The 72089-nt window shown below is 37.0% G+C and overlaps 3 protein-coding genes and 1 long non-coding RNA gene across 4 annotated transcripts in view; all 4 read left to right on the top strand.

Annotated features, from left to right (window-relative positions):
• LOC117431066 (uncharacterized) overlaps positions 1–3185 on the top strand; it is an 18659-nt gene extending 15474 nt beyond the window's left edge. Inside the window, exon 5 of the long non-coding RNA XR_004548643.3 lies at positions 1–3185. This exon is cut by the window's left edge and continues 797 nt beyond it. This is a non-coding gene — a long non-coding RNA (uncharacterized LOC117431066).
• Positions 3186–13045: 9860 nt separating this feature from the next.
• Positions 13046–24313, top strand: LOC117431771 (sodium-dependent phosphate transport protein 2A-like). The gene is made up of 13 exons (XM_058996090.1): positions 13046–13108; positions 14433–14549; positions 15007–15168; positions 15365–15499; positions 15871–16014; positions 16462–16573; positions 16986–17181; positions 17706–17801; positions 18388–18508; positions 20800–20967; positions 21449–21565; positions 22734–22858; positions 23486–24313. The coding sequence occupies exons 2-13, from the start codon at positions 14453–14455 to the stop codon at positions 24056–24058; spliced, it is 2046 nt and encodes a 681-aa protein (XP_058852073.1). The 5' UTR covers positions 13046–13108; positions 14433–14452; the 3' UTR covers positions 24059–24313.
• A 5294-nt stretch (positions 24314–29607) lies between these two features.
• Positions 29608–31271, top strand: LOC131699532 (amiloride-sensitive sodium channel subunit gamma-like). The gene is made up of 3 exons (XM_058996616.1): positions 29608–30270; positions 30578–30708; positions 31240–31271. Exons 1-3 carry the CDS (start codon positions 29765–29767, stop codon positions 31269–31271), a joined length of 669 nt encoding a protein of 222 aa, XP_058852599.1. The 5' UTR covers positions 29608–29764.
• Positions 31272–31551: 280 nt separating this feature from the next.
• Positions 31552–41803, top strand: LOC117431111 (amiloride-sensitive sodium channel subunit alpha-like). Its single transcript, XM_034051749.3, has 8 exons — positions 31552–31707; positions 32904–33008; positions 33280–33400; positions 33681–33753; positions 34324–34381; positions 35703–35770; positions 36830–36905; positions 40682–41803. The coding sequence occupies exons 1-8, from the start codon at positions 31639–31641 to the stop codon at positions 40877–40879; spliced, it is 768 nt and encodes a 255-aa protein (XP_033907640.3). The 5' UTR covers positions 31552–31638; the 3' UTR covers positions 40880–41803.
• Positions 41804–72089: the final 30286 nt, after the last annotated feature.

Below are 72089 nucleotides of genomic sequence, written 5' to 3'. Positions count from 1 at the left end.
AGAAGCATCATTTAGCTTCCTGAGGAATTCGAAGAGAAGCTTTTACAATTTCAGAGTTTTGTTATTAGGCTCCATTCTAACAAACAGTACCAGCTTGGACTGATCAGACCCCCATATTAATCGACATGCCAAGCAATACCAGTTCACAAAAAGGGAGAAACAGGTGTGAGTATTCACGACTGGAAATGAGAAGCAGCACTTAACTGCAATGCTCTGTGTGACAGCAGACGGCCGCAAACTGCCTCCATATGCGTAATTGAGGTTGTACCTTTGTAAATGCATATTTATTAGGACTGATCCGATTAACAGATTATTCAGACCAATTAATCAACTAAATAGTTGATCGCAGATTAATTTATTTTACAATTTAATCGGGCAGTTTTTGTTTTTTTTTTGGCTGGGCATTTTGAACTCCATTTCCCAACACCCCCAGCTGAGAAAGAATGCGCATGAGAAGGCTTCCCGCGTCAGTTCGTGTCTGGTTTGTTGTTGCTACACACACACACACAAACACACATACACACACTTCTTACATTTTCTACAATGTCCAGAACGATCCTCAGTATCTGCTGCCAGCTTGGAAAAATACATCTGCATTCCTACAATAAAAGCAGACTTTATTCATTTCAAAACTGTGTTGGTGAAAAGGTTTTTATGTTTAAGTTGGATGTACAGAGTTGGCTGTGCAGTGCAGCATTTATTTTCCATGATTCCTTCATTTGGCCTGACATGGTTTCAGGCAAGTAAATGTCGTTTACTAGTGTCACAAGCTGCAACGTTTTGTTTTATTGATGTTAGTACTGTTAATATTACATTACTGTTCAAGTTGTTCATGTATATCGATTTTTACTAGTTTATATTGTGGAACATGGGTAGTAGAGTTGTTTTAACTGATGTTTACCTGTTTCATGGTCCTGAATTATTTTATTTCTTTTGTCCGGAAGCCCTATGTAAAAAATTAATAAAATAAAGATTGTTCATAAGGAGGTTCATAAGTGTTATATATGGTATGGTTGCATCAAAGACAAAAAAATAAGCCCATTCTCAGTTCTTGTGCATTATATTTTGCTATTAAACTCTTTCATGGATTGACGTTGTTCTGTGGAAATGTGTTTATTTTACTGAAATAAAAACGCTTTTAAAATGACCAAATTCCCATTGGGCTTATGTTATTTTAGATTCTATTGATTTTTTTATGTATTAATATACAGGACAGCCACTATAAGATCATTACCTTTATTAAAAATGAGTAGGGATGAATCTACCGATTTAATCTACCGACAACCCTAATATTTATTTGATATTTTGTTTTCTCCTCAGATTGAGGGTGGGAAATTTGGTCTGCGTCTTAAATTCGAGGATGTCTTAAATTCGAAGGAATACGGTAAATAAATGACACCTGGTGACAACACCTGTAGGATTATGTTGAAGTTGAAGAGTAGTGTTATTTAGATCTGTAATTGATTAGATCATGAAAATAGACCACCTATCTAACCGAAAGAACGAGAGAGAGGCCTGCTCTGTAGAGTTGTAGCTACAGAAATGTTTCAAAGCGAAGGTAAACTAAACGAGAATGGGTCAGTACAAGCTGTACTGGTAGAGGCAGTTTGGAAGATGGGTTTTTAAATCCTTGCTTACTTTTATTTGGTGTACCATTTGTGCTCTAGTGTAGAACAAAGTCCAACTGTATGAACTAGTTTGAAGTTGCCATTATTTACAGTACCTTTTAAAACCAGTTTACTGTGCCAATTCAAAACACAGCCTTGCATCTGAGCAACTGTACATGCCTTGTATGTGGAATATGTGTTTAAAATGTGGATATTTTCTTATGACTAAAACATGCTTGTTCAAATGGATATATATATATATATATATATATATATATATATATATATATATATACACACACGGATATGGTCAAAAGTTTTGTATTACCTAGAATTTTAGGATAGAGAGATTTTTTTTTAAAAAAAAGAAAAACTATATGAACATAATTTACATATTTTATCATGTAATCAAAGAAACTACTAAATGAAATTGCAAAAGTCTACCAGAAGCCATAATAGTAGTACAGTATTTCATGTTAGATTTTGAAATGTCGTATTTTCCGTTAAGCATATGGAAAACTACAAAGCGGTGTGTAATTCAATATGTTAACGTAACATTATTCAGCAGGTTTCATTCGACTTTAAGCTAAATTTGTGAATTCTATAGGGTGATGCTAAACGTTTGGCCACAGGTGTACATATTTTGCTTCTGCTTTGTTAAATGAAAACATGTATTACATTACTTTTCCTTTTTCACTTTACAGTATTGGTTTAATTGCGGCATGTTGCAGTATTGGTGTTTTATTAATTGTATTTCCAGGCAGTGTTGTTTTAATATCTGAAGTTCAGCCAATCCATCCAAACCGTAGCTCTCTTAATTCTGTGATGTCAGTGTATATGGTTTGTTGCTGTGTGCTGTGCGGATTCTTTTTGTAAAACTATCAATTAAACGTATTATGAAGCAACATGCTCTGCTTTTTATTGGGAATGGAAAAGTGTTTCTTTTTAAGTGGTTGTTAATACTTACACCATTTTCACAGAATACCGACAATACACAATTACTCAGTGTGACTGAAATGATTGTCTTGCCTTCAACTGCCCTGCTAACAATTGCTTTGTAATCTGCAGGGGTTAAAAGGATTGCTGCGATTCCAACATATTTTGTACTAAATTTACTGACTAATACATGAAAAAAGATACAAGCTGATACTGTTTAGTGCCATTTCCCACATCAAATCTTCCTAATTGAACAATGGGACATATAGTGAGATATGGTAAGGTTCTTCCGAAACACAAAATGTATTAGGCTACTGTATTATGTTATACAAAAAGGATGATTCCCTGTCTTGTTTGTATAACGTGTGTTCTGGTTTATCTGTCATTGTCTGTTAAGAAATGTATATGCAACTTCAGTCTCAGTTTATTTTTGTGCCAGATATGGATTAAAAGAAAAGTGCTGGCCTCATTTTGTTGAAATTACCAGAGAGTTTCTGCACCCCCTGTGACTTTATTTGTTACTGAGATGAGATAATCAGTCTTTTAACCAATTATGATCAATTAAGCAATTAAAGTCAGCTGGTGGGGGTTCTTTGGCAAGAGAATGTTTGGTAAAGGCCTTCTGGAAGGATCTCTAAAGGGAACAAAAATAAATATTGTTCAAACTTGTTCTGTTTGTTACCTCTTGTGAAGGGAGGGATTTGCAATTGAAGGGCATACCTGTGGAGCCTATCCGTGAGGAGGAACAAGCCCTGGATTTCTGAAGATAAGTGCCATTCTTTTGAGGATGTTTGGTTGGAAGGGGGGTGGGGGGTATTTTTCTAATTCATTGAAATGGACATCAGCACCTTTTTTATTTTTGTTTGCTATGAGGAAAGACTATCTTCATTTTTTTGTGTGTTTGTGTGTGGGTGGGTGTTTTAAAAACTATTAACATTCTTTGACAAACATTATGACTCGAAGTATTTAGAAAACAAATTATAATTTTTACCAAGCAGAAAATAATCCCATCCCACCTCCTATTTTTTTCCTTACAAACATAGTGCAGTAACACACTTCATACAATACATTACTGCCATCTCCTGGATTTTTCTTATTGCTGTATAATGAAACAAGTAGCTGTTTGCTTGTGATGTTAGATTGATCAGGTGCAGAATCAAACACTTTAGCATTTGGAATTTTCATGACAATATTCACATTTCCAGCAAAATTATGTCCTCTGTATGTACAGTATATAGGCATGGCTTTCAGCTGTCTGCTGTCCAGAAAAATTATAATTCGCACAGATGATGACCTTTTTTATTTTCAAGAATTATCCTCATGACTTTGTATTACCAGTAAAATAATATTAGCCATCTGCTTGGCTGCATCTTATAAAGCCAATGTCTTATTCTGAATATCTCTAAGGGTATAATCATTCATGTTGACCCTGCTACGTGAGAAAAAATGTATTGCTTATGATGATGTTGGCTTTTGAGCCCTGCATTTTAAACACAATATTCTACCGAGGGTGGAAAAGTATTCGCTACAACAATGGGTATGAAAGTAGTTGGCTTCAAATGTCATTTTATTGCTTTTTTAAAAAAAAACATGTATCTACTTTCAACTCTGCCAGCCTCCCCTGTCTATATATTTATACATTATGAGGGTCTAGCAAAGGTAAGGTCACATTGTCACAGTCGTGGCAATAACGATTTGCCAGACATGTGCAAAGCCAGTTAAAGGCAAACACGATGATAAACTACATATTGGAACAAGATAACCCAGAGCTACTCGGATTGATTGCAAACGGCATACAATAGTAAAGCAAATGTAAATAAATGCATAAATTCATAATACAAGTTAGCAAGCACTAAATGTGGTTATTACATCCGTGTTATTACATATGTACAACCATGTTATTGCTGCTGACAAATATATCAAGATACTAATATCTTTTTAATATCTTTTTAATAAGTCAGCCACAAATAAAAAGGTACAGTTGAAACTAAAACACATGATAACTTTTATAAACGGTGACCTACTGTTTTAATGGTTAACTGGACTTGTTCCTCAGCCAAGGTCCTTGGGTCAGTTCTAAGTTTAAAATTATTACTTTGAATTGTTTTTATTTTTTTTATGTACTAAGCAAAAAGCTGCCCCCTTCCAGTACACATGTTCTAATAAGGGAGGCAGCAGAGCGTGGACCGGGCTGTCTGACTTCTGAATGTTGCACAACTGGTCTGGACAGCAATAGGTATTCAATACGTTTACATGCACTTACTATTCTGCATACAGCACAGATTCCGTTTTATATGGATTCTATTTTTTACATTTCAGTATTCTAAACAGAATCAAAAATGCTTCTAAAGGTTCTGATTGGTGGCAACACAAACCTGCATGTGATCCCCACTGTATGATATAGGGGTCACATGCTTCATCCCATGGCAAGACCTTTTTCTACTATTGACCCTGACTATAGGCAATTAAATGTGTGTTCTAACCCTGTAGCTGTTGCCATCATGCACACCAATCTTACTTGGAAATTTGGAAGGACCTGTTTCTAGCTGCGTTGCACACATTTTTTGTTGTTCTTAACATGACTGAAATGTTTGTTTCCTTGCCTTTGCTATGTCATCTAAAATGACATTCACAATATGAACACTTGCTTATGTTAAATTCAATTTTGAAATGCATAATTGTGCAGGGTCACGTACATTATTTTACATTCTGTCCACGGCATGTGAGATGACTTGCTAAGTGGTCCTTGATGCTTGTTGCATAATATTTCCAAACCAATGCTCTTTACATGAATTATGATATTTCACTTTGGTAACATCTTAATAAATAGTCAGCTTTACTTGACCGCCTGACCTGAAAAATAACATAATGGGTCATCTCCTCACATTGGATAAAAAGGAGGTCAAAGGTGTCCAAAATAGCCATTTTTACCAAATAAATAAGCAAGCTGGAGAGTTCACAAGGCAACTAGCCACTGTCCTGGAATTTCTGAACTGTCCAGAAACCAAGTTACATTCTGTGTTTTAAACAAAAACAATGGGCAAGTCAGGAATAATTGTTGTTTGAATACTTCTTTGCTGCTGTTGTAACTCATTGCTTGGCACCTTAATATGTGCTTTGGACTTCTCCATTGAAATGATGTAATGTGAGATAATCTGCTTAAACAAATTGGCTGTAACCTTGGTTTAGTTGCAACCATACTATATGGTTTTCCTGCCAATTCTCAATTGGCATTCCAAAGCAGTCCAGCCATTGCTACAGTGGAATGCTGGATAGATTCCAGAACCCGGTGCCCAATGTTGTTTTAGTGTTCATTCTCCAGGGGAATCCTTTCAGTCCAACTTGATCAGTGTGCCAGGCATTGTCTTTTCTGTGCTGCAATAATCTGAGGATTCAATAATAGGTTTCCACCAAATGATAATAGACGTCACTTTCTCAGTGTTTTACGCCACTTCCCTTGGGGTATACATTCCTAGTATTCCATTCATCCAACAGCGTCCGTGCCAGCATCAACATCTCTTCACCTCTCGCCTCTCCACCTCTACAACAGCCCCTAGTCTTATATATGTGGGGGTCTCCAGTCACCCTAAAATATCTATTGGAAGACTGTCTCAAGAAGCCCAGCAGGCAAGAGGCCAAATACTGTATCAATACACTGTTGTCACTTCTTTGTCTTCCATTGTATTCACAAATCTGTTCAATACAATCATGTTCTACTAAATATAGTGGTGTTTTGTCTTGATCCTGAAACTAAACTTCATGATCAAGACAAATGCCTGGCTAAGACAAACCAGCACGAAGAAAGCAGACAGAATTGATGGGTAACTTGATGTGGGGGCATATTTTCAAAGCTTTTACTCCAGTCTATGGAAGGAGAAAAACATATTAAACTAAATATAGCCAAACAACTAATATAACAGAATTGGTCTCTTACACCTGCAATTTATTTTTGTCTTGTTCGTTATAGCGCAGGGGTGTCAAACTCAGGTCCTGGAGGGCCACAGTGTCTTCTGGCTTTTGTTCCACCCAAGCTCTCAACTGGACACATTTAACACTTCTCTTCAGGCCTGAAAAGAGATCATCGACTTTCTTTTTTCTTTAATCAGTTTTGCTTTGCCGAATGGTTGCTGAACAAGCCAAAAAATAATGCTTTTTGACAACCTATATTCATGGCGTTACTGCGTTTTTTCAAAAGATCAATATAGTTTCGAGCTTTGTTGCAACATAAAATGATTTTCGTATCGGAGGCAGTTACACAGCACTCGCTTCTTATTATGACAAAAGAGTTGACTTCACTGGTGCGTACAGACCGGGATGTTGACAGTGTGTGTATATAGTATTAAAACATCATGAACCCTGTTCATCTTTAAGACCCTCAGTCCTGCCAGACAAGGCTGTTTTTAGCTGTTAAGAAACCATGAGCAAATTTAAATAAATTATTGCAATCAATTATCATGACACCATGTCAACAGTATGATCCTAATCACAATGGCAATGCTCTGTTTCCTCATATAGGCAAGGGAAGCTGGATGTGGGTTGTATTGGTAATTGTGTACTGTATGTACCATTTTGAATGAAAGAGTCAGACTGGGGACAGACTTGTAATAAGTAATTTTATTTTTATTAGAAACTTGCTGGTCTTGTATTACTTTGAATATATTGTATAATTGCAGTAAACCATTAATCCCAAGGTAAACTGGCAAACAGCGCAGCTATGCTGCAGGCACAAATACCAAGCACAGCGTTTGAAAGTAACTTTAGAAAATGCTGACATTGCTATCAGGTGTTTAATAATTTACTAATTTAGGTTCTGGGAAAACCTTTTGTGACTGCAACTTGAAATATCCTTAAATATGCTTTTTACACCTTTTTTGTGTTATTAATTGGTTAGTGTTGGCAATATAGATACTGAATCCCTACAATCCTTTTTTTTCTTTCTCGTACCCTGGGAATGCTACCGAACACATTCTATGTGTTTTATCATCAGGATCTTGTTATTATATAGACTGGAGAAACACACAACAAATATCCCCATTGTACTATATTATGCTGCCAAAGCTATCTTGAGTAATTGCTCCAGTGTGGGTCCGGTATCCTTTGTACTGTGTTGCTGCTGTGTACCAATATAGTCATTATTTTTTACTGTGGTCTAGTTGGGAAAGCTGCCTATTTCTTTGTTTCAAAATTTCTGCCCCCTCAAAGTACATGTGATATTCCTGTAAATATAAGCAAACCTGTATTCTCTTTTGTAATTTTAAGGCTCAAGAATGCATCATTTCATTAACCTGAACTTGCCAAATTCCATTTTGATATTTGAAAATAAACCCTAATGAGCCTGCAAGTTTATAGCAAAACTAAAAAGGATCACACACAGGTTAATTAATACTTGAGTTGGTGCTAGGGAGTTCAGTCTTTTGGGTCCCAGTCTAATATGAACTGTAGATCATTTATACTACAAATCAACATGTTTGTTTCAGTTTTTAGCACATAAACAAACCACTGCATACGCATTTTATTATCTATGCTTTGTCAAGTTGTGTTTATCATTTCCAGTACTTATGTTGGGGGGGGGGTTCTGGGGTCTAGCCAGCGTAAATGTCAATAAAAAGTTTGATTGTAGGGTCTCTAGTGATAAACTTTCAAAACAGTTTAGCACCAATTTTCTAAATGATTTGCAACCCTGTAATAATAGTTTGCTTCACTTACTATTTAAAAAAATAAACTAAAATAAATGTTGTGTGATGACATGTCAAGCCTACAACTAGTCAAAGTACTTTCACCAAAATGGCCATAGCCGCCTTTGCAAAGTGCTAGAGATTTGCAACTTAGCATGCAGCTCCAGTGGATTTATTTTGAACCTTACTTAATTTGTGGTTGCTTTTTTAGCATTTTGATTTATACATTTTAAAAGTTTCTTTTATTCTCTCTAAACAAGCACAACAATGAGCTGAATGATTGCACACTTTTCCTTTATTGAAGCGAAACATACCAGGCACCCATCCAATTTTGTAAGTCCAGTTGGCATGGAGTTCAGATTCTGTGCTTCAAGGAGCATGAAATATGTTTCAAGACATTGGCTGCTTGCTTTAAATGAAGCTGAAGGGATAGGAATTTTCTACACAACCCCCGTGAAACGATTCACCTTGGAGGCATCCTGCTGAACTCGCTTTGGTCTCCAGAGGACAGCACGTACAAGTTCCCTCTGTAGTATCATACTTGCCTATATCATCCCTGCTGTCCTAAAATCTGTGGTGAGTATACTCCTCTGCGGCCACAAGGGTTAATTGTTTCTCTTTGTAAAGCGATTTTTCTTTTTTTTAGAACACTGTTTCAATCTTGTGTTAAATCATTCATATACAGTAGTGTCTCCTCCTAAGAGAACACCCCTCGGGAAGCAAGCAGAGTGATCTCTTAGCTGAAGTGTTCTCCAAGACAGAGTTGACCACCAGACACAATATGTGAAGGCCAATCACAATATGAATCAATAAATATAACTGTATTTATTACTTGTCATGAGGCACATGCATCAACATATGAAAGAAACAGAATAAGTAAGAGAAAAGCAATTGGTTAAGCAGATGTTGTTAAACTGTAATACATATTTTAAAAAATTCTAAATGTTTCGACACATGTTGCTCTGTTTGTTTGTTTTCTTTTAAAATGTTTTAACAAATAAAATGAATGAATGTTTTATATAAAATGGCAGTGGTCATGTGTTAATGTAAAAAAGATGTGCTGAGAGTGCGGCCAAGTGTGTCTTTACGGACTTCGACTGGTAAACTACAAGGTCAGTCTGCCTAATTCAGAAGTGTTCGTAATTCCGTCCAGACTTTTTTCAATATACAGTTGCCTTATATTGGTCAGCACCTCACCGAGATTAAGCACTGGAGTGCACGAATGCCTGCTGGAGATATATATATATATATATATATATATATATATATATATATATATATATATATATATATATATATATATATATATATATATATATATATATTGGTGTTTATTGCCATAACAAAGCTACACCAAAAATGTATTTCATTTGGGGAAGATGGATTACTCTTAATTTAATCTTCACAAGAAAAAGCAATCTGTCAATTTCAAAGCTTTATTAGTCATGTACAATGTACGTTACCCAACAAGCGGTTCAAATAAAACCTTGCTGGGGATACGGTAAGAATGATTTTTTAGATGTTTTCCTCCAGAGCAGATGGAGAAATGGAGCTTGTTGTGCTGTGAAGTGTGTTTTAACCTCCACAAAATGCCTTGGGGAGGTATGCGCGATGAACTCTCCAGTGATGACGGGCACAAAGAAGAGCGCTAACTCCATTCCTTACCTGACATGTCAAGGTAGAACAAATTGGGGCAGTGTACTGGGAACTCAAAAACTAACCTCCAGAAATGACTGGGACAGTATGTGTGTGACAGCCTAGCTGTAGGGGTGACGTCAGGCCAGAAAGAATCACACAGACATACAGTAGTGGCAGGTGAAACTGAGACGCGCGCCGCTCAGTGCGTTTATTGTAAAATAAAAAGGTTTAAACAGAAAACATCACACGGCACTTGAAGCCAAAATAAACAGACAACCAAAACGAATAGACACTAACAAACAGGGTGGATGAACGCTAAACACAAAACAAGTACCGTGCTGCTTCTCCAGCACGTAGTAGCAGTTGTTTTGCTTACTTTTGTGTTTTCTCCTTCTCTTTCTCTCCCGTTCTCCACTCTCGAACACACAACCCCGAGTGAGTGAAACGTGCATCTATATATACAGTTGTGCCAGGATTCAATTACTAACCAATTATTAACTGGAATCCCAGCATGTGAACTAATTTGTGCAATCCCATGCTCACTGATTAGTACATACTTTAAATGCATGTGAAGTGATAGTGCAATCCCTGTGCCTAAATACAACTACATATTTTAAATCACTCGTGCTACACAGACCCATTTATATCCTGTGCACCAATATCTATACACCAACATTAACACACCACACGCAACATATAACATACAAATACACACAGGGGCGGGTCACATTGCCACAATGTGTCAATGAAAAGAATGGGTCCCAAGATGGAACCCGAAGGAGATGCTTGTTTGTTCAACTGCTACAAACTAAAGTAACTTACGGAGCAGGAGGACTGAAGATCAGTTGTTTTGATCGTAGTCTTTTGTGTTTCAGGTTGCATTATGGCACAATAAAATAATCTGACACAAAAACTATTTCCTGATTTCTGTTTTAGTACATTCTTCCAAAATAATCTATTGAAGAAATAATATTGCAACTTATTTCCATTCCTAAAGGGAGAGATCAAATAGCTGAGCTGGGGCTATCAGTTATTTGTTATAAAATAAATACATTTATGGCGCAATGTCAAAGGACACCTCCATAAATAAGCAAACTGCTTTTTTTTTTTTTTTTTTTTTTAAATTACAGTTGACCTAATGTTGAGAAATGGTGTCACTGACAATAGTCAATAGCAGGCCATGGTACCATAGTCAAAACCAGGCAGGAAATTGTTCACAGTGGTTGTTTCAGTACCTGACAATGGTTGCTGGTGTTGTGAGTAATCATGATCAATCAGGCTTGACTACATATTCCCAGAATGGATCAGTTAAGGTTTAACACTTGTTGATGACCTGCAAAATAAGCTGCAGCCTCAGGAACCGAAATGTGTTTTATTGAAAAGTAGTGCTGTACTAAGTATAGACATGTAATATACTCTTACAGTCATATTTTGAAATTGACAGGCTTGTGTTTTTTTTTATTTAAATGGTCAATATGTAAAGAGAATAAAGAAACAACATTTAGATAATAAAAAAAAAACAAAAAAACTTTTCAATTAAAAGAATGCCCAAATCATTGTTATTTATATTTTGGGGAATGTGCAAATACAAAGAAATTACCATGGCGGACCATGGTCCAATCATGATACCTTTGACCATGGCTTACCAACAAGGTCAACAACCATGATGTACATTCTGTAGTATGCTGGGTTAAGTACCCTTTCTAAATAAAATGTACACAAACATTAAAAGACAAGGGTCTGTAAGATGTGGAATTCTGCCTACATTATATTGCGCAACTACTGTACCACAGGGCAGGGGTGACCAAACTTTTTTGTCTCCAAGCCTCCCCATAACATAAGGCATTGTCATTGATAACCCCCACCTGAAATTTAGATTTTGATACCTTTAGTGAGAGAGGTTTGTTGGTACAGGTAGAAGTTCTACTGCTTTCAGTGTTGTTTCTCAGATGTTTGCATAGTGCTACAAACAATGTTACATACAAAAAAAATAAAATAAATACAAAGCACATAACAGCAGCATTTGTGTACATTAATTGATGCCCCCCGGTCTGGGTCATTTGGGAGAGAACATTTTTGTATGTGCTATGGTCCCCTTGAAATCCTCTCGCGGCCCCCAGTTTGGGATCCCCTTCCATAAGGTTTATTTTACAGTAAATGTGGTGTTTTTGGCAGTCACTTGTTGATACCTTGTCCTTTATGCAGTTCCACATCAATTCAAAGGGTGAAGTTATAAATACACTTTTTAATATTTTGTTAATGTACCACGCACCTTAAAGCAAGTGAACCATACATAAAAAAACTCTAGGGTCAATAAACGTAGTCTTTAGACTTTGATTGCATTGTGTTAACCATTAGAGAATGATTAAAGGCAGATTCTAGGAACATGCATATTATGAGTCTAAATATAGGGATTTACTTTAAGTAGACACTAACAAGGTACTGTACACAGGTAGCCATGTCTCATTGTAAAAGACGCAGAATACTAAATTGTAGCTGTCTATTTGTTTGTCCATCTGTCTTATCGTGCAATCAAGATATTCACAGAGGTCATAGTCCCACAGGTACAAGGATTTTTGGAAGCCTTTGAATGACAGGCTGATCCTTTTTAGAATTAATCCAATATGGATACACTTCCAGTTGTAGAACTAGCTACAATATTGGTACCTTTCTATTGCGTGGAATGTTTAGGAATTGCATGAATTGGACTTTGATTAATAAGTACAAAATGGTAACGGATGTATCTTAAGAAATCTATTTTATAGAATATCCCTTGTATGGTGTTGCTGTTGATTGAGTACTGCAGTTATTTCACTGAAGGGCTGTCCTCATAACCAAGGCACTCTATGAATGCTTTGGAGCATTCGGTTTATAAAGTACATTTATATAAACATATTTATATAGAACACATTTTGGTATTGGAAAAAGCAAAAGCTGTTCATGGAAAAAAACCATGCAAGCACATTTTTGCATACACACAGCACTAACCTACATTATGTACCAAACTGAATTTTCAGCTATAAATGTTTAGTCATTTTCTTGTAAACTCTAGCTCACTTAATCAAATTCCAGTTTGTTAATTTGTAATCAATGATTAGTTAATTAGTGTGGAACAGCACAGAATGCTTCTCAGACTTTGGTACTGGACTCTGGTATATATAAAAAAACATATTTGCAAAGTTATTCTCTGTCTATGGTTTGGTTCAGGCGAGCATGTGTGAATGTAACAACAGAAGCATTCATTTGAACTTGGTAAGGAACATTTATTTACTTTGATTTATTTATATCACTTATTTCTGTTGAATTATAGTGCCTCTTCACTATCCTTATTTAACCAGTACGGCTATACAAATTATTGTTGACTGCAATCTCAAATACAGAATGTATTGCTTTATGGAAGACAACAGTAAAGAAGGAAGGGCGACAAGCTTTAGTAATGCTGGGTTTAATTGGAGCTTAAGAGAAGCGACTCCAGTTTATTCAGCATCCCGACCAGTACAGTATTTTTATACTCTTCACAATTTCAAACTCCACCTGCTAATTCTAATGCTTATTATCTATTGGGCTAATGAAGACTATATCTTAAGAAACCAGTTGCTTGGGGGGGGGGGGGGGTCCTTGAGTCAAGAAAGTCTGGGAACCCCTGCCCTGTGGTACTGTAGTTCCATTATAACAATGCTTTGTAGCCAAAATGTATTTGATCAAACATTTCTGTACATGGACAATTTGTAAGAGGAAGTAATTGAACATGCTGTCTAATATTCATGTAGATCACCACAGTGTAACACTGAGAGACTTCTCGTTCAAACATTTGTCATGTATTGTGTTTATTTAGTATTTCTAAATGTAAGTGTTTAATAGTTATGGATGTTACCAACATTAATGACACTTTACAGTATTTGCAATGAATGACTGTATACTTGCTTTCAAAGTAACACATTATAGGGTTTTCAATTTAAGAACAGAGTTTAATGATGTGTTTTTTTTTATCCAATACCAGTATACAATAATAATACATTTGACAATGGGAACAATTGGATATTTTGGGATTGGGATTTGACCTATTGTAAAATTAAATTAATTTAGTCAATTATCAGTATAATGTTTTGTTTTTTTTAATTTAAAGATCATCTTTTAAAATGGTCATATTATATAATTTAATAATGTACCTCATTTTGCCCCATGTAAAGGGACTTATAGTTTAATTTCTTGCCAGTTTAGTATATTGTTAACTGTGTTCTGTGTGGTTTGTGATTCTAGTAAAATTATTATTTGCCATGCTATTCCTGCATAAATTGCCTCAGAAAAAAACTCTTAAAGGCTGATTGTGAGGGAAGAATATTATTGTTGCATGTTCCAAATGAAGTCCAGTGAAGCTTTGTCCACTGAAGCCTGTGCATGACTGATCTGCTTCCCCACCTCACTTCCCAACAAAGTGGTTTAGTAAGCATGGCAAATAATGATTCAAGCGGAATCCATACTGAACACACATCATAGGAGAACAAACAGGAAAATGTGGATTCTATAAAGTATCACTGTAATGTTTAATAGGATGTCATTGTGAATTTCTGTTTAGTCTCCCAGACTCAAGGGATTATGGCTTCTCGTTCTCTTGAAACCTCCAGTCCACATGTGTCCAGAATTCAGACGGCCCTCCACAAAGGAGCACCCTGCCCACTGGCTAACTGCAATGGTAACCATCAGTAAATGTATTCACTTTAAAGTTTTCGTGAAAACAGTTGCATTGCTACTGTCGTGCCCACACATCGCCCCACAAGTCGAATCTGCCCTGGAGGGACCCAGGAGTAGTTCAGTCTCAAGGTTTATTTAATCCCTGGCCTCTTTGAGACAATGGGCCAAATTTATCAAGGTCTTTAAGAAATGTGGTTATAGAAAGCTTCTTAGTATTGCTACATATTTGACCACTGAGTGTTTTATAAATATGGATGAATCATGAGGTCTTAAATGTTCATTGCACTGGCCCCCTACACTCTGCTGGGGAGTTGGTGTAACTCTGGCTTGGATTAAAGAGCATCACCAGCACCACTTCCTGAAGCACTTAATTCAAAGGTGCTCTATGCAGTACTGACCAGGCCCAACCTTTTTTACCTTCACAAATCTAACAAGATTATACTCTGCTGCTATTTCAGGCGTGAGGCTTCCAGGAACCCATCCCAACCCCTTCCCAGTTGCTGACCATGGATACCTCTGCCCAGGGTCAGCAGGAGATCTTGTTGGCAGTGTGGACCGATTCGAACCAGAGCCTCACTTGCCCAAAGCATGGGAATGCCAGAGACTGCCCAAGGTGCAAGGTGAGTGGTCACATTGATAGGGCCATATGCTGCTCAAGATATGGTAGGCTAAGGCCATGAAGAAACATTGAAGCATTTGCGTATGAAGCTTGCACAAGCAATTTGTAAACTAAATTTCAATCTGCCTGCTTCGGGGCTTTTAGAATATCACTTGTGTGTTGGTAACAGGTTGGTAACGTGTTGGGTTTCCTTTCAGAGCCAAGACAAGAAGAGACATGGAAAATAAAATCCCGGTTCATCTCCTTCATGAAGGTCCCGATGCTGCTTTTATTTCTCTACATGTTTGTGTGCTCCCTGGATGTCCTTAGCTCAGCATTCCAGCTGGCAGGAGGTAATTTGTATGTTCATTTATGACAAAGTACCATAGACTTAGCAAAGGGCTATGCTCCCATGTTGCAGTATGATAGGGTACTAAAATGAAATGGACAGCCAGTCTAACAAACTGAAGGAGCTTCGCATCACCTGACCCAGTAGAGTAGAAGCTCACAAGTCAGAAGGGTTTGAATTCAAATCAGTTTGTTCATAAAACCTTGCAACTTGGTTTCAGTTGTTATCACTTTACATATGGTGGTAGCAGTGTGATGCCTAACTGACCCTTTGCAACAAACTGAGAAAATTAATAAAGAAACTGTCAGGATTTGTGCAGGTGTGTTGTGAATGAGCATCTTTTATTTATGAAGTATTACCACTTTCTTCCTGCAGGCAAAGTTGCTGGAGATATTTTCAAGGACAATGCTATTCTGTCAAACCCAGTTGCTGGGCTGGTGGTGGGGATCCTGGTGACTGTTCTGGTTCAGAGCTCCAGCACATCAACGTCTATCATTGTCAGCATGGTATCCTCGGGATGTAAGCCTTTTTATCATTCATAGAAAGGGTTTAAGGTGGAAAAGATATTGACTAATTCTTAAAGCGCTTTATTTATGGTACAGCATGTTTTGTTTTTTGACAGGTACCAAATGATGAATCATAAAGAAGATCATAGTAAATATTCTGTGATAAGTACGATCAATTCAGATTTAACACATGGTTAGCTTTAGTAGCGGTCTGGTTGCTCATATTCCTAGCACCTGGTCATTTAAAACAAAATACAATATAGTACAGGTTACAGTGTGAGTTTATAGCCTTATGTTAACTATTTAATACTGCCGCCAAATGACTAACACCAGAATGCAGTTTTTAGGCTTTTTTTCCAAAACGATATTTCACTTTACAGTATAACAACCCTGTATCGGCATATTTAAATGTCTTGCCAATGACCTCTTACGCCTGTATTGTTTTATTTTTGTCCTGCAGTATTTTCAGTAGAAGCTGCCATTCCTATTATCATGGGCTCAAACATTGGGACCTCAGTCACAAATACAATAGTAGCGCTAATGCAGGCTGGAGATAGGAATGAATTTAAGCGGTAAGCTGCTTTTCAGGGTTCTTTGTGGGTTGCTCAGCCCTGACAATTAAACAGCATTTATTGCATAGAGAAATACTATTTGAAAGTCTGGATGTTCCTGGAGCATTTAGCAGTAAACAAATCAACAACCTGAGGCAAAGGCTAATAGTACATTTTCTAAGAGAAAAAAAACCCAATCCTAATGGAATAAATCTAGCAAGGAACAACTATGCAAGTGTGATAATGTGTTAATTTTAATTTCTCTCTGAAAATGTGCCTTTTGCTTTTCATCCAAAATAGTGCTTCTTGTGTCTTATAAATCTTCCAATAACTGTTGGTATCATGACTCATTAAGGACATAGAGGGTTTTAAAAAAATGAAATATATATTTTAAGTTCAGTTATTCCTTGCTGAGTTTTCTCTTTCCTTGCAGTGCGTTTGCTGGTGCCACAGTCCACGACTGCTTCAACTGGCTCTCTGTGCTGGTGCTGCTGCCCCTCGAGGTTGCCAGCGGACTCCTGTATCACCTCACTGTGATTGTAGTGGAAACTTTCCAGATCCGGAGTGGAGAGGACGCTCCTGAGCTGCTGAAGATCATCACTGAGCCTTTCACAAAACTCATCATACAAGTAATGCCTCCTACTCGGGGACATGCCAAGTGTGCAGAAACTAAAGATTTACTAGGCTCTTACTCTAGTGCAAATTGTGTCGCTGTTGTTAAACTGGTAATGTTCTAGAACATGTTAAAAATAACTGGCAGGGTGCTTGAAGTTTCCTTTAAATTGAAACAGAGTTAACTTCTGTCAAAGCCTAGTAAATATGTTGCTTTCATTTATAGTATGGGCACTGTAGGTTTAGTGTATATTTAAGTAGATGTTTGTTGCATTAGAAAATGTCAGTTATGGAATTTCCTGTTTAAATGTAAACAAAACAAAAAAAAGGCCCACAACATCCTACTGCTGTCAGTGCGTACTGTCAGCACTGTTCAAATTCTGATGAACACTGCAGCTTAAAACAAGAACAAGTTTTCCTATTAGTATACAACAGAGGGCACTGCTACAGTGTACTGTACTTAAAAGGTTGATTATGAAGGACAAGAAATACATTTTCATATACAGTTGTGACTCTATTCTTTTATATTTATTTTATACAGCTGGACAAATCTGTGATCACAGGCATTGCGACTGGAGACGAAAGTCTGAGGAATAAGAGCCTGGTGAAGGTGTGGTGCAGGACCAGCGTCTCTGTGGTAAGAGTCTCTACAGCCACACACAGAGCCAGCACCTTACATAGAACACTGAAGCCCATTGCTTAACCCCATATAGAACAGACATGTGTAGCATTGCTACCTGTCCTTCAATTTGAATCTGTGTCTGGGTGGCAGGAAATACCCAACCCAGGCACTATGGGTGATATTTTCAAAACATATTTACTGTCTTTAATGGACTCCTATTTAAAACTTAGGAACTAAGAACTTGAGATGGGCTTAAGTGACATTCAATTGTATTACTTGCAGCAGTTCACAGTTGTGTTTCTCCTTTTGAAGACTAGAATATTTGAAAACATGGCCCTACATGTTCAGATTTATGTTTATGTGAAATATTCTTTTTTTTATTGCATCTATTCTCTTTGAGTTTATATGAAGTTAATAAATGTAAAACCTTTTCACATAGATAGTCTCTGCTTTAGTTTAGTGATATATGCAATGAGCCCCCCCCCCCCCCCCCTTTTTTTGCTTCCTAGTAAATCGAGGCTATGTCCTCAACATACTGTACATGTAATGGTTATCTATTGGAAGTGTAACCCCAATTCCCTTTTTTTCTATCCATCCTTAGTCCTCTCTGAATGTCACAGTGAGCACTCCCTTGAACTGCACCTCACCTGAACTCTGCTGGACAGAGGGAGACACAACCTGGACCACGGTTAACCAGACACTGGATACCCATACTGATAAATGTAGGTCTATAACCTCCCTCTTTTTTATATTAGAATGAAACTGTGTACAATAATGTCTAGCTCTCTCTCTCTCTGTGAGCAATTCTGTAGAACAGAAGTTATCTTTTTCTTTCCTTAGTGTTGCATCAACAGTTGGGTACCAGTATAACCCTATATCATATTTTCTTAAGAGTCTGACATTATTTGATTATTAATAGTAGGGTTGTAGTTTTGCAAAGTTACTGAGTGGTGAAATTAATCAATACCCAGCATTGATCAATTTTATGTCTCCCTGGATAAGACCAATCTTAATAAGAACATTCTACAGTTCCAGGGAATCCACCTGGATTGCATTAAGCACCTATTTTTAGGGCTAATCCTGTGATAACCACATGATTCCCCAGGGCTGTTTAATGCTCTAACAAATCCAGCCATGGATTGTTCCAGGGGGTGTTATAGGCTGATCAACTCCAAGCTTAAAACTTAAAATATGTTTTAAATTGCTAGATGTTGCTATGGGAATATGCAAAGGCACTAGCATGAATATTATAGCTAATAAACACATTTATGAACCTAAAAAAAAATAAAGAATTGTATTAAAAAAAAGACAGCCCACCAGACTGTAGGAGCCCTGAAACATATTCAGTTGCGGTTTTTAACCTGTTTCTTGCTTGATTGTTTTGCACTGGACAGCTGGGAATATGTTGCCAGATTATAAACTATGCTGCCTATTTATTCTTGATGATTAGATTATGTGCACTGTAAATTTCTCCTTAGTTTCTTCAAAATAGATGTTGTGAGTAGCCATGAAAATCAAATTGACCTTTTAAACAAAGATTGTGCATCTGCTTTTGTTGTTAATGTATCAAGACAATTTGATATAACAGGCAAATGCTGCCGGAAAACCTTCTAGATTCCTGAAACACAGGAGACATCACATTGGCTTCAGTCTTTTGAAAACATTTTGTTGGAGATCTGTGCCTTTCAGGGTTCAGTGACCATGTACCCTTGTGTGTTTTGCAAAAGTTGTGATGAATTAATAGTGAGAGTCTAAAGATGGGTCTGTTTTGAGCTTTCTAGAACAGAGAGTACACTTTTTTAATGATGTTACACTTTTCATTGGCTCAACCTGTAATAAGCCATTAATAAATAGTTAAACATGACAGCAGATTTAATAACCATTTAACCCATGTTGCTCAATTAATGTGTTAACATTTAATGAATTGGCTAAATAAGGAAGTGATTTAAAGGAAACTAATACTGTTTATTAATCTTCCCCTGAACGCCATGTCATTTGATATGCATGTATCAAACTCTTGGTTACAAAATAAGTGTTTTATAGTTACAAGGACATTATTAATCAATTGTTGGTCACTTGCAAATTGCTGGTTAATTAATTATTGTGCTCCTGTATGTTTTGATTATTTAGACTGATTAGATTAGAGTCTAACAATGAGAAGCAGACCTTGATTATAATGCCATCATTAAACTTCTTCCAATTGCTTTGTCTACAATGAGTCAACAGATTGTGATTGTGATTGTCCAATAAAGAAAGAGATACATCAAAGTACACAAACCCATTAATTTCATACACCTCATCCTATATGAAAGATGCACACCGTTTCTTGTATAACATGTTTTTGGATTGTTCTAGTATTTTTCATAGCATTTGTAATCCATACAACTGGCAACCGCCCTTTGCAGACTTTTCCATGCTGCACTTCCCATTGAAGGAATGCATCCAACACACAATTTGCTTCTGAGAGTTTGTAGGGAAAAAAATGAAATTTTAATGTCTTTTTTGAGGGTTTTTATTTCTTTTTTATTATTTTTTTAAACCTGAAACCATTTCCAGATGTTTTCCATTTATTTTCATGAACACTGCCCTGAACAGTGGAGAACTGCTCCTTTTGTACACCTTAGCTCCGCCCCCTCCCCATTACCTGGGATTGGAGGCAGGTGCATGTCATTCTCCTCCACCAGCCTCCTATCAAGCCGACGCCTACGGAAAATTAACCCCGTAGTTGCCAGAGCCTGCAGGATGGACAGATTCCTCCTGTTCCCTCTGCTGGTGGGAGGTGAACTTTTCAGTGCAGGGAAATCATCTACCCTGTCACAGGACCATGTACTTTTAAAGAAAGAGATTGAGTTAGTCATATTTGCTTTATTTCTCATTAAGAATTCCCTGTTGCAATAGTATATAACTCACATGAAGTATCATTTTTATTCATAAACACAACTTGAATAACCAAACCTTGTTTAACCATACTGTGTCAGCCCTTCAACCCTGTTGTCATTGTGTCCATTTCCAGGTAATCACCTCTTTGTGAATTCTGGCATGCCAGACTTGGTGGTGGGGCTCATTCTGTTAGCTGCCTCACTGGTGGTTCTCTGCACCTGCCTGCTGCTGCTGGTCAAGCTGCTCAACTCTGTCCTGAAGGGGCAGGTTGCTAAAGTGATCCAGAAAGTCATCAACACAGGTGAGTCACTCAGTATCCCATCACTGGTGTATCATTTAAAGGCTTCACAGGTGGTTTCACAGACCCAATTTAGAACTAATCTTGGACTACCAAATGATACCAATCGCAATCCAAAATGAGTGCTAATCATTGTATGTGAAACTAGCAGTTAATGTTTAATGACTATAAACGTTTTGAATTTTGCCTAACAGTTGTGAAAAACATCAAATACAAGTGTTAGCCTTATTATTTATACAATAGCAATTGTACACTATAAGGCAGGGGTGGCCAACCCTGGTCCTGGAGAGCCATAATCCTGCAGGGTTTCTAGGTATCTTTTTAAATCATCAGTGTAGTAATCTACTACACCATATGAGTAAAAGTCTATATTTATGTGTAAAGTAACAGTACTGGAGGGATTTGTATAGTACAAAATGTACATCTGTTTCTTTGGTAAGTGAATTTAAGATGAGCAAAGTTGTTTAATTGTTGTCTTCCGCAGATTTTCCATATCCATTTGGGTGGCTGACAGGATACCTGGCCATGGTTGTAGGAGCAGGGATGACATTCATCGTTCAGAGCAGCTCAGTGTTCACGTCTGCCATCACCCCACTTATTGGTAAGACTCAGCAGGGTTTTTAGGCCTTGTGGGTCTAAGGGTTTTGGTTCCAATTCAGAAGCAAAGACCATTAAATTATAAACATGGCGTCACTTTTAAATATACATAACATTTGAAATACCATTAAACCAGTCTACTTTAAAATAGTCACTTTATTTAGTGGGGTAGTTTTCTTTAATCAGTATATGACTTAAGTGGCTTACAGTTAATTCAATTCTATGGGCAGCAGTGTGGAGTAGTTGTTAAGGCTCTGGACTCTTGACCGGAGTGTCGTGGGTTCAATCCGTGGTGGGGGACACTGCTGCTGTACCCTTGAGCAAGGTACAGATTGAGCTAGATTGCTCCAGTAAAAACCCAACTGTATAAATGGGTAATTGTATGTAAAAATAATGTGAAAAAAAATAATTGTATGTAAAAAAAAAAAAAAAGTGATATCTTGTAACAATTGTAAGTCTGGATAAGGGCGTCTGCTAAGAAATAAATAATAATAATAATCTTACCTGTCATGCGCTTCCTAGGTCCTCCAGTGCGTCTCCACCCATTCAACGACACCTTTCTAATTTCTTACCCAATATACTGGACATGCTTTGCAATCTGAGAACTGCTTTCATGACCTAGAAATAGTTCATCCATTAGTTACTGTATTGCTCCTTTTTAAAATTGAACATTTTTCCACGTCCGCTATTTTAAACTCTGTTGTCTGTCCTCATTTCCACTGTGGTGATGATTAGCTATGATTTGGATATGTAATGTCTAGATTGAATTAAGTCCTCAATTATAGATTTACAGAATTTAAAAAGAAAAAAAATCCTGCTGAAATGTTCCTTTAATTAGCTGTACAAAATCACAATTTAAGTCAAGTGGAAACTGCCTAATATGTGCAGATAAGGATTGGTCTAATCTTCATAACTTTATTACAGTTCTCTTCTAATTCCCAATGGAGGAAATTTGCAGCATCCCAATAGCTTAATTACCTTGCTGATAATTAACTAGCAGGTGACTCATCTGTATTTAATAATTCTCATTTCCTGACTCCTGTAATTAACAAGCAGCTTAAGTTCAAACCACCTGGTTCAGAGCAGCTGAGCTACATCATTGAATAGTTAATCATTAAGATGACGTTAGAAAGGGAAATGTAGGATTTAGCTCCTGTTTCTTTTGGTTTCAGGTATTGGTGTGATTAGTATTGAACGTGCCTATCCACTCACTCTCGGCTCCAATATTGGCACCACCACCACTGCCATTCTGGCTGCCCTGGCCAGTCCGGGGGACAAGCTGGCAGCAGCTTTTCAGGTAACAGCTACTGGAGTAGTGAAAGTTATTTGATTTCTTTTTTTTTTTTTTGTTACCTCAGTTGCCAGGTTTGATCCCTTATAAAAATGTTCAACAGTGTGCCGTCTAAAAAAAAGCATAAAATTGCGTAGTAAAGCACAAAGCAGTATAGCGATAAGTCTAAGAATGAGAAACATTGCAAACTGTTAACACTTTCAATATCTACTAGTGTCATCTTCTCTCCACCATCTCCACATTATCTCACTGAAATGTCTCACTGTGAAGCATGATAGGAATTATATGTAATTTAGGTTCAGGTAAAGTATTACATTTCTGACTATCATGTCAACACTAATTTGCATGTCCTGCATTTTGTCTTCATTAATTCATCATATTTAATCAATGCAGATACGTAGCACTATATTTTGAGTTGCATATCAAAACAGTATGTTTGTAATGCCTCTTTTGCTAGGGTATTGGTGAACTCCTGATAACCCCCCCCCCCCCCCCCCCCCCCATTGTCACCTGTTTTACTCAGTCTCATTTGACGTGATAGTATTATTAGGGTATTACTGCAGTTCACAGAAGTGGTTCTCCAGTCCTTGTGTATCCTAATTGAATAAACCCCCCTATTTTATGCTATTTTAGATTGCTCTCTGTCATTTCTTCTTCAACATCTTTGGTATCCTCCTGTGGTACCCCATCCCTTGCACACGCTTGCCCATCCGCATGGCCAAGACCCTTGGGGAGCGCACCGCCAAGTACCGCTGGTTCGCAGTGCTCTACCTGATCATTTGTTTCCTCCTTCTGCCTTCACTGGTCTTCGGGCTCTCCATGGCTGGGTGGCAGGTCATGGTGGGAGTAGGAGCTCCCTTTGCAGGGATCTTGGTTTTCATCGGCTTCATCAACTGCCTTCAGACCAGAAGCCCAGACCACCTGCCAAAGAAACTGCAGAGCTGGGACTTCCTCCCCGGATGGATGCATTCTCTGAAGCCAATGGACACATTCATCACCAACGCCACGCTGTGCTGCACAGACCATTGCAGCTTCTCAAAGGAGAGCGACACCCAAGACTTGTGTGCATTCCCAGAGAAGTCTCCCCAGGGGAAAGACAAGCTAGCTTATGAGAACCCAGCCATTGCCTATCTGGATGAGAGCCCAACAGCCACCCCTGTGCTGACCCTCCGCGGACTAGAGAGGCAGAAAAGCACACAGCTTTAGGTGATGGGTTACAGAGTAGATTTGTTTTTCAATGTTATTTGATCAATCTTTACTAGTTTGACTGCACACTGTTTTAACAGGATCCCAGCCAAAGGCATGTTTGTATACAAAAGAACCAATTGATTCTCCTGTGGTTATGAATGGCAGGTAATTTTTTTTAGACATTTGTTAAATAGGAAAGTGTATGTTTTCTTTTTTATGATTGTTTGTATTGTGCTATAACATTAATAAAAAGAAAAAGCAGGAACTGAAAAAGGGTGCTAGGTTTCCAATATTCTTGGGTGGGAACTAGAGAACGCTGCAATTGCCTTTGTTCTCTGCAGGGTTAAGGGGAAAAAAGTTATCTTGGGCAGGTTTGCTTTAGCGACCTCTACTGGTCAGTCAGAAACTCCCTTGCCTTAGAATCTGTGGGTGAAGGAAGGCAGTTGACTTGACGACCAGAACGGAAGTTGTCCGCTGATCTTCAGTCCTGCGGATCGATAAGTGGGTGGCAGCATGAATTAACACAAAAAAGTATTCATCAACTTACAAAAAGTCAATTTTGTTTTCAGAAATGCAACAAGACTGCTGCAGATTAGCTATTATACTTCTAAAATTTCCCAGTTCATAATTTAGACAAACGATCCCCAGGGAATCCCAATTGAGTTTAATAGTTACATATTACCTTTGACAGCTTCATCAGTGCTGTGCCTTTTGTAATCATATGAGCCATCAAGGTCTCTAGTGTGTCAGTCGACAGGATAACTGATGAGTCCCTCATAGCAAAATAAGTGTAAATAATAAGTAAGAAAATAAGAATAAGTGAAAGGTCAATAGAGGCAGCTGTACAGTTCAGATCTGATTTGTGGCTGACCGACTTTATGATATACTGTACCTAATAGCGGGCACCTCCATGGCAAACAGTCTAATTTATCTCGGGCTCAATGATCCGGCATTTTTCAACTTGCTCACACGTTTATTGGGCTAAATTGAACATATTGAAATTGTCTGTCTACAGTAACCATTTTTCTATCAACTTCAAAGCTAAAATATTCAAATATATGTCATCTTAGCAATACTAATACAACATGATGGGTGTTTTTTTGGGGTGTTCATAATACAATATTGTCAGACATTGCAGTCACACAATTCAAAGACTGCACAAAACTCAAGAGCATTCTTGTTAAGTCTCTATTTTTTAAACGGTGCTTTAATATTCTTTTGGGAAAGGTAACATTTCTACAGTTTTGGTTATCAAGTACAAGTATTACTAGTAGTATCATTCCAGTAATGAGTCAGTAGTAACTAAATATGATTTGTTATTTTTTGACCATGTGATTACATTAGGGTTAGACTGTACTTTGTATCAATGACTATATTATTTTAATAGCATTACATTGTATACATGGTTGTAGAACTCAATGTATCTGACAAAAGTCAACAATAAAAGCTCTGTTACATCTTTCACTTTGTTCTCCTCTTTTTTTTTTTTTTGATGAGTTTTAAAATACTGTAGATTTTATAGTCGCTGGTTGTATTTTGTAAATGAAAATCTCAATTCTACAATTTATTCTTGACCTAGCAATATGGCCCCACTGTGTGTGTGTCTTATTTAAACCTTGCCTACAGGTAACGGGACGGGACGAGACGGGATGGGATGGGATGGGAGGGGGGAGGGGGGAGGGGAGGGGGGAGGGGGGAGGGGGGGGGGGGGTTGGTTCCATTTTAGAATAAACCAGTGATAGCAAATAATGTGCTCATTGATGATTGTATTTATTGAGAAATGTGTTTTGCAATGGGTGTATGATGTATGCATGCTCTCTCACTACCCACATGCATCTGAAATTCTGAATGGGGTTCATGCTTTGGTGTTGTGAACACCCCCTGTGGAGAGTCTGTTCAGTTTAGCTACTATTGTGTGCACACTTTTGGATCATTTTTACTAATCTTAAGAATTGCTCGAACACACCACTATTAAAGATAGTGGTTTGGCATGAGTATAACAATTATACATTTTCCTTCCTGAACAGTCTAATCCTGACCCATATCCTTTTGTATGGCTAACCAGGTAGGGATGCAGAAGCTCCTAGTGTTCACTTACACCTGCTAATCAGTAAGTTAAAGCAGGATTATGAGTCATGAATATGAGTCTGGTGGGAGGTTGGACTATGAAATAAATGGCTAATCCACAGTTCATACATTTTTAAACCACTCTCTTTTTTGAATTCCCAAATGTGGAAATTAGAAGCTCCCCCAATGCCTTAAACATACTAATAACTAACTGCTTGAGTGTCTCATTCGCTGCCTGACTTAATCCTCAATCCCTGGGTTCCATAATTAACATCCATCTTAGAGTTTACACAGCTTGTTTATAGCAGCTGAAATTCAGGGCAAGCAGCTCCTAAGATGTAGCCCATAATAACTTAGCAAATCATGGGGAAAATACAGGTTTCTTCGGAGATGCATTTTTTTGTCAGAGAAAGCTTCCTCTGGTGAATAAATACAATATTCTTCTAGTATCTTCTACTGTGTGTAACAACTGGTATGCAAAGGTCATTTTTTTTTTGTTTTGACAGAATGTAAAGCAGTCATGTCACGATTTAACATGAAATAAGACTTCTCTTTAATCACAACTCTTTTTGGTAAGGAAATTGCAGTATTCCATTGAAGACTCTCCACATTTGTGGTATCGTACTGGTACTTGACCTTTTTAAAGACCTTGTAATACATAGAGTGTCTGACAGTCCAATTGGTATCTCCCTATTTTAGAAGTCAAAAGACAGACATTTGTCATGAATTAGCTGGCATGTTATTGAAGTAAAGAATGAGACCCTGAAAGAGGAATGCTTAAAAAATTAATATCTGAACTGAACACTGAGAAGAGGGCTCTGAAATTGGAGACTGAAAAGCATATGTTTGTATTTGTACTTAATTAATTATTACTCCTTTACATCACAGGGGTCAGTCTGCAGTATATTAAGACACATCACTTAAAACAATCTCATCTATAAATTGATGTAAACTCTTGAATGCTAATTCAGTTTTTCATGTCTGTCTAACTAGAGCATTTTTTTACTGTTATCAAAATGTCCAGCAGAGGTATCTCTTGTGCAAATTAAACTTATTTGAAGCGTCAACTATATTTGCTGTTCTATAAGCAAATCCAGATTGATTTGAGACATGTTTTAATAACCTCAGTTTTAAAGGTGAGTGTTTTTCTTTTCTTTTCTTTATTGGTACCAGTTAAGGTTACACCATCTGAAGTTTGAAGGGTAACTGAAATATCTATGGCTAGATTAGTTGCATTGCCTGTACTGCATCAACCACTTATTTTCTGCAGTAAACCCCAAAGAGTTATTAACTGATTGAATTGACCCGGCCAGCATACTGTCTGTGGGGATGGGGGTACATGGCAAAAGGTGTTGCACCCCACATCAGCGCAATCCTACAAATGCCACCACGTCTTCTCTTTCGCAAGGCTCAGTGCAGATGCAATGTTGGTAAAATGGAAGCTGTGTGTGTGTGTGTGTGTGTGTGTGTGTGTGTGTGTGTGTGTGTGTGTTTTGTTTCCGTGCATAGCAATTTATTTAGATTTGTTTTTTTACTTATTTACACTGATAACATTGATGCATAAATTAAGCTACTGAACATATTAAAAGCTTGAGTTCCTAAATGTGCAGATATAATATCTCATACTGGTAGGTTCACAAGTGTATTTATATGAAACTGACATCCTGTGTATATCCCTTCCCAGCTTCTTTAAACAATGGAACATGAAGGTAATTTGTGATTGCCAATGTTTGGACTCACACTTTAGACGTATAATTTCATGTTTTCCCGTGGAGAATTTAGGAGCATTGGTTCTTTCAAACAATGATACCAAATAATTGTTATTTGCAACACTCAAACTCTTTGAAGAGCTGACGTCATTTATGAATCACGGATCAAGCAGGATAATACTTTTGGATGACACTTTATATAACAAAAAAAAAAAAATTGCTCTGCCAAAGCTATCCAACCTCTCTTTATAAGTACATTAACTTTTGCATTCCCTATTTTGTAATACACACTGTAATGTAATGCTGTATGAGTTTTAGCTATTGGAACTCAGTAGTTTATTTTTTTTCTTTTTAGCAAATGCAATTTATTAATTTTTTTAAGGAAGCAAAATCAAGGTTGAATTCAGACTCTGCTGAACTACGTTTTATAAAAGTACAGGGGATATTTTAAAAAGATTATTCTTTAGTTTACTTATATTTATTTAGAAATACAAAACAGTGTGTTTCAGTGTTTCTAAATTCAGCACTATTAAGCCTTTAATAACTTATGTTTATTATCTATATCTTCAAAAATACTCTAAGGTAGAATTCTAAGGTATATGTACACAGAAAAAAACACTTCTGAAAAGTTTGTCTACTTGACATATTTATTGAAGGAGAGAAACATCTGTTATTTTACAGACATGAAACTAAATAACTATGAAGTATAATTTTTAAAAAAAACCCTTTAAAGTGTTACATAACCCTGTGCAATGCTTACAAGAAACACATGGCTTTATCTTTGCTGTATCCTGTGCTGTGCATATTTCACCTGCAGGATTTCTTCTTCTAAACCTTGCAGTGCATCCAGTTCATGCTCCCACCAGCTGCATTGCTAGGGCTCGATCCTTAGAAGCCTTTTCTCCTGGCGAACACTCCAGAGGTAATGTATTGCCCTATTGATTATGACCCATGATGTGTGATTACAAATTTCAAAAGAGTCGGCGATATGTTTAAAAATATAACATTACAATACAGACAGTCAGGGCACAGCAAAGGTAACGTAATGCAGTTCATGTCATCTTTACAGGGTGTAACACTTTAAGCACTCAAGTTGTTTACAGAGGAATCTTCTTTCAGGAAATAGGAGTTAATTAGAGGCATTCAAAATCTGCTGAACATTTAAAAACCGCAACATAGTGCAATAACAAGTATCAGGGGTGGAATTTCAGAAAACTTCTGGGGGGGGGGGGGGGGGGTTACATTTGAAAAGAATGATGTTTGAAGAACGTATTTGATTAGTTTGTGAAGAAAACTTTGATCGTCTGATATGTGATTATGTTATATCCTGCAGTGTCTGGGGTGGGACAAAAAGTGGAAGCCAATGGAGCAACACCATGAGAAATAATACTATAGTTAAAGGGTGGTGGAATTTAGATTTACTACTGTTTAGATCATTAAAATAAAATCAATTTTATGTAAATAAATACTTCTGCTGAGTGCCATTGCCATCATTATGACATACAGGATTTATAAACTGGAATGAGGTATATTCCATGTTGAGGATTTTAATACTTAAAGAAGTATTATTTAAACAATCCCTTTTTCAATACAGTGAGGACTACATAATCTTATTTGGTTAATATGTTAAACCTCTCTTGAGGCACAATTAACTCAAGTAATGAGTGTAGCTCATTTTCTGATAAAAAAAAACAGGAAATCAATTGATGGTAATTTCTACAACCATACATGCTATATAAATGCAATGAGCAAAGTGACACGTAGCTCATTAGCACTGAATTAACCAGGGTGTATTACATGTTGTTCTCCCTGTAGTAAACCATGAGCTATTGGAGTTGCAGGTGTGTGAGTTAAGAGAATATAAAGAATTGTCCTTATATTCTCCATCAATAAGACCAGCTGTTTGGTAACGTGGTACCACAGCTGTATCCAAGGAAATCTTGCCAACATGTCTTATTGCCAGAAAGCGTCTTTGCGAAGGATTTGTAGAGAGACCTTGACTCACACAACAGCACACGGCATCTCCAGCATTTTGCGTTCCAAGTCCACATTTCAGAAGAACTGCTGGATCGTCTTTGTCATCTTTGTTGTAACATGCATGTTGTGGCAATGCAGTGAACTCATCATTGCCTTCTTCCAGTATCCCTCGCAAGAGAGGATCACCTTGGTCAACAATTCCAAGCTGAAGTTTCCCGCTGTGACCTTCTGCAACCTCAACCGGGTTCGCAAGTCCCTTCTGAACTCTAAGTACAGCTTCCTGAAGAAGGAGCTGCCATTTCTGGACAATGACTTTGGCTCTAACTTAACGAGCTACACAGAGAACGATCATGAGTATTCCTACAGTCTGGATTATGCGCTGTCCAAACTGAGCATTGAGAATCAGGCAGAGGCTGGACATCAGCTGGAAGACATGCTCCTGTCTTGTAAATTCCATGGAAGCAGATGTGACAAGAGGTAAGAATATCAACTCTGACAGCACCCATTGAGACTTCATGCCAGGGGAACACAATTCCAGTCCTTGAGGTCTGGACCACTCCTGGTCTTTGTTCCACCTGTACCCTGAATTATTTAATACAACCAATTTAACCTCCTTCCAGGTCCTCATCGATTAATTATTTAATGATACCTTTAAAACCTGGAGGATCTTTAGGACTGGATTTGTACACCCCTGTTTTATACATCAATGTTTTCAGAATATTTAAATTTGTACATGTTTAAAATCCCTGTGTGTTTTGTCTAATATTTTTTGTTAAATGCTTAGTTTCTTCAGTACCTTCTTGCATCACAAGTTTGGAAACTGTTACACGTTCAATAGCTTGACAAAAATGGGAAGCCGTGGGCAGCTGATGAGACGAGAAGTTCTGAATGCCACCAAGGCAGGATTCAGCTACGGTGAGTGCTGTGTCATTGTTAACAATTTCATCCCTTTTTTAAAATAATCACTCCCATTACCTTGTTTCACTTTGTAGGTTTTTTTCTTTTTCTTTTTTTTAATGCCATCGACAAAGTTAAGGTAAGGAGGGTGTTTTTAATGCTGTCACTGAATGCTGTAACAAACCTGAGTAATAATATAATAGTTTCAAGGGCATTATATTTCCTATTTTCACTGGCCATATACTTGAAAATATCCTCACGCAGAAATCTTTGTGCATACAGAGAAGTCTACTCTTCTGTGTTGAAGGCACTCCAGCTTCCTTCACTTATTGATTGTTTATGTGTTACCTGCATAGACTCATCATCTATCGTTAGGATTCTTGGCTTTGTGTTTTTGTATTTTAACACCTTTATTTTCACCCAACTTGGTTTCTTTATTGAGACAACATTAAAACTTGGTAATTGTGCAACCGGTTAATGGCAAAGACAGAGGCTTCATTCAATATAGGGGTATCTGATGGCGAACGTCTCTGTGTTGTGGAACATCAGCACAAGAAGAAGCGAATGAGGCTGAAAGCTGAGGTCCATTTAAGCAATATGAGTGTCACTATAACAGTCTTCACCGTCCTATAACTATTATATGCTGGTTTATTAATGATACAAATAAAGCTGTATTCTTTTAATCATTCCCACTCTTTAGTCCATTGTCAGTTTCATTGGAAAGAGGGAAAAGGTTGATGAAGCGAATACCATTAAGTTTCAGTTGCATTGCAAATAAGCAAAAACTAGCGCTGGTGTTCGGAAATTCAATTGGCTTCAGCTAAGGGGAGGGATTTTGTTTTGCTTCTACCAGGTCTAGTCTTGGAGCTATTCATAGAACAGGATGAGTATTTGGAGCTGCTAAGTCATGCGGCAGGACTACGTTTTATCATCCATGACCAGAAGGACATGCCATTTCCTGAAGACGATGGAGTGAACATCCCTCCAGGGCAGGAGTCTGACCTCGCCATTGTGAAGGTAAAGTAGAGAAATATGTTTCTAATAAAATGATTCACATCTTTTCTTGCCTCCTAATCCGATTCATGGAAAGCCCCTAATCATTGAAATATGCTTTCGCTTGAAGCCTGTCTCCAGGGTGCCAGGCTGGTCGAATTAAACATGTAAACACTAACTGGACAGAGCAATCTTTAGCAGAAATGTGTTTGTTGTTTGATGCAGCTGGTGTCTTTTTCTTTGAAGACATTTAAAAGAAATCGTGCAGCTCTATGCAGTGTGTGTTCAATCATTTACTGGAAGTAAACTAGACCGACTGCCAGGTTCCTAAATGCAGTGTAACAGGTAGTGCGTCAATAAGGCAGACGTTTCCTGTATTTATTTAACTGGCATAAAAAATGTATATTTACACTATTCTTTCAGAAATTGGCATTACACAGCAATGGGTAAACTTCACGGAAATCATGAAATCTGTTATAACTGTGAAAGAAATCCCAGAGGTGCCGTCACCCTTAAAATGTAATTTTTTTAATGTTGCAAAACAGAAGTGTATATCCTTCCACTGCAGCAACACACCCATAAATATGAGCCCTGTTAATTATCAAAATAGACATCTGAGAAACAAAATAGCTATAAATTTAACTTATTGATAATCCACAGATTAAACTTGACAAGGAATGTAATGTTCTCAACAGCCTGGCTGAGCAAACAGACAAAGGTTTAAAAGTACTCAGCAAGAACAGCTAATGTACTAGCCTGTCATCATTCTATTGGAGTTCTGCTGCTGGTCAAACATGAGCAGAAATTGTATTTAAAATAGTCTGTACTGAGAATGCTCTTCAGGTGCAACACCATGAGGTCCCAGGTGTACATTCACACAATCACTTAACAAACTGTAACAGTATCTATAAGAATATATGTACTGAAAATACAAGATTACACCACGAGATTATTTTTGCTAAGCTCTAGAATGTATTCCTACATTTGATGAAATTCAAGTTCATCCCAAGATCTTGTTGCAGGTTTGACGGCAATGTTAATTAAAGCTAAGTGTTTGAAGCCTTAATATCTACTGTTATCTAAGTTGTTGCAAACCTACTGAACAATAACACTATTAAACTATGTTTACAGGATTATTATATACAGTATTAAAAATAAATAATGTATAGGTCAAATTATGTTAATAGACAATAATATAAGGTAAGTCCTATTATTGACAGGTTCACGTGCGTCGACTGAAGGCCCCCTATGCTAGCAAATGCAGTAATGGAGATGGGATCCAAAACTACTACCGAGATGCATACAAAGTTGGGTACACCCGGGAGGTCAGTAACAAGCAGTATTATATGGTACCTGACGTGAGGTATTAACAAGGGCTATGGTGTGCCAGAGATGTAACGGGAGGAGGGTACTTGTGTTTTTTTGCGATTATTTGTCAGTGAAGATAAGGAATCTGTATTTTTATTTCTGCTTTATTTTTGTATTCATTTTATTGATCCAGCTGGGATAAGTTGCTCATTTTTCCTTTCTTCAAGCTAGCAATTTTCCTGCCTTCGACATACACGCTATTGCTGTAAACAAACTGTTTTAATCTAGGCCTGTAAGAAGACGTGTGGGCAGATGCACATCATTAACAACTGTGGCTGTGGGATGTGGGAGTTCCCTGTTCCCAAAGGGATGAATGTGCCTTTCTGCAACATTACTAACAAGGATATTAGTAAGTAGATAATCCATGAAGACATCAGTTCAAGTGAAATAGCCTGTTACTGTGTGATCGCCCTCTTCATACTGAACAGACTTGAAGAGCTTTTATTCACATTTATAAACTAAAAAACAAGCTGCTGATTTTCTATTCGGAAAGAACAGGTGTAGACTAGAAGTAAAAGCTTTGTGAATACTGCCCCTGATCTTCTAGCTCTATACCTTTCCTACATTCAAACCACACTGAATTGCTGCCTTGACCACTGAACGGCTAATGATGCTGTGCTATTCTCTAGATCGCTGTGTGCAGATCTTCGAAGACATGTTTGCTCACGATGAGTTGGACTGTAGCTGCCCACTGCAGTGCGAGTGAGTGAACAACATTGTCCAGCTCTTGTCAGTTCAATGATAATTTCACTTTTACTTGTGCTGTAGTTTTCCGAAGGATCATCTTTTAATAAAAAATACATTGCATATTTTAAAACGTGATGGCATCAGAAAATGTTGTGAATGACATAAAGCTGTTGGGCCCATTCCTTCTTGGCACACTATTGGCCTCAAATGGAATGTAATTCCTTATCTAAAGGTTTCTTTATGGTCTTAATGATTTTTATATAACTACTTCACCTGGTAAACTATGCCATTTCACTTGGGATACCTAATCTACTGTATAGTGTTTAGGATTTTATGTTGTGTGTACTGCCTCCTTCTTTAGTAAATAGTTATTGTAATTAACATCTTTAGGCTCTTCAGAACATGTTCATCACATCTCTTTATAAATGTGTACTGTGGCATATCATGGTAAAAGCTAAGCTCTGCAAAGTGCAGCAAAGCATAATGAAAGCAAGGTGAAGAGTTAAATCACAGATAAGAACAGTATGGTAAATAATAATGGTAAAGTGCCTGTAAACTCACCATGCAATCATGTTCATTTAACAGGGAGGAGATATTTGAACTGACTCTGTCTTCATCCCAGTGGCCCAGTGCTGTCTACATGGTAAGAATGACAGATTCCCTTAGTCATGTACTTGCATTATCGTTTTTGGTACAGTGTATTAATATGTATTTTAAATGATATTTTGACTGCCAGCCACTTGGCCTGAGAGAACCAGTACATCAAATGCTTTTGAAAGTTATTTCAAAATGTAATTTGTGACATATATCTTCTGTTGGGTCTCACAGAGATTGACCTGTCACTTAAGAACACACAGAAAAAAAGCCTGTAAATGCTATATTTATATATGCGTTGTATTTACTGTTTATAATACATACTTAAATTTGTAATTAGTACTGAAACAGATCACCTAATTATTTTTCTGTCTCTAACATGCTCCTTGTAATGTTTTTTCTCTCATGAAAGGGCTGTATACAGTACTTGTTGTAGTATTGTCATGGCAGCTGCAGCACTATCACTTGATTTTAAAAGCAATGTCTCAGAGCCAATAGGAAAAAGAAAATGTCCATGTATTATAAATAGGCAGACGAGCGAGAGGCATTGGGACTTATTAATCAAGCTCAAGCACTGCAGGGGCTAAGTGATGTCAGCTGGTATTCTAGAAAGAGTAATTCAGGCCTTCAGTCTTTGCAGTGACCCTCTGTGTTCCCTCTTGCAGGATGAATCTTCAGTCTTTGCAGTGACCCTGTGTGTTCCCTCTTGCAGGATGAATCTTCAGTCTTTGCAGTGACCCTGTGTGTTCCCTCTTGCAGGATGAATCTTCAGTCTTTGCAGTGACCCTGTGTGTTCCCTCTTGCAGGATGAATCTTCAGTCTTTGCAGTGACCCTGTGTGTTCCCTCTTGCAGGATGAATCTTCAGTCTTTGCAGTGACCCTGTGTGTTCCCTCTTGCAGGATGAATCTTCAGTCTTTGCAGTGACCCTGTGTGTTCCCTCTTGCAGGATGAATCTTCAGTCTTTGCAGTGACCCTCTGTGTTCCCTCTTGCAGGATGAATCTTCAGTCTTTGCAGTGACCCTGTGTGTTCCCTCTTGCAGGATGAATCTTCAGTCTTTGCAGTGACCCTGTGTGTTCCCTCTTGCAGGATGAATCTTCAGTCTTTGCAGTGACCCTGTGTGTTCCCTCTTGCAGGATGAATCTTCAGTCTTTGCAGTGACCCTGTGTGTTCCCTCTTGCAGGATGAATCTTCAGTCTTTGCAGTGACCCTCTGTGTTCCCTCTTGCAGGATGAATCTTCAGTCTTTGCAGTGACCCTGTGTGTTCCCTCTTGCAGGATGAATCTTCAGTCTTTGCAGTGACCCTGTGTGTTCCCTCTTGCAGGATGAATCTTCAGTCTTTGCAGTGACCCTCTGTGTTCCCTCTTGCAGGATGAATTTGCAAGACAACTCAAGAGCTCCGGTGGGAAGCTAGCACAAGTAGCTAGCAACAGTATCAGGTAAGCCATGATGATCTGATTTCCATTTGCTGCTGTTACTAGACAAATATTAACAGACATTTAACTGCTTAAGTGCTTGATTTATTTGGTCTTTTGATTTTTTTTGGTAATTTGGCCATATGTGACCCTTGGCGAGAGCCGAGTTCAAATCAGCTTGAAGTTTTAACATCTACTCTAATGTAATGAAAATCATTTTTTTATTTATGTACCAAAGTTTTGAAAATCAAACGTCTAACAGTGCATGCGAGTTACTGTGTTTCTGTTGGTATTAAAATATAAACATCCTGCTCTATAGCCTGCAAGTCGCGAGTTCGAATCCAGGCTATTCCTTTGCCGATCGAGGACGGACGCCCGGGGGGGGGGGGAGGGTTAGGTCGGCCAGGGTGTCCTCGGCTCACCGTGCACCAGCGACCCCTGTAGTCTGGCCGGGCGCCTGCAGGCTTGCCTGTAAGCTGCCCGAGAGCTGCGTTGTCCTCCGACGCTGTAGCTCTTGGGTGGCTGCATGGTGAGTCTGCAGTGTGAAAAAAAAGCGGTCGGCTTGACGGCACGCACTTCGGAGGACAGCGTGTGTTCATCTTCGCCCTCCCGAGTCAGCGCAGGGGTGGTAGCGGTGAGCCGACCGTAATAAAATAATTGGCCATTCCAAATTGGGAGAAAATAATAAAAAATAATTGGCAACGACTAAATTTAAAAAATAAATAAATAAATAAATAATAATAATAAACATCCCAAAATCGAAGCAATTGTGGTATTTCGATCTACAAGAGTTTTAACAGCTATTAAATAGACTCCCCCTTTATCATTTCTTAAGCATTGCCAAATGTTACTCAAACAGTTTATAACTCGATTCATAAGAGTGAGGTAACCCCCACAATATGAAAATCCTATCAGATGGGTATATCCTCCTCAGTCCCATAACGTTAGTCATTCATAAATCCAATACTGTAGGGTTTTCTGGAACCAAAAATGCACGTTCTAGGTCCTGGCACAGAAAAAGTATATTATTTATAATACCAAAATACATTTACAGTAAATTGATTTTTTTCTTTTGTTTTTCAGGGATAATCTTGTGAAAGTCATTATCAACTACCATCAACTTAACTATGAGCTGATTGAGGAAGACCCAGCCATCCGGGTAATCAATCAATCAAACAGTACTTTATTTATATAGCACTTGTCATACTAAAAGTAGATCAAAGCGCTGTACAGGTCAAAACAGAAGAAAATCATACATACAATTCAAGTGTATAGAAATTAAAGAAAAAGAGAGTTTAGAATTCAGTTTAAAAAAGCTCATATAAAAAAGTAAGTTTTCAATGTTGACTTAGTCATCAACTGATTTAGCACTTCTGATATGAGGTGGCAGTGCAGTCCACAGTCTGAGAGCATAGTGTTGAAAAGCTCTCTCTCTCCCCTCCGTTTTGTGCACACTTGTGGGAGGCACAGCAGGCCTGCATCAGCTGATCTCAAATCACGAGAAGGTATATATGTGACAAGAAGCTGCTTTATATAATCTGATTTCATGCCTTTAAGCGCTTTATAAATCAGAAGTAACATTTTTAAATCAACTCTAAACTTCACTGGGAGCCAGTGCAGTGAAGCCATCACAGGAGTTACATGGTCTCCTTTTTTTATTGTGCTGAGAAGCCTAGCAGCTGCATTCTTTATCAGCTGCAGGCATTTTATGGTGTGACCCAGAAACCCAGCGGACAGATCATTGCAGTAGTCAAGTTGGGAAGACACAAAAGCATGAATTAGTTTCTCAGCATCAGACGAAGAGAGAAATGACCTAATTTTAACAATGTCGTGCAAATGGTAAAAGGACACTTTGGTGACATTTGCGGATATTCGACTCAAAAGATAAATCAGAGTGAAATAAGACCCCTGGATTTTTCACTTCCATTTTTATGTTTGTGGCCAAATTGCCCAGATCTATTTTTAGAGATTTTGTTGCTTCTAGTCGCTGCTGAGAACCTAATAACAGAACCCTGTCTTATCAGAGTTTAACTGCAAAAGTGTTTGGAACATCCACCTCTTCACATCAGTAAAGCATTCAGCTAAGGCTGATACAGCGAGGGTATCAACAGAGATGTAGAGCTGTGTGTGTCATCGGCATAGCAGTGAAAGTTAACACCATGTTTACAGATTATCTCACCCAGCAGTAACATTTACAAAGAGAAAAGAATGGGTCCCAGTATAGAGCCTTGAGGAATGCCACAGACAACCAATGAAAATCTAGACACACAGTCTCCTAATGAAACAAATTAGTCTGTTAGTGAGATATGACTTGAACCATTTTAAGACAATACCGGACAATCCAACACAACTTCTGAGATGATCAATTAAAGCGGTATGTTCCACTGTATCAAATGCAGCACTAAATCTAAAAGAACAGGAATAGATACACAGCTAGAGTCTGCACTTCACAGAACATCATTCACCACTCTGATGAGAGCAGTCTCTGTACTGTGTGCAGAACGGAAACCTCACTGAAACTTTAAGCACTTTGTTACCCTCAAGAAATTAATTCAGCTGGTTTGCTGCCACTTTTTCTAGAACCTTAGCCAGACATGGCAGATTTGAAATAGGTATATAATTGTTTAAATTAGCAGGGTCTAGGTTTAGTTTCTTAAGCAGAGGTTTAACCATGGCCATTTTTAAGGCAGAGGGAACTACTCCTGATGTCAGTTTACTGTTTATTATAGCCAAGATAATTTTACTCAAATCATTGAAAACTGATTTTAGAATTTTGGTTGGAATTGGATCCAACAAGCCAGTGGAAAAATTCATTGGCATTAGGAATTTATTGAGCTCTTATACTGTAATCTGAGAGAAAGATTCCATAGCAAAACTAATCTGATTACACTGCATATACAAAGGAGAGCCATCTGTGGAAATTTGATTCCTAATATTAATAATCTTATTTTGAAAATAATTAAGAAATTCTTCACATTTAAAAGTTGAGGATTCAAAATGAGGAGGAGCATCAGAGTACTGATTTACCAGCTATCAATAATAGAAAAAAAGTAAGTTCTTTAAAACATGTTATCCACACAACCAACACCTTTAATTAAAAACAGCTGCAATTTTTGTAACACAGCCAAATTCAAAACGTCTGATATTCTATGTGTGTACCCATTATCCTCTGCTAGACATATAAGGGTATGCATGCTCCAAAATAGCCAGCTGAACCAGCAATGTCATTGAACATTCCAGAATTTGGTGTCTGTTTTTAATCAAGCTGTCATGAAAACCCAACTAAAAATATAGTGGCATAGTGTACAGTATACCTTGCAGATTGTTAGCAACAGCTGCCACAGTCTGCCAGCCTGACAATTGTTTTAAAACGTATTTAAAGAGTTATTAAAGGTCCCTGTGCCAGAATATATTTTTCATATTCCTGTATAATATTTAAAATGACCCAGGATACCCTTTTTATTTTTGTATTGTTTGTTTGCTGTTGCACCCTTGCAAGTCCCTCTGGCAAAAATTCTTAGTTTTTTCAACACAGATGGTTTGAAATAATTGCAGTTGGTGTTATTTGTCTAATTTTAAGTGTTTAAAGTTTTGGAGATAATTTGAACATAGAACAAAATGTCTAGAAAGTAGAATATGCAGTTTTACTGAGGCAACATTTTAATCAGAACTACCCAAGTAAATCATATGGAAGCATTCAAAAGCATTGTGAAGCCACTGAATTAGTTTGGGATAGAGACAACCCTACCACGATACAGGATTTGTGTATCTCTTATTTTAGACCCCTTATAATGAAGTTAGATTGCTAATTGGAGGGTCAGTGGTTGGATCGTCACTTGTAGGCCAGTTTACCTTAATCAGTTCAATTCCGCATTGGCTGGATGTTAATTTTAGTTCTATGATTGAGCCCATCCATGTCTGGACAGTCTGGGATTCATTTCTTTCCTGTTGTAGTAAGTGTTTAGTTTTTTTAGTGGCAGATACAGTACTGTGTTGTTGTATTATGTAATTTATATTTCACTGTAGACTTGTGTATGTGTTTCACATATTTGAACTGCAAGTTAATAATTGCATAACCCAGATTTCTGAAAATAAAGCCTAAAAATGTTTCTGGGGGTATTGACCTAACACCCAATTCAAGATTTGTCTTAATCTGACCACTCGTATAAATGTTTACTAAGGTAAAGCATACCACAGTTTTGTAAAGCATTGTAAAAGTTAACATAGACAAGCATGGTTAAGAACAGTGAAGAATGATAAAGCGTGTTGAACTACGGAACACTACGCTAAATACAAAAGAAAGGAATAGTAAACAAATACAGTGTAAATTTACCATGCAGTGTCTGGCCAAAAGTGGAAGAATGTTAAGTGTCCTGTAATGTATGCAAAGTTGTGAGGTCACGTGAAGTATTATGTGATGTGTCCTGTGATCTAATTGCCCTAGAAAAACTGTTTGACAGTTGTGCGCAACTATTCAGCAACAACCATGAGAAATCAGATACTTCACAAGGGGCTTGATAGTTGTTGCCCATGGAATCAGCTCATCTCAATGACATGGCTTGCATTGACCAACATGTCCATTAAGACAGTCTCCCGTATGTCCCTGGAATGGCAATGTTTGCTGAAAACCACCACCGGAAACCACTACTCCGGTCCTGTGCAACAATGCCCACATTACAGAAACCTTCGACACTGGAGAACACACACCTGTTTCCACTGCAAATACGTGCCGGCAACGTTATTCATTCTCATACAGTATTTATCAAGTAGGCAACCATTGAATCTTTATTCTTTAATTCCCTGCATTACATTTCCAAAAGAATGCTATGCAGAAAGCACATTGACTTTTCCTATCTATGCCAGTATACAGCAGCTGTGATTGGTGTCTGGTTTCTGTATGCATTACCTCTTACATGTCTCTTGAACCCCTCCCAGGCGATCGATCTCGTGTCCGGTATCGGCGGTCTGGTTGGTCTGTGGATCGGAGTGTCAATCTGCACAGTGGCCGAGTTTCTAGAGCTCCTACTAAACGTCATCATTTTCACAGTGAAGAAGAGACTGATTCGGAAAAACAAGAAGGCTCCATTGAATCCGTACATGATTGCTCACCAAACTTTCAAGCCAATTGTATGAAGATATTGCAGCTAAATTGTTTCACCCAAAACTGCCTCAAGTTCATTCTTGCTAATCATTTACTTATAAATTACAATACACTTGGTTATAGATAATAACTAAGGTAAAACTCAAAAGTAACTAAAGTAAGTCAATTAATATTCTTTTTTTAATTATTATTATTATTACCAGTTATTATTATTATTATTGTTGTTTGTATTTTTCTATTCAGAAATGCACCATTAAATTATGGCCACATGATGGCAGAAGAATACAAAAGAATATGTGTATGGAAAGTATTATTTAAGTGGCATAGCATACAACAGGCTGTGTGGGTATCCTGTCATATGTAGACCCCCTGAATGTACATTCATTCTGAAATGTTTACACACCTGTGATCATTTTCAAAACTGTAGAAATTGAAAAACGTAACTCTTTCATGCATGAAATATTGAAAATAGCTGAAAAAAAGTAGTTTTGCACACACAATAAATGTTTTTTAATTGAACTTTGTTTTTCCCATTGCTTTATCCCCATATGAGGTCATCATGCATTTGTGTCTTCCTTATGCCCACATATCAAGACTAGAAAAAAGTTTTTTTGTATCCATTCCCATATGAGGTTTCCTTAGCATGGTTACAAGTTTCCTGTTTGGCAGCATTTTGTGGTCTTCCACTTGTCATAAATTGACCCAGTACCCAGAATTTGCAAAATTTACTGCCTTCACTCTTCAAAACACCTCCAGCCACTAGAACATAGCCGTGTTTATTAAGATTTTGTAGAAAGTGTTTTATGTACACTATTTACTGTTTTTGTCAAGGTTTGGATTTCAAAACAGTTTAGTTCTTGAGAGAAAATAATACAATAGTTGTGTATCTCCATCGGTCACTGCATGCAGTACCATGTTTCCTATCTATGCCATCATTTATAATGCATATATGTTTTTTCAAAAGTTCACATTTTTTAAATGAATAAAAATAACATATGAAATGGTGGCCAACAGGCATATTTTTGCTGTGGTTGTTCTGTAAGCATGCATGTACTCACACATGCATTTGAATGTATACCTGCCATAATGAAGACTGTACACTGACTCCCAAGAAGTGTGTGTGTGGTCACATTGTAATACGTCTTTAGAGTTGCAGGTCTCTTGTGTGTCGGGTTCAGATAGCTCACCCTAATTAAAGATACAAAAGAATGCAAGATGTATCAAACAGTGGCTGAATATTTATGAACCCTGAATTTCTCCTTAATTAATAGTAACAGCTACATAGGAATAGCAGACTACTTGCATACCAATGTTTTGTAAATATTTGATATTTCTCTAAAATAGCAGGTGGTACAGTTACTTGCACTAAATAATACTGGCACAAAACAACAACATGAACATAAATGTCAAGCAGGCATTCATCAAATCTTTATTTTCAAATACACTGCATGGAGCACCTTGGAACTTTTAGAACTGCTGTGCCTCATTATCCTTTGACAACCAGTTCCTTCTGGTAGGGGGGAGGTTGGATGCAGGTGCCATTCAATAAGCTCAATGACACATTCCAGGGTGTTCAAATATGGTCCAAAATCATTATATATATATATATATATATATATATATATATATATATATATATATATATATATATATATATATATATATATATATATATATATACAGTATATATATATATATATACAGTATATATATATTCACAGTATTGTAATGAATACAGTGAAAAGTAACATAGACAGCTGCTCTAGGCCTTTCTTTGGCTCTATTTTTGAATTTTTATTTTTGTTTTAATAATGGTTCTTAAAGGAGAACGTGGTAGGAGTATGGAATATCACTAAACCAATGTATTCTTTTTGTTATTTGCAATCTAAACAAGAAGAATGCATAGTTCAAGATAAGTGCATGAGGGATCTGTGCTTTAGGTAACCCTTGTGAATGGTGTCTGTTCGCAATGCAATGGTTCTGTACTAAGGGACAACGACAGCAAAGGAGCCATTAGAATGGATAATAAGCCATTAGCAGAATTGCAGCGCAGTATTGAGGGAACCCTTTACCTACAGTTGCCAACCTGTGCACATGATCAACAGATTCTTGAAAATTGCACATGAGTACAGTGTTTAGTGTGTTTGTTTCATTTTAACCCATAGTTTAGGGAGCTGCATAAACATGGTAGCACATGTGATTTTGTTTGGATAATTAAATTAGCAAGGGGTAGGCAACACAATAGTAGATAAGACCAGTCTGCTATTCATATGTAGTTGACTTAGATTTTCAATATGCTTTTCTTTGCTTAGTCTAGGGTTCAATAGGCTGACTTTGCAGTGTTTGTGTGTGATGGGTTGGTTTTGAATGAATTAGTAAACCTAGGTGCTTCTAGTACTATGGTGAAGATAAGAAAGGGTAGTAACCTTGGTTACTGTAGATTTCCAACCAAGTACAAGTTAAACCTATTGCTGCATTAGCTAACGCTAGCATTCTTCACTTCACCAAGTTACAATCATAGGAGAACTGGAAATTCGATTTTACATCTCAGTGGATAAGTCTTGTGTAGATTAGCAAATCTGAAAAGACAATGAACATGCAATGGATACTAATTATAATGAGTGTCCTGCACTGTCACTTGAAACTCTGTCATGCTTGTCTGACATGCCAGACAAATCAGTTTCTGTCATTTACATTTTGCAGGAAGAGTGCTAAAGTCCCAACTGTAACTGATGGTGTGCCATTAATAGAAATCCAAGTAAATGAATGCAGTTGAATGGTATTTATTAAATGGTTTATATTGAAAATTCCAGCTCACCTTTTTTAGGGTCCTCATATTTTTTAATAAATTGTTGTTTACACTTCCCTTATAAAGGTTTACCACTGTATTTTTGCAGTCTTACCTTGATTTTCCACGGTTATGCAATGCATTTACCATAGTTTACCCTTGTTGGCCAGGTTTATTAATATGTCCACCCTTTTACACTTCATGATACCTCACTATCATTTACAGTGCTTACCTATGTTTTGCCATGCTTTCACTATGCTTTATTATACTTTGCTATGCTTCTACTATGGTACACTTTTATAGCAGCAAGCACAATCCATTCTTTGCTATATTTTACAGTATATTTATCTAACCCTGTATACAGTGAAACTCTGTTCCTAACATTAAGAACATGAAAGAGCTCATAGTGCAATATGTTATGAGGACTCTCTGTATATGTAAGCACTGGTTTTATGTGTTTACATTTTTGTGTTACTTCTCTGAGCTTCAATAGTGCTTGCCGCTCTAATGTGGACCCCCCTGCTGCTGTAGGAATCAGCAGGAGTGTGTCTGTTTAGCTCATAGAGTAAAAGAGTATCAAGAGGGTGTAAAGGAGGGATGAGGCTGAAGATCCCTTTAGAGAAAGTCCATTGATCTTCGTCTCATTGTATTTCCATCATGCAGACTTAAAATGTAGATTGTAATTACATTAGGTCTCTGAACTCAGGTCTACTTGACAATATAGACACGTGAAGTTAGGTCACATCGCTACATCTGACTGAGTTATGCTCTTCAGATCTTCAGGGCAATCTTGCTTTCTCCTTCCTCACATAATTAGTTTTGGATAGCTTTTATTTATTCCAGCTATTTCTGGAATTATGTTTTGGTCTAATGGTGTCAGTGGCAGGGTTTCGATGGGAAAAATAAAGTGGTCTTTTGTCTTTTTAAATGTTTCTGTCTGTGTTCTAATTTGCCCTTACGCAATGACTTTGCAGCTTCACAAAGATTTTAGGTTGTGTTGAACAGCAAGTGCAGCCTGTCTCATTTGGCCACCAAAAAAAAAAATATATATATATATATATATATATATATATATATATATATATATATATATAAAATAAATAAGCAACTGAAAGAAAACACAAACCAGGACATGGTGTTACAAAAAAAAAAAAATATAATCTCAACATTTCATAAGAAAGCGCTGTGTACTATCCATGTATTGTTTGCTAACCATTTTTTGACTGCATATATATTTATTATGAACTTATAATAACTAGTGAGCATTTTTTTCAATGGGCTCGTAATACAGGGCACCAGCAACAGAGCGCTAGCCATCAGACTGAGAGGAATTCCACATAGCTGCTGTCTTCTCTCGCTCGCTTCTCAGCTGGAAAAAAAATTGCTCACCAGAGATTATAATAAATGCTGCATGGTGGGGTAGTGTGTGATAAATGAGAATCTAATGCCCACCCTCAGGGTTTACCCGACATCCTACCCCTCGGGTGGGCAATAAATTCTCATATCACACACTACCCCATGCATTATTCTCTATGTTTTACACATACAAATACAATATATATATATATATATATATATATATATATATGTAGTTTTACTACGGAAGGACAGCTTCAGCTATTCTGATCCTTATGGTAGTATACAAACAGAGCTAAGATCCAGCACTTCAGGTTAATTCCAATCAAAACGTTTAGTACAGAACATGTGTCAAAATACTGGTAGTATACCCTACTCGTCCACATTTTCCACTATATAATATTCTAATCATAATCATCATCATAATAATAATAATAATAATAATAATAATAATAATAAATGCCTGAATCCGAATTCTGCAGGGACAGTGCAAGGCTCCAGTGTAGAGGTAGTCCACACGAGTTCGACACATTTCTCAGTAGATGCTAATCCACCAGGGCATTTTTGTAACTTTCTGGAACTTTGTTCTGTAAATCTTGCATCAAGCTGATGTTAAGCCCTGTATTTGTTATTTTCAACAAATTCATGGAACCAACAGTTTTTTTCCCCCATGTTATAAAGCACATCTCAATGATTTAGGCTTAAGAGATTTTAGTCAACTTTATAGGTGTTTGCCAAGTCTGGTGCTCTAGCTAGCCTGCAGCAATAATACAGGAGACCACTGGCACGAATTCTCAGCTATGCTAATTTAATAAATGTTGGTGTAGAAACATGACTTTTTTTGTAAGTAGGTACCCATGATAGATGCAACAGTGCAGTAAGTCCATCTTATTGTCAAGGGACAGAAAAGTCTAGGCTTAAAGCAATCAGCTATCCAATGGCCAAACGCAAAGATTACAAAATTACAAAGGATGAAAAGAAAATCTTTCTGTGCTTTGCAAAGAGCTTAGTTATTTATTTAACTATTTATTTATTGCAAAGAGCTGCATTTTTTTAAATAGGTAGTAGCTTCCGTATTTTTTTTATAACCTTGCTTACTAAACAACTAAACTACTGTATAAAGCTCTATCATTTTATGAGTCAAATAGCGTGAAATGAAACATTGAATAAATTATGTCACATAAAAAAAAAATACTGAATGAAGAGTTCTCTAAACCCCTCATACTTTATGTTTATTTCACAGAATAATTATGAGAATGACTTAGGATCCCCCTCTGTATATTTCAGTTCTGTGAATTTCATACACAGAATGATATTATGACCCACTCTGACGCTACAATACGGATTAGACAGCTTGGCATAGTGACTTTATTTAATAAAGCAAAACATTAATTGTGTCCCTTTATTTAAAAATGGGAGCCTTCATCGTTACTGTGTAGTCTTTAAACCTCTACACCACTGTGTTAAAAATTCCTCTGCAGAATCTGCTTCAGAAATATTCTATTATTTAATCAGTAATCAGGCAATATACTTAGCAATAGTTGGATACTTGACCAAAGTAAATTCTGCATGTAAGAAGTTCTTGTTGTTGCTGTTGTATAGACAGTACACATCAATTTACTCAACAAGGACAAAATAAAACCGTTCAGTCATCTACAAAGACTTCCACTTCTCGTCTGGAGTCATAGCTGACCAAATCAAGAAACTGAATAGCCAATGTAATCTATATGTCTGGGAGACAATTGTATTGACCTGAGCTCTTAAATGATTGACTTTCAGCTTAAGTTACCCTAATCAGTGCAACAGCAACTGTACCTTTTATCCTGTTTTTCCTTAAACATAGTAATCCACAATGCATTTAAATGTGAACCTTAGATCAATACAGAAGATTGTCTACATGAATTGTATTACATAGTAAAGATTCCGCATCACACCTCCCATGAAAGAAGTGGATCCGCTGATACTGTCTTCTTCGCTATAAATGTCAGCATTAAATAGCGAAGAAGCTTTGTTTAAGTAGAAATGCTTCTAATCATAACAAACATTTTTTAAGACCATGTCGTTGATCTGCCATAAATAGTTCACAATTGATTGATAATCTAAGACACTAGTTGTGAATTTTATATTGAGTCTGATGCACTTTTGGCAATAAACAGTTTACCCATAACATTTATATTGGATTACTTTCATATTCAAAGCTTCATCTCTTATTCTGTGAATCTTATTGAGATGCAGCTCACGTTGATTGGATCATACAACGCTGTTTTAATAAAATATGGACCCAGTCAGGTGATTTATTAGTCTGCATGGGATTATATATATATATATATATATATATATATATATATATATATATATATATATATATATATATATATATATATATATATATATATATATGCATGGCTTATAAATAACTAGCTTAAAGATAATCTCTATACTCGTACTTCATTTTAATGTTGAATAATTGTATTCCTGTTGTTGGAGTGTTAATGATGAATACCATTTTAATATGATGTGTTGATACACGGTCATCCTGATGTATGCGCTCTATATGTTGATGATTTTTCTAACCTTAAGCCCTGCATACAAAAAGAAACATGTTTCTTCAGAAAATGTCAGGAAACATTGTTGGACATTTTTTTTTAAACAGCACACGATGATTCCTGCTGCACGCTCCAAAAGTGGAGGAAAGCCTTATTGCACTGAGCTGTGCTGCACTTATAATTGCACTTAAACTTTAGAGGGAACGCATAGAAACAGAGTCGTATGGACAGTGGAGTGGATCCCTAATCATGAGGAGAGAGGAGCATGCCTTAATCTTTTAAATGAGCTATGCTTAAGTTATCTCAATTTTGTTTGTGTGGATTTGAACACTTTTGAGAAGCTGCTGAGGCATGTAGGACCGCGAATAACCTGAAATGGCACTACAATGCATCAGCGTACATCTCAATACAATGATTGATTGTAGCAGGATTCCAAACCATGTCATCTTCTGTAAAGGTCACCGTCTTGCATAGTCACAGGATTGATGACATGCTCACAGCCCCTCTCCTGATTGGCTAAAGGCAAAATGTTTTTCCATAACGATGCTGTCTATTTCATGTTTTGTAATTCTGTTTTTTTAATCAGTTTTTTTGTTTGTTTATTTAAAAACCCCAAACTGCCTTCAGTGCATATTTATATTCTAATATTTGTAACGTTGTAGCGTTGTAACCAGAGCTGACATCCTACTGAGGTCAATCTTAGGTTTCAAGCTCTAGCTGGCACTATTTATAGGACTGCTTGGTATTTACTATTCAACCTCTAAATCTATGTTACAAGGCAAACCAACACAGAAAATTACTACTTTTGTACATTACCAGAATTTTTACATAACCATCAGGACTGATGCAAAAAAACAACCGAGGACATGACCCCAGTGTCCTCATAGCTAATTACAGCCATGTTTGTAACCCACAACGGTCCAGGTGTTTGTTTCAACCAAGAACTAAACATTTTAAACATACATTTTTTTCCCCTGCATAAAACCAGCACTTACAGATGGCCTCTGAGACTTTCAACAGCATGTAGCTGTAAGTGATTGCTTTTTTCATCACCACAATGCAATATGGGTGCAAAAATTAATCAATGCATCAATTATTGATCATCTGTCCTCAAATTTCCCAAGCTTCGATTACATATTGGTAAATCGATGCATCAAATTAGAACCCAGTTTGAAGTCTCCTGTTGCCAATTTGCATTAAAACATTGAGTGCATGAAAGTGTGCTTCTTTTTGTGCTAGTACGGTAGGTTAGAGCGTTGCTAGGATACACACTTTAGGCCTCTACATTAATGTTGGACAAGCCAAATCAGAAGTAGACCTGTTGTATTCACGTTTTCTTGATTTAAAAATGAAGGCAATACGTTTCTTTTTTTTGTTTGTTTGTTTTTGTTTGTTTTTTTAAATATATTAAATCTACCGATTTACTTTATTTTGTTTCAAAGCATGTTGTATTTGGATTATATGGCAAAATTATGTAAAAAGAAGCTGAATTTAGTACGATAGTTAAATTTGTCAGGATTTGTGAAATTAATTCAAATGTTTTGCTTTGCTTTTGGACATAACATGTTCACAGTAATGAACAACCATAGTTCAGATAAAAATGACTTCTGTTAAAATATAGCATTTTTTATTATTACAATGTTAAAGGGACATTCTTTTCAGTTGTTAAGTCCTTCATATTTCTAATTTGAATATAAGTTGTGCCTTTTTGTTTGATTATTATGCACAACGGTGTTTTTAATTATTGGCTCTTCTGTTAAAAAAAACTAATGTTTGTTCTTTATTTTGAAAAATAAAACATCAATGCATCAATTATCATTGATAAATGTCTATACAATAATCAAATTCGAAATTAGGGTGCTGATTCCACCACTACAATGCAATACATTTTTTTTAAATAACTAGTTGAAACAAAAACCTGGACAGTTGGGGGTACTTGAGGAGCAGGGCTGAAACCCACTGCCCCATGGTATTAAGTGCACATGGTCATTTGGCTATGGGGTCTATCCTTCACAAGATGTATTAACATATTATACTTATCACAAAAACAAACACCGTACTCAGGAAAAACAGTGTTGTTTTTTCTATGCACGGGATGACATCTTTATACAAGATGGGCTAGATTTTACACAAATCCTTAACAGCGATTGGTTGATTTCATTTAATAACTAAAGGGAGCTATATCTGCTGACTTAAATGTTTGTCTACTTGACAAACCTTCAAAGTCTTTTTGAGCATTTTGAAGTTATGGACGTGCAAGTTTTATCTGGTGAGAGATTTTTTTTCTGTTTTCTTACCTCACTCTTGCAGTAATACATTGCTGGAGACTGCCTGGAACACACTTTTAAAAAAATGTTCCCTAGTTTTGATCAGATTAACTCCTTTTCTACTGGAATCGCCCACACTAAAATGGGCTGGTATTTCAGACTTTGCTGCCTTACGACAATTCACAGTTGAAGAAATTCCAGCTGAAAGTCTAAATTCATTTGTTTCTCCTTTATAACTATATTAACTGTTAAAACATAACCATGACTCATAAATGCATTTCTAACTAAACTAAACCCAATTTTCCCATCGTGATAAAGTGTGGTAATTACTCAGAAGTTTCAGATCAATCAAACTGAGTTATTGCACACTGACTCTGTAAGAACAATTATTAGAAAGGCCAATGTGACAAGTTAATTCTTCGCTTCTCCTCCACCGTAAATATTACAGACAAGGTTCTTTCTTTTCTTGGCACAATAATAACCTTTTCATTGTTGACTCACTGCTCTCACGCAGTAGGAAAGTGACTGTTATTGAACAGTTTTTTTTGGTCTGAACATCAGCATTCAGCCTGAGATGCTAAATGCTTAAAGAGTTACTTGACATTATTAAATTAGAGTACCACTATGGGTTTTTAATATAGACTATATGTTTTAAAAAATTATTGTATTTTTTGAAACATTGTTAGTGTTATTTATGCAGATTAATAAAGCTTTTTATTAGACAGGAACATATTTTCATCCCTATTTAAACATACCGTTGATGAATAGGGCTTGTTTTAAAAATCCTGAGCACGATAGTGTAATTGTTGTGCAGTATGTGGAATTGATGACTATTTCTATTGGATTGTGTTCTGAACTGGCCGGAACTAGATTTGCAGTAAGGATACAAATGATTATTCTGTTATTGATCATTGGCTCAATGTTGTCTAAACCTCATCAACTGAACAATAGGTTGGCTATTTGTACTCACAGCCTTAATATGCTATAGATCCGTCTTTTCATCAGGTTTAGTACTAATATAGATTTGAAAGCATTAAAGGACACAGAGCCACTAAATAGTTCCAGTAAATCCTACTTAAAATGTATGATCATACATCTCACCAAGAGCATTTTGCATTTCTGCCATTTCTTCCCTTTACAAGCGCTGGAACTCCCAAGGAGTCTTGTGCCTATTAACCAGTGGTTGCTTTTTCTCTGAATAGCATGTTTTCAATGTCGACTGTATTTCTTCCCGTAACCTCTTGAACAAGGATGTGAGGACACAGAAGGGTAGCATCTGTGAGCAATAATGATTCACAAAAAAAAAATCTTGTTTATTCACTAAATCCATCCCGTCTTACTGTCATGTTCTTGTCAGATACAATTGTCTCTCAGAATTCAAGTTCCTCTTTAAGATATCCAGCACAAATCTGCAAGGCTACTCCATAACTATAGATATATTGGTGCTTCTACTTTTGGATGATTCTAAACCAATCATATGACTACAGATGCACTAACCAGACGGAAGTGCCTAACTTACTGGTGTCTGAGCCATCAAAGATCAACACTTTGTTTCCAGTTTAAAAGCACTTACAATTTATTTTTGAAAACTTTTAAAGGTGTCTACATAGTTATCTTGTGTACTGGCTATTATTATTATTATTATTATTATTATTATTATTATTATTATTATTATTATTATTATTATTTCTTCTCAGGCTCAGAAAGATTTATCTTCATTGGATTTCATTTGCTAATATATTACACTAAGGATAATTGAGACCCACAGAAATCAACTCTTAAATTTTAGGAAACAGTAATAAACAATGGAAAACAATGTTCACTATATCATACACTGGGACACATTATGTATATAGCTCCCTCATCGGTTATCTCATTAGTTTGATCTCACCAGCTGTGAAGAGTAGCTCCCACTTTACTTAATAAATCAAATTCTTTATCAGAGCTGTTCCCTAGTTTTGTGAACTTCAATTAATTTGCAGTGCCTGCAGTTTATTATCTGTAACATAAGTAGTTGCTTCCAGATTGTTTTGATTGTATCAGCATTCTAATTTAATAAAACATGCATCAGCCCATTATTTATCCATGCAGTGATGTAGAAGATGTTGAAGTAGTATTCAAGTCACGTCAAGAGAAGAAGTTTTTAGCTGCATGACATTTATAAATTAACTGTGTCTCCATATTTAATGTGCTTCTGGTGTAACCTCCATTTTGAAATGAGTCTATAAAGTTAAAAAAGTTAATTGAATCCCTACACCTGCCAGCTTCCCAAACTGAAGGGATGAATGTGAAATTCAAGTTGTGCACTTGTTTGTTGATTTGATTGATATAATTTGCACGTTTGGTAAATTAAAGTAGTTTGCACTGTTTGTCACAGCCATTCCTCCCCCTTCCCTAACAAGCATATCTATTAACGAGATTCACCTATTGATCGATCATGGGGCAGGTTTAAAAGTCGGATTTGTAGATGCAGCTAACAGTGCTACATAGATACTGATGCAGCTGCTGTCTGTTTTATTTTAAGGGTACGGCACTGAATCGCGCTACCAAGACTACAACGCTGCAGCGGCATTCCAGTCCTATGTAAATCTTCTGATCATGCCAAAGCGGCTTGAATCCGGAATCTAGACTTTAACCTCGTTGCTTTGGCTTACTCCTATGTATGGTAGAAAGATTGTATGTACAGTTTAAATGAGACTGGATTTAATATTACCTGGTAGTGTGATTATCAGCTTTACTGTGTGTTTTAGTATAAGACCATGTGTTTTATATTGTGTAATTCTGTGTTGCCATTTCATTTAGTTTTTAGAATTTCAGTATTATTTGGTTCTTTTTTTTTTTTTTTTAATACTTATTGATCTGTGTATCCTGTATTTATTTTTGCATCTATTGTTTTATTTATTTTATTTTAATATACAAAGCTCCCGTTTATTTTATACTATCAAGCTACAGATTGGTAGTGCTTTGTATATTTATTTTGGGTTTCAAACATTGTTATTGTATTTTCTTTTAATATGCAAAGCTTCCATTTTTATACTATCTGATTTTATTCAATATTTTTATGACAGTGCTTTGTATATTTAGAGTTGTTAACAGCCTGTAATAAATTATTCAAATCAGCCCATTCAGCTGTCCTGTTTCCCTTGCATGAGTGTTGTTACTAAGCCCATTCCAGTGCCAAAAAAAGAGCCTGTCACAGTTGGGTAATTGCCCCTGTACGCATTGAGTGGTGTTTCCATTCTGGTAGACTATTATATTATCTCTTCATATTGTAAAACTTGCCACACTAGCATCAAAAATAATACGCCGGATACAAATAGTAAATATACTGGTGCAATATGGACAACACAGGATAAAGTATAGATAATGTGTTTCTTATAAACACTGCTGGGGCTTCTGTAACACTTCAAATCACTTTTGTGTAAGGCAGGCATGAAACCCTTCCCTATGAATTACCCTTACAGCCCTTGCTTTACTATTTGTCTCTTGCATGTTATTTTTGATCCTACCATACTCCTTTCATTTTTGATATAACGGTGTAATGCTGTAAATGCTAAGAAGGGCAGCAGTACATTTAGGCTAGTGATCCTGGTTTGAAGACAAGACTTACTGCCTGATTCTCATGGGACCCATGGGAAATGAAACTAGTCTGTAAATCAACAGCATGCCGTTCATCCCAAAGAAGTGGATTGGTAATGGGATTTATAACTTCTTTAAAGTCATGACATTCATACTGTGTCTGTTACATACACATCCAGAATTAGATACAATGGCAGTGTTTGCGTTTTATGTGCTTCACATGACATCCAAGCAGGAAATGCTCTATGAAACAGAGCTCTTGAAAAGCAAGAAGGAAAAGAAGGAAGACTAAATTAGATGCAGGAAAAGTCAAAGTAGCTAAAAACAAAACAATCTTGTGATGAATCTGGGGGGCTATAAGGAGGCTTACTGAGACGGTTATATAATTTGGAGTAATTTCATATACAACTTTGTTCATCAGCACCTAATATAAACTCTGGGTGACGGGTATGTGTTTAATAACAGTACTGATGTGCACAGTTTTCTTTTACAGCAACTAAAATGGGATGGGGACCGGTAGGTGACTCAGTCATGCAAGAAGAATGCTATTTCTGTTTTGAATACATACTCCAGTCACTTATACCAGGTATTTTAGAATATGTATAGCAGGATAATAGTATAATTGTCTCAGTACATTCTATAAAGTATGTAGTTGTTTCATAATTATACGACAGTGGAATTGACTACCCTACTTACTTCTATAAGGCTTCCAAGTCGATGATATAACAACTCTATAAAGAATAGGTATATATTGCCATAAACTTAAACCTCTGCATAGCTCAGCTTCCAGGCACTGAATTAAACTGAGAGTAACCTGTACTTTAAAATGGCCAGTTTACCATGTCGGTGAAACTGACACAGACCTGCACTTTCAAAATAGCAGTCAATAGAATTTGTTGATCATCATCATCATCATGTTCATCATCATCATAATACTTTATCCATACTTTGATTTGATATTGCACTATTCTTGTTTGATACTTTCTTTAAAATATTAAATACAACAGTCAAAAATTTCTGTATTGTGTTCACATATTTTCACTTGAAACCCAAAGCATTAAATTTCAACCAAGTCAGAAATTTTGAATAACATCGACAAAGTCTCAGGAGTTTATTCACACAGGAGTCGGCTTATTTCCTCGTACACATAACCAGCTCTAGTTATTGCTTAATAACCTTCTCAACTCGCCCGTTTTGTCTGACATTGCATTTCTCAAGACCTGAGATAGGACACATATAAAGGACAATCAACAACACATGTTGGGATGGATTCATCACCATGAAAACCAAAAACTCCATTGACTTCTTTATTATTGCTTGCATCCGGTTGTACTGTAAACAAACTGAATCATGGAGCCTGTTTATGAAAGGGGCCTCCAAAAGAAAACACATGCTGTCCTTGTTTGAGATAAATAGTTTCAGATTTCCCTGCAGCTTGAAAGGGAGTCTGAACCATCCTGAGGTTCCCATCATGTGTGGGCCGCAGTAGTGAGAGTGGCAGTTTCCTAAGCCTTTTTGCCCACAGGGCATCGCTGTGTCATTCACATGACAGGCATGCAACTACCATTGTCAGAAGTGGTTGCAGCTTTATTTGAAACTGACATATTTCTATTCTTAGATGTGGATTCAGCACAGTGTGAGCAGCTTGGTGGATAGGTAACTGGATTGAAACTTCCAATGCATACGGTCCATGGCGTAATTGTATTTTTAGTCAGGAATGATTATATGACACAAGGGACCATGCTGTATAAAATGTAGTTGCAGTGGAGTAGGGCTTGAAATAAAATGTTCATAGTTAAATTTGTGCTAAGACGGTCTGATGGAATTTTTTTTTTTTTTACAATACACACACATACACAAATACATATATACATGCATGCATACATACAGTACATAGTGCATGCTCACACACATACAGACAGACACTGACAGAAAATGTCATTACATCGGAGTCCAACAAAAAAAAGAGATAATTTTGCTATAAAATCCACAAGAACTACTGGTTCCAAAACAATAACTGTGTCTCAGTCTGTTATATGCATGTACAGAACATGTATGAGGAATAGGGTTCTGTGGCAGGATGGCTTGCAGTGGTGAGGTGTGCTGACGTCACGGACCAGGAAGTAACAGAAACCAAAACAATGGATGGGCGGGTGAAACTGAACGCAACGGTGTTCAGCTGATTTTATTAAATAAATAAACAAAACAAAAGATTTAAACAAACAAAACAAAAGGGCACGTTGGCCAAACAAATAGAAATAAACAAATAAGCGTGCTGGTTTTACCCCAGCACGATACTTAGCAGTTGTTTCTCTTATTCGCCTTGCTCTCTCCGCTCCCCGTACTCTCCTCTGTACACTCAACCCCACAGCACGGACAGCTGCAGGTTCTTATACTCTGGCCGAGCTGTTAATTGTCTTATTACCCCTCGGCCACAGTCTGCACGGGTTTAGTGAGGATGCGTGACTGTCAGCTAGTTAAATAATCAGTAGCTGATCAGCCACGCATCCTCACGAGGTTTTTAAAATATAGAAAAACAATAACAAAAGACGTGGCGCTTTTATCCGCGCCGCAAACAAAAATACAAATAATATATAGGGGCGGGACACTCCGCCACAGGTTCTCATCAAAGTGTGTTACCTCTATTTCTGTTGCAACGATACCCATTCATACCCATTTATTTTAGAACAGGTGAATTGCATTATTGTATTCCTTTCATGGGTTGTATTATTCTATTCTTCTATAGATGTTTCTTGGTTATTGCCTATTCTCTGTTGTAATGTTTGCTGACCAAATAAACACAGATTTTTCCTTTTGCGGATCAGTTTTTTTTATTAAGCTTTGTCGTGCCAGACAGTTTTCTTTGTTGAGGTGAGTTCTGCTAGTATTTACTTTTTTGTACTTTATGGGCTAGATCTTACAAACTATTTACTCCAAATCATCATTAGCTGAAAGAGAAAGAAAAAAAATACCACTTTCAATTATGAAATAAGAAACAATTGAAGGCTAATTGCAATCTCTATTGTGAATGGCTGATTTGTATATTTATTGAACTATGCATTCTTCTCGTTTAGATTGCAAATAACAAAAAGAATATATTGGTTTAGTGATATTCCATACTCCCACCATGTTCTCCTTTAAGAACCATTATTAAAACAAAAATAAAAATTCTAAAATAGAGCCAAAGAAAGGCCTAAAGCAGCTGTCTACATTACTTTTCATTGTATTCATTGCAATACTATATATATATATATATATATATATATATATATATATATATATATATATATATTCTATAACAGCGTGAATGCCAGCGCTACAAAAGTGTTTGGAAAAACTGTTCAAGCACGGGGTGCTTCGTCTTGGGACAACTGCATACAAGAATCTGCTCCAGTGAATGGGGTGTGTAGAACTGGGAGGGAAGACCTGCCTTGGTGATGAGGGAGGAGAGGTGAGAGGCGAACCAATGCCTAGTAATAATGTTTCTGGATAGATTGGAGAAGAGGGGTCGGAGGGTGAAGGTTTTTTGGTTGATAGAAGCTTCTGCAGAGATGAATAAGGGTGGAGAGGGGAGTTGATCTTTGAGAGCTGGATACAGTGTCCGGATCGAAGCTGGTCGGTTTTTTGAGGATCAGAGAAGGAGGAGGAAATGTTGGTCCCTAACGATGAAGAGGTCGCTGGATCGGCAACTTGAGGCTGGGAAGCTGGGAACGGATGGCACGGTGAATTCTCAGCATTTCAGGAAACCAAAGAAGGTGGTCAGGCACATGGACTCCATAACGAGATCATTGACAGGATTGAAACAGCCATGGCGGAGGAGATGGAAATCAGGTTAAGGAGAATATCTGAGGTTAGTCTGGTTGGGAAGGAAGGAAAAAGACTTCTCTCGATCCCACGTAGAGTAAGATGGACGGCTGGGATTGAGAGGAGCGTAGGAACTAGAATAGACATGATTTGGTAGAAGTGTTGAATGCCAGAAATATAGGACTTGATTGAAGAAGGAGAGAGGTGGAGGATGTCCATTGGAATTGAAACAAATATATAGATGCCTCTTACGGGGTAGCAGGTAGACATAATCCCAGACAAGGCTTACAGCAAATAGATTTATTTAAGAGTGTAGACAACGAACAGTTGATTTTAGAACTTGATAAAGAACATTCTAATGGGCCTGTTTTTTTATTAATCAGCTTCTCATCTAGTACCAAGTCTCCTGAACCAGTATGACCAGCTGAAACCCAGTAAATCACCTGCTCTGACCAGCGTACACCAGTGCTGATCATCACTGGAATTCCCCTCGGGTTACTATAATTTACTAAACTTTTACTTTGCTTTACAATACTACACTTCACTGTTCTTTACTGTGGTACACCACAGTAAACTTTCAAAAGGTTTGTATGAAACTGAATGAGATTTTGGGACACTGCACTGGAAAAAGACATCACTTGATAGTCTTGGAAGCAGGACTCAGGGGACATGCACAATGTGTTTAAGGGAAATGTAGGATTTTTTACTGGCAAATTGGCAGGCAATAGCTGTTTTTATGAGGTTCATGAGCTCAGAAAATGGACTCTTCTTCCCATGTCAGTGGACTGTAAAATGATGTGTGAACCATGATATAATGAGGGCTATAAATCTTAAGAGGGTCCCAGAAATATACATATGGTAGTGTCCCATAGGAGGCCAAAGCAAGAAAGAAATAAGCAAACAAAACCTTATATTGATATACTGCATAATTAAAATCGGCACATGTATTAGAGTCCCTGAGTGGCTCATCCAGTTAAAGCGCTGCCGCAGGGAGCGCAGGATGAGTCACACAGCTTGGACGGCGCCAGTTCGCATCCAGGCTGTGCAAAGAGGCCGAACTTTGCTGGGGACCCCGAGGGGGGCGTCACATTGGCTCTGACGCTCCCGGGGTGGGGGATGGGAAACCAGCAGGGATTGCTTCTCCTCATTGCGCACCAGCGAACCATACTGGCCAGACACAGAGTACATTCAGAGTGGATAAAAAGCAGGGTTGCTCTCTGTTCTCCACCAGCCAACCCCCATTTTTCCATTAACAGAAGAAGTAATATGATTCTTATTTTAGTGTTTTTACCTATTTCAGCCGAAAATGCTTTCCAAAAATTGAATTATTTACCTGATAGCTGTAATGTCATGTAGTCAATTATGCATTTTATAATAAGATCATAATCCTATGATGAGGATCAGTGAATAAAGACATGTCTACTCTAGTTTTTTTTTTTGCTATTGTATATGTTTAGATTATCATAAAATAGATTTCTCCAGATTTTCCCCTATGTACAATATGTGTGAAAATAAAATGTTCTCAAAATGAGTGAAACACTGGTAAACATAACCAGTCACAATTCAGTTCCTTTACTTCTTCTTAATAGACCATTTCTGTTAGAGTGCAATGGGTATTCCTGCCATCACAGCAGCAACATGCCCATTGTCTCATTTCAAAGGGAGTCAAAACTGGTGGTGCAGTATTAAGATCGAAGGGTTCTGTACAAGACAAGATCAGAAAGTGTACCGTGAACATTTCTTCTGTTTATATTTACAAAGATAACTAGGTAAGATGTTCATGTTATTGTTTTTGTTGATGTCAAATACTGGGTCACTGTGTTTCAAATGCGTATGTACCTGTATCTGAATAAACTAAATTCAACAGCCATTCTCCGTGACAGTTTAAGATAAGTGACAGCAGGGAAATGTTCTGTCCTCCACAGCCCCTCCTCAGAGCTTGCCACCCGGTCTCTGTTCACCAGCTGCTAGATCTCCGATTTTATGTGTGGGCAGTTCCACATGCAGGCCCCTGGGCCAAGAGGAAACATAATTTTAATTGAGCTGTTGCATTGTTACTTGAAACTGATTTTCCAATAGCAGAATTTATTCAAGATAAACACTTAAAAATATATATGTTAAATAATTGTGATATTTCTATGTGCCTTAGAGGTGGTGATTTGCAATTAATTTTTTAAAATTTTTTTTAAACTACAGTACTCTGCATTTAACTTTCATCTCATTTATCATTCGCTGCACATGTTTTGAATAATTTGGCAGGCTCAACTCACATGTTGTTGAGTAGTTTATTCTATATTTAAGTAAAATGATTATTTCACAGTAATTAACTTTGATTTAAGTGCTGTGTTTAAGAAAGGAAAGGGGAAAAAAACCCACTATCAAACTGACAAATGCATACTTTTGTCCCACTAACTTAAAGCATGTGTATTGAGGAGCTCATGCAGGGCAAGTCACATGATCAGGTGCTCTCTGGATTGAATCCTGGTAGTGCTGAGTTGAGAATTGTTGCTGGATGCCCATATAGAGCAAATTGGCATTTAAGCTCCTGATAGTGAAACTTTTCTGGTATGGAGCCCCAAAAATCAAGACAGAGATTTCCTAGGCTGGACCTGTACATCCTGGGCTACATCCAGGGTCAAATCTGTTGCTTAGGTTCAGCAGTACTGTAACTGGATTTTTTAATTCTTTTATTTTTATCATTTTTAAAATAGGAAGGAGAAGCTATTTTCAGAAAGCCCCCTGTTATTGTAAGCACTGCATATCATTGTTATAATACAGGAAATCACTTGTGTAACAATGCTAAAGTAGGCCATTTAATTAAACTTATAACAAGGGTATCTGCTCTGATAAAACAAACATGGCATTTAATTAGTTGAAAAAGAAAAGCCTTTGCTTAAAATCTGTGCTTGCTCTCAGTTCCTGTGAGCCACTTCATTAGCTTATCATTTTTAATACAACCTCCATAATACTTCTTCTAATGCCTCTGTATGAATCTGAGATTATGAAAGTAGAAAGCGCAGGTCTTCAGCTTTTTTTTTTTAAATGATTTTTTTAATTAATTTTTTTAGCTGTAAGCTGCCCAGAGCTGCGTTGTCCTCCAACTCTGTAGCTCTGAGGTGGCTGCATGGTGGGTCTGTAGTGTGAAAAGAAGCGGTCAGCTGACAGCATACGCTCCGGAGGACAGCGTGTGTTCGTCTTCGTCCTCCCGAGTCAGCGCGGTGGTGGTAGCGGTGAGCTGAGCCTAAAAATAACTGGCTATTCTAAATTGAGAGAAAATGATAAAAAAAACAATTGCAGACTACAAATTTAAAAAAAATAGCTCAAAGTGAGCCTGAAAATTAAAAAGGTCAGAACAACTCGTGAAAATGTTATTTTATTGTAGCCCAGTACAAAGTAAATGATCTTTCCACACTCTTGTTCCGTTATATAATTCAGCACATATTTTTACATGACCTGCTGCCCTGTCTAGAGGGTCTATGTTGTTGTTTCAACATACTTGCCTCTGCAAAGAAATTCAACACAGAATGCTCATGGGGTTTCAAACCACATCCTTGCAAAGTATAAATATTTCTGATCTTTATCATATATAATCTTACACAATTCCTTAGAAGATCTCTGTTGCAATATTAATAATGGTGTTTAACATCTAGTGTTTATGGTAAGGAAAAATGTCAGGTCATAAGGGTAGATGCTCTTGTGTATACAGTATATACCGTTATGGCCCAAAGTTTTGCATCACCCTACAGAATTAACAAATTTTGCTTCATAAAGTCGAATGAAACCTGTTGAATAATGTTACGTTAACATATTGAATTACATACCACTTTGTAGTTTTCTGTATACTTAATGGAAAACTGACAAATTTAAAAATGTGATATTTCAAATCTAACATGAAATACTGTACTACTATTATTGCTTCCAGTACACTTGTGATAACATTCTGTAGTTTATTTGATTATATGATGTTTAATAAAATGATGTCTATATAGTTTTTTTCTTTAAATTATATCTCAATCCTAAAATTCTAGGTGATGCAAAGCTGTATATTAAGCCCCAGGAACAAGGGGGACATGAACAGTTTGTTGCATTACACAGTTACTGATTGCTAAATAAATGGTCTCCCCCATTAGTGTGACAGCCACTTTATTTAAGGGCTAACTGTGAGATGGTGGATCCTATGGATTGTTCCTTTTCTCGTCTCCGCTTATGTAGCTGGTCGGGTTGTACCGAGTAACGAGTACGGACAAGTAGCCATGATGGTTATAATGAGTTTTTTCTAAGTACAAAGCTTATTACTTGTACTCATTTTCATGGCTTCCAGTGGTACAAATACTGTTCAATGGTAAAATTAATGGTCAAGTAATGGTAAAACGTTTTTTGGAATAATGTGTTTTTATGGTACTTCCTGTTTTTGACCGTACTAAAACTTGATCAATAGAAATATGTTCAGAATGTAATGAATTTCCAATTATATTTTTATATATGCCTAATGAGTGTCATGTATTTGTGAGGTGAGAAAAGTTACTGGGGGGGGGGGGGGGGTCATGGTGTTGAAGAAAGTATTAGTTGAAAGTGTAATGCATACAAGCAGTGCCCTTATAGAAAGTTCTCTGACCTATTGGCATGCAGTAGATAATTCTTGATTTTGCCATCAATCAAATTCTAACTGAAGGAACTTTGGGGACCCCGGTACATCCAGTAGAGCTGGTGAAACATTCAAACACAAATTGATGATGGCTGTTTTGGCAGCTGATGTGTCCCTTGGCCCTTCAGTGTGTTTAGGGTCACAGCAATAGTTCTGTATTATCAGCTTTTTAGCTGATCTTGGTTAATGGGTAGTTTTTTTTAAGAATCCATATGAACATAGATTACGAATAGATACAGGCCATTAATATGTGCCTGAAATGTAAGTCAGTCTATATTACAAATAGCGGTGCTCTTATTATTTCCTGTTGAATGAAAAACATTTTTCTGCCAGCATCAACCTATCCATCTTTTTTAATACTTGTATTTTTGTATATAATGCTAATAAAGCTTAATGCCCCCATCCTTAATTTATATGCTGCCTACAACACATTAATGTATCTACACAACAAGGTAGCCATTAAAACCTAATCAGACACACCAGTTGGGGGGAGGGGCATTGGGGGTAATGAACAGAAAGGAATTGACTATTCTTGCTAAGTGCAATCCTATTTCATTATATTTTATGTGCGTGTTTGTGCCCAATTATTGTACATTTCTCCCTAACATAATTTTCAATTATATTCCCTTAATGCAGCAACTCTCCACAACAGAGAATTGAATGTTAGTGGGCATCCTGACAGTAAATGACAGTGAGCTACCAGCTCCTGAAGGACAAAGGCCAGCACTGCAGGTATCTGCTCAATGTGTTATGTGCTTCAATGCTGTTGCAAATGTATTCCTTTAAAAAAATGAAAAAATAATGTTTAAAAAATAATATCAGAGCACATTGTTATACAAAAACAATAAATAAAACTATGAGCAGAGAGATTACTGTGAGTCTGTATTAAGTTTTAATAAATAACAGATATAAATGGAGCAAAAGAAAAGGAAATCATATTTCAGAAACCAAAAAAGAAATGGCAGCCAAAAAGATGTACGTCTTGGGACTATATATAAAGGGATGTTATAAAGATGTATGTCTTGGGACTATATATAAAGGGATGTTATAAAGATGTATGTCTTGGGACTATATATAAAGGGATGTTATATTTATTGCACATGTTGGTGTTTAATTATAGGTGCATGTATTATGCAGCCCACCACCCAACATTCCACCTGCTAAGCGGCCCTCCTTGAACAAAACTTTGGGAACCCCTGTTTTAAACACAGTCCCAGTCCCTTTCATATCTTGGTTGCGGAATACAAAATGAATTGAAACTAATGGAAATGTCTATAATATAACACAGTAGTTTTAATGGTGTTGTGACTTGCAGCTGCAGGATGGCCGCCCAGGCTTGCAGTTGTCAGGAGGAGGCAGCTGAGTGTACCAAACATGCACTGTTCTGCCAGGCAATGTACAAGAACATCCTACCTCGGTTTAGATCCAAAGCACCTAAATCACCTGAAAAGCCGAAGAAGAATCTAGCCAGCCTGCATTTAGACACAACAGTACACACGTGAGAACAATGTGCACTGTTAAACATGTTGGTTCATAACACATTCGCCCAAGTTGTAATCATCTGAACAGCACTGAAATGCGACACCATTTAAATCAATTGATTCGATTAAAGCCCCTGTTATGTGTGTTCCATTCCTTATTTTGATCTGCCCATTTAATATCTAGCTGAAATGGCTGCTGACTGCACTGTGTGAAGAATCAGGGCTTGTGATCTTCACTATATCAGTTGAATGGTTATTTTTCTCAAAAGGAATTATGTTGAAAATCACATGGTTTGGGGAAGCAGGAAGCAGGTTACACGAGTCGTCACAATCTAGACAGAGATTGTAGAATATAGTACAGCAAGAGAATGCTTTTATTATTAGCAAAAACAGTAAATTATGAAATATCATCCACTGCCATGCTGTTCATGCTGCTCACATCCCCTCAGTGTGTTTACCAAGGAGGGCTGTCAACATGCTTATTCTCTTAAAGGTATCATCACTCAATCAGTGTTCACTGCAGTTGTATTACACTGTTCACAACAGTTTTACTCTTTTTGCTTCATCGTCAAATATATGGCATGTCATGTTTAAATAAATTGGTTAAAAATATAAGGCTGCAGACATGAAAAGGTTTACAGTATATGTGAATCACAAAACTACACAAATGGCAAAAACCTCAAACACCAGCGGTTCTAGAAAAAAAAAATCCTAATTCAGATCTCCAGGTTACATACTCCCTTATGGCTAATAAATAGCGAGCGAAAATATTTATTTACCCTTGGTATCAAATATCAACTGGGGAATCAGCAACCAAATAAAAATAGCAAACACATTGAAGCAATAAGATTTAATAGCCCGCCACAATCTTTTTCTTTATACCCAAGAGAAGGCTAATATCCACTGAAATGCATGGGTATCTTATATTTCACAGGGACACTTAAGGATAGTCAGAGGAAGAAGGTTGCATTTGTTTGCAGGAAAAGCTCAAGAAACTTGAAACTCAAAACAAACATCTTTGGTTTGTCTTTCAGTATGATTTGATTACTTACTGGAACATGCTTTGTGTATTGAAGCACAAAAGTGTAAAATAATGTAGAGACACACAAATCAGTGTGGAGTAAGAATAATAATAGAAGTACACATAACTTCAGAAACACTCCACAAACATAAGCTAAAACAAGAACATCACTCAAGGAGACCCATGAAGTTTGTTTTACAGAACCCAGCGCACGTGTATACAAAGGGCCCTCATTATCTTGAAATAATCATACAGTACCTGAAAGCTTACAAATATTTACAACCAAAACATCTATTACTAGGCTAGTGTGTGGTGAAGATTGGTGCAAATCAAGGCAGTTATCATGTATACTATGTAAAGATTGACAATCAGATGGATATGCGTTAAATAGAGTAGTCATGTGACATCTCAGAACTTCCATCCACCAATCAACAATCTTCATTAAAGGGCAGTAGCACATGGTAGATGGTCTCAGAACAAAGGCACTGTTCAGGGGTTTACAATAAAACTGATCAACTGGCGTTAACTGTACCTTGGTAGTTGATATTATTTTGCCCTCATACCTTCTCGACACAGTCGAGTACCAGGCTGAAAATCTCTCTAGTCTGGCTCGTTTTGTTCAGTTATAAACTCCCATCTGAATTATAACTGTTTATTTGTATTGATATTTTTAAAGAAATGGTGGTATTTGTTTGGATTAAGCCTTTGCGTTTTATAGCTTGTGGTATAATTAAATTATGATGTTTCCAACAGGAGCTGGGAATGTTCACGTGGGTGTGTGAAACTGTTTTATTTATGTTTTCACATTGCTATTCATTCCACATATAGCCCTGCATCTCCAAGAGGCTTGAATGCTTTAATGCATTAAAAAATGTCACTTACCATTTCACCAAAGCTTTGCAGACTTTATTTTAAATGTGATTTTGTGGGAAGCTAATTTATCTTGCCAAGCTCTGTGAATTCACTACCTGAGCCTCGCGCTCATATTACTGCACATACTATGGGACACATTCGCAATGTAATACAGTATGTTTATGAAATGCTAGAATGTGAGCAACTGCAGTGACTCACAATATGATTTTATACATCTTTCTTAATGTGTTCGCAGCTTGCTAAATAATGTCGAAAAACAAAGAATGTGTGAATTGAATTAAGCAGTGTGGAGTGTGGAGTAGTGGTTAGGGCTCTGGACTCTTGACCGGAGGGTTGTGGGTTCAATCCCCAGTGGGGGACACTGCTGTTGTACCCTTGAGCAAGGTACTTTACCTAGATTGCTCCAGTAAAAACCCAACTGTAAAAATGGGTAATTGTATGTAAAATAATGTGATATCTGTATAATGTGAAATAATGTATAATGTGATATCTTGTAACAATTGTAAGTCGCCCTGGATAAGGGCGTCTGCTAAGAAATAAATAATAATAATAATAATAAAACTATTTAAACATGTGAAGAGATTGGATCTGAAAAGGGTACTGCATACTGTACTACTTATCATTAAAATTGAAGTACTAAGTGAACACTGATTGATTCATGTAATACCTAACTGTTAGATAATGGATTTGTTTTTGTCTTCCCATTGTTTAAACACTGCTGTTCTACTTACAGAAAGTGGTATACACCTTTGCAAAGATAAGGACAGCTCTGATTCCAAACAGACATTCTTATTCCATTAGCACTGTCTATAAATTACATTTATACAGATAACCCTTGGCTGGCAGTCTCTAGCTACGCAGCTTTAAACCAAGCAAATATGACTAGTTAAGGAAATGGATATTTAAAAATAAAAAAGGTGATCTCATCAAACCTCAAGGTCCCATTAAGATTAAAAACAGAAATACACTTACTATTGGATTAAAATCAGTGTATTGAGATATTGTATAAGGCATGAGCTGGGACATCGCCTTACTAAAAACACACTGATATTGCCCCCACCTCTGGCATCACAAGTAGATGTACCACTCAAGTAAATGGCTGTAACAAAGAAATCACATGAATGTGATCAAAGTGTCACGGGTGACAAAAGTGTGTGTAGATTATTATTTATTTATGATGATGATGATGATGATGATTTCTTGAGTGTTTTATTTAATTGCTTTTTCTTTTCTTCTCACAATTTGTTTATTTGAATTGATTTGTTATTTGGACCACAATTTATGTACTGTGTATATAATAAATATTTGGTATATTATGTTGAAGGCCATTGTGGAGTCCACAGTGGAAACAAAACACAATGGTAAAACTGTGTGTTGTCTGGAATCCTTTTCTTACTGTTTAATGGCAGATTCTTTTGCATTTAGATTTTCAACATGCTGGAGCATTTAATTCCTTTACCACTGAGCCAGTGCAACATCATCACAATGCCGCAGGTAATACAGATGTGGAATTATCAACCGCTAACACAGTTTTCAAAACATTGGACCTGGAGTGGGGGGAGAGTGATGATGATAGTGTATTTTAAAATAGCAGGTTGAAAAACTAGGGTTATGGCTTGAACCCAAACCCATATCAATGCATGCTGTTCAGATCTCTTGATTTTAAAAGTACATTCACTTGGGTACAGTTTCCTTGGATTTCTCGACAAAGGGCTGACATTGTCCTGCATGTTGTTATGTCTACACACAGCAGGGAAAAATGAAATATTTACAATGGATGTTTCAATGGAACTGCCCTTAAAAGTACAGTATGTGTGGAAACGAACCTATCTCTTGTCACATTCTTTTTTTCCCCCATGTGTAATATCATAATTTACACTTACCACATCGCATAATGCTAAACAACAGTACTTTGTTCAAACAAAATATTGACCACAATCTGATAACTATATACAGTATATAACATATATATATATATATATGAAAGTAGAGGGAGTTAAAATACATTATTTTGACAGAGAAACTTGGTAATTTATATATTTAAACTTCAACCACTCTGATTATACAGTCTGAGGTAAAACTATAATTTGAGTGGGGGACGGAGGGGGGTTATGCTGGGACGCCAGAATCACTGTCGAGCATTTTTAAAATGTTGTGGGCTAGTTGACAAAACACTAAGGATGGAAGGTGCCCAGAGAAGTACCCTACTCAGCTCAGTCCAGACGGTTGTCATGCTGATGCGCTAGGGAGTCCGCACTGTGGTTAATACCTGGAGCCAGCATTGCAGCCGTTGTGTGTGATGATGTGCCAGGGAGTCAAAACAGGCTGATCCCTGGAGCCAGCATTACACTTCAGCCATCAATACCAGGCAGAAGGATATCTACATCACCAGATGGAAGGAAACGCAGATGGATCGCATTAGTTTACAGTAAAAGAAGATGTTTTAGTTGGTGCTTATCTTGGCGAGAGCTGAGTCCAATATCAGCATGAAGTTTTAACACTTACTCTCATGTAATGGAAAGCTAGTACAATAAAACTGACGTTTCACCTCAGAACTTAAATGGTATATGCAAGTCACTGTTTTATAGTGCGTTTGTATGACAGCTATTTACATTAAATGCTCCTGGACTGATTGCCTGACAATCTATGGTAGCCTTAATCGGTTTTCAAATAAGCACATTTTTCTAATTTTTTAGAAACTGTATACCAGAAAGTAATTATATAAGAAGGTATTATTTCCACAGGAGACTCTGTTTCTTTTCATACATTTTTTTTATTGCCCTTGTTAGCTATTTGTGGTTTTTATAAAGTGCAGTTGTGAATTAGGCAAGTGCAATTTTCCATGACGTTGTGCCAGAAATCGTTGTTCTGCCATAATTTATTTTTCCATAAACTGCTTTTAAATTAAAAATACCTCAGGGATAACATAAAGCGCAGCTAGTGGTTCTCATGTAAGACGTCAATGTTTAATAGGTGACTGACGATATGTTACAGATTGCTTCTGGATAGAAAGAATTGTAATGGAGCAACACTGATGTTTAAGCAAAGCCTCTACCTTTTTATTAAAGAGCAGTAAACATGTGTATAGCCAGCTATATGTATCTACATCAGTCACTCCATCAAGTAACTCCAGTATATAAAGCTTTAATTCCAATTTAATTTCATATGATTGACAGTTGAATTCCTGAAATAGACTTGGTATATCCTGATCAAGTCAAGATCAAAACCATTTGTTTTAGATCAAAATCAATAGTTTCAGCAGGGAGCACTTATACATTGGACTAATAAAACCACAGGTTTTGTTCCTGCCTCAGGATTAAATGGACATTGCAAGAAATTGATTGCAAGCATTATTATTTCCCCTTTTTTTAAGAATATGTATATGACTGTCACACGGCTGGCTGAGTGGTGCCGTCAGATCCAGGAAATGAATAACACACAGGACAGATGAAATGAAATGATGAAGACGCTTGCTTGCGCCGGTTTATTATAAATAAAAAGGTTTTAACAAAACACAGGACACGGCACTTGCGCCAAAATAAAGAGACAAACAAAACGGACTATCATTAACAAACAGTGGACTAAGACAAACAAACACAGTGAGTTTAAACAGTTGTTATTATTATTATTCTTTTTATTCTCGTTTATTTTACCTCCTTCTCCACACCCGTTCTCCGCTCACCAAACACACAACCCCGAGTGAGTAAAACGTGCATCTATATCTACTGTTGTGCTGGGATTCAATTACTAATTAATTATTCACTTGAATCCCAGCACGTGAATTACTTATGTGCAACCTCATGCTCACATATTATATACTTTAAATGCACGTGAAGTGATGTGCAATCCTCGTGCTTAAATACAATTACACATTTTTAAACACACGTGAAACACAGACCCGTTTATATCCCGTGTACCAATGCCTATACACCAACATTAACACAGCACACGCAACATACAACACAGAAATGCACACAGGGGCGGGGCACATTGCCACAATGACATACAATACTGTCCTCCCACTCTAAGATGAACCCCCCTCCCCAATAAACCACCCACACCACATTCCTGTAGACTTTACTAGAAAACAAATTATTGACATTTAAATTAATTTAGTTGTCTAAACCATGGTTTTTCCACCTGTGGGTCTGGACAATGCATTGGTTTGCTTACCTCGAGCAAGGACTGAGCTTGTGCAATGACTCGCCATTGCACTGACGCACAGCACTGTCATGCGATATCCGATCAGTCCCCTGGGGTCATGGTACTGAAGGGATCCGATCCTGGATCCAGGCTCTGATCCTGCTCCTGTGACGTATTGGGTAGTACTAAACAGATCAGCGCTGATCCTGAGCTCGGTTTTGGCTCAAAATCTGATCCTACTTCAGTCTTGCTTCAGAGCAGGATCAGAGTGGGATCAGAGCTTGATTGAACGGCTTATTCATAGACTGGAAGACAAGAGCATATTTCGTGATCGGCAAAAGTCATTTAGTATGTTTACTGCTCAGATTTCAAAAATCATGTAAACACTTTCAGAAGACATGACAGAATATCATGTATATATATGTATATTTTACAATTTCAATTGAAATTGAATTTTATTCTATGCTGAATCAAGCTATATTGATTCCTACTCTTTAGTTATACGTTTGATGTGTCCTGCAGAGAGCTTTTTGGGACATCTTGTCAATGATTGTGATGGATATCATTCTGTTGGCAAGTTGCATTTTTTTGAAGATAAAAATACGGTACCCAAAATTCTACCCTGACTTTGGTACAAGGACATTATTTGTATTTGAGTCATATGACATCTTTCTTTCTGCTAGATAAAGACCCAGTAATGTTAATAAAGCAGTGTTTTCAGGAAAACAAGTCAATAGGTTGTGTTTCAGTTTCATGTTAAACATGACATGTCAATTAACTGTCCTCTCAGTATAGCACAAACACTAACACACTAAACAAAGGTAGCCGACATGTATAACTGCCAATGAAATGTACAGCCTCCTGAATGGAAAAACACTGTATCTATCTTTAAGAAAACACAAACATTCCAGTACAGAAACCCCAACCATAACACTGGGCACAGATCAGCCGGCAGCATGAGGCATCACTTTGTCATGTTGTTTGAGTGGGTTTTTACATTCCCATTCACATGGATAATACCTATTTATTTATCAGCATGAAGTTTTAACATCTACTCTCGTGTAATGGAAATCATGTAAGTGTTTCCACATTCACATGAGAAAGATCTAAATGTAACCTTTTAACCTCTCCAAGCACCTCAAACAAGAACCTGAAGGTCTTGGACTAAAATCCATTCTTTATCAAATCATATTTGTCATCGAATATCTTATCGTGAATTCCTTTTAAAAATAACAAAAGTGCATTACAAACCGTACCATTTTGTTATTGTCAATGTTTCCAAAGGGGGCTCCCGGGTGGCCCATCCTGTATATTAACCTCTGTAAACTTGTATTTCTTTGCTCATTATATTTCCATCTATAGTCCTGTAGGGTTTGACCTGCAGCTTTGTTTGTTCCAGATCTGACCTGCAGCTTATGCATGTGATTACGTTCTGTTCAGGGTAGGAACAGCAGTTTGATTTACAGTAGCATGCCACATTGTTTGACAAAAAGGTCACTTCAATTTACCGAGGAGTGCAATGAGGCGTTAGCTAAAAAAAAGCAACATCATGTCATGGTCCTTTGCAGGAAATGCGAAAGAATATCTTCCTGTTGATACAGCTGCTAATAAGATCTCGAAACTGGGCCTGGTAGCTGCCAAGTTGGACTGGTTCTAATCATTGTTATCTTTGAACCCTGTTGTAAAATTCAGGCTAACTTCTTCAATTTCATTTTTCAGTTCTTCTGATCCATTGAGAATATGAGTGTGGGGTTCCTTTCAGTTAAATAAGATCAGGTTAAAAAAAGAAAAAGCTTTGAATGGGTGTTGGCTGTTCCATTGGCAAAGTGCAATACGAATGATTCATGGGAAAGTAGATTCTGAGGAAGAAACGTGAACTGTTTTTTTTAATTATTATTATTATTTGTGTTATTTAGCTCAAGGACAGTAGAGTACATCAAAAGAATGAAGAACTGAGACTGCAATAGAGCCCTGATTAGAGGCCATTGTCGTCTATAGTTGACCTGGAAGGCGTGGGCGCTGCCACACAAACAAGGTCAGCTACCAAGGTAATGCCTGACTATTCAGGTTTTATTGTGATGACTGTATAAACCAGTAAACAGGCCCTATAGACGTTCTATCTGAAAGTTCTACAGTCAATTATAGTGTGGTGCTTCCCTGCAATGCTGATTGGTGGATGAAAAGTTCTGAGATTTCTAATTAATATTTGGCTTCTTGCAAATGTTTATTGGTGTGCACATGACTCCTGTTTGATCTGATCACCTTGATGATCCTTGCCATGAAACTGATGTGACAAAATCATCACATAATTGCCTTTTAAAGATTTTCAGTTTTGCAAACGTAGTTAGATTGTGTGTCATTGTTCTTTATATTAAACACTAAACATCATTACATTAGTCTACAGCTCTAGGTCTACATTGAATCAAATAAATGTAGGCAAGGCATGGAACCCCAGGCAATATACACTTCCAATTGCAAATTAAAACTTAATATGAATGGAAAATGTATGGAGTTCAGCAACTCATTTAGAAAATGATAAATATCCATTATAGAGTAGAAGGCCACACAATAAAGAACATGCCACACAGTGAGGATGTCTGTGTAATAGTAAATGATGGATTAAAGATAATAGATAAGAAAGACAGGCTAAAACTGTTCTGCCAACCTTCTCAGGAAAGATTAAAAGTGTGGATGCATTCAGAGTTCTATGTCTTCTGTTTTTGTGAGGCAATCTTCAAA

Source organism: Acipenser ruthenus, chromosome 22, assembly GCF_902713425.1.
Source record: "Acipenser ruthenus chromosome 22, fAciRut3.2 maternal haplotype, whole genome shotgun sequence".
Classification (NCBI taxonomy): domain Eukaryota; kingdom Metazoa; phylum Chordata; class Actinopteri; order Acipenseriformes; family Acipenseridae; genus Acipenser; species Acipenser ruthenus.
The sequence above is the reverse complement of the archived record's forward strand: the minus strand, read 5'-3'. Positions and strand labels throughout refer to the sequence as shown.

Excerpts from the sequence above, each read along its gene's own strand:
- LOC117431111 (XM_034051749.3), top strand. The coding sequence starts at position 31,639 with ATGCCATTTCCTGAAGACGATGGAGTGAACATCCCTCCAGGGCAGGAG. Across the intron at positions 33,009-33,279 it reads AAGTTGGGTACACCCGGGAG|GCCTGTAAGAAGACGTGTGG; the intron begins GTCAGTAACAAG and ends GTTTTAATCTAG. Across the intron at positions 36,906-40,681 it reads AGGAAGACCCAGCCATCCGG|GCGATCGATCTCGTGTCCGG; the intron begins GTAATCAATCAA and ends AACCCCTCCCAG.
- LOC131699532 (XM_058996616.1), top strand. The coding sequence starts at position 29,765 with ATGTCTTATTGCCAGAAAGCGTCTTTGCGAAGGATTTGTAGAGAGACC. Across the intron at positions 30,271-30,577 it reads GGAAGCAGATGTGACAAGAG|TTTCTTCAGTACCTTCTTGC; the intron begins GTAAGAATATCA and ends TTAAATGCTTAG. Across the intron at positions 30,709-31,239 it reads CAAGGCAGGATTCAGCTACG|CACAAGAAGAAGCGAATGAG; the intron begins GTGAGTGCTGTG and ends GTGGAACATCAG.
- LOC117431771 (XM_058996090.1), top strand. The coding sequence starts at position 14,453 with ATGGCTTCTCGTTCTCTTGAAACCTCCAGTCCACATGTGTCCAGAATT. Across the intron at positions 15,169-15,364 it reads GAGACTGCCCAAGGTGCAAG|AGCCAAGACAAGAAGAGACA; the intron begins GTGAGTGGTCAC and ends GTTTCCTTTCAG. Across the intron at positions 17,182-17,705 it reads TCACAAAACTCATCATACAA|CTGGACAAATCTGTGATCAC; the intron begins GTAATGCCTCCT and ends TATTTTATACAG.